This window comes from Vigna unguiculata, chromosome 10 (genome assembly GCF_004118075.2).
Source record: "Vigna unguiculata cultivar IT97K-499-35 chromosome 10, ASM411807v1, whole genome shotgun sequence".
In the NCBI taxonomy this organism is placed as follows: Eukaryota; Viridiplantae; Streptophyta; class Magnoliopsida; order Fabales; family Fabaceae; genus Vigna; species Vigna unguiculata.
Window position 1 is genome coordinate 28,904,927 of NC_040288.1, and position 72,089 is coordinate 28,977,015.

Sequence of the window (72,089 nt, forward strand, 5' to 3'; positions counted from 1 at the left end):
AAAGATTGTCCGAAAAGGAAATCTTGGTTTGAAAAGAAAGGTACATTTTATGTTTCTGTAAGTTTTGAAACAAATATTGTTGAAGTGCCTAATAATACTTGGTGGTTAGATTCTGGAGTTACCACTCATGTTTCTAATATTATGCAGGGATTTCTTTCAATCCAGCCTATAAAAGGAACTGAAAAGTATTTATACATGGGGAACAGAATGAAGGCACGAATAGAAGGAATAGGGACTTACAAATTGATTCTAGACACTGGTTATTGTCTAGATCTTGAAAAGTGTCTCTATGTTCCTGGTTGTGCTAGAAACTTGATTTCTGTTGCAAAGTTGGATTGTTTAGGTTTTAATTTTAAGATTGAAAATGTTGTTTTTCATTTGTATAGACATACGTACTATTATGGTTCTGGTACTTTATGTGATGGATTATATCGTTTGAATCTTAATTTTAATTTTACTAATTCCCTGTTTAATGTTGAACATGTTTCTAGTAGTAAGTGTAATGTACAAAATGAAAATTTTGTTTTCTTATGGCATCAAAGATTGGGTCATATATCCAAAGAAAGGATTATGAGGTTGGTGAAAAATGAAATCTTACCTCAATTGGATTTTGGTGACTGGGATGTATGTGTTGATTGTATTAAAGGTAAACAAACTAAACACATATCAAAGAATTCTGCCACAAGAAGTAATGAACTTCTTGAATTAATACACACAGATATTTGTGGTCCATTTGACATTCCATCTTGGAGTGGTGAAAAGTATTTTATCACCTTTATAGATGATTTTTCACGTTATTGTTATTTATATCTTTTACATGAAAAATCTCAATCAGTAGACATCCTAAAGGTGTTTATTGATGAGGTAGAAAGGCAATTAGATAAAAAAGTAAAGGTTGTGAGATCTGATAGAGGTGGTGAATTTTATGGAAAATCCACTGAAAGTGGACAAAGCCCAGGTCCATTTGCAAAGTTTCTCGAAAGTCAGGGTATTTGTGCACAATATACAATGCCCGGTACACCACAACAAAATGGTGTAGCAGAAAGGCAGAATCGTACTCTCATGGATATGGTTAGGAGTATGTTGAGTCATAACAATGTTCCTAAATCTTTGTGGATGTATTCATTAAAGATTGTTGTTTATCTTCTTAACAGGGTTCCTAGTAAAGCAGTTCCTAAGACTCCTTTTGAACTATGGACTGGAAGGAAACCTAGTTTAAGACATCTTCATGTTTGAGGATGTCCAGCAGAAGTAAGGATATATAATCCACATGAAAAGAAGCTTGATGCAAGAACCATTAGTGGTTACTTCATCGGCTATCTTGAAAAGTCAAAAGGATATAGGTTCTATTGTCCTAACCATAGTACAAGAATAGTTGAGTCTGGTAATGCTAGGTTCATTGAGAATGGCCAGTTCAGTGGGAGTGCGAAATCACGTATAGTGGACATTCAAGAGACTAACAGTAATGTTTTTACACATGTCTCTTCTCAAGTTGTTATCCCTCTTGTTGTATCACAGTCACACAACATGCAGAGACAACAAGTTGATGTTCCAATACCACAAAATGAACATATAGATAATGAACCAAGTGACAATGTGCAAGTCACTAATGAGGAAATGGTAGAGGAACCACAACAAGAAATATTAAGAAGGTTTGTAAGGCAAAAGAGACCAGCTATTTCAGATGACTATGTGGTTTACTCTATTGAACATGAATGTGACTTAAGCATTGATGAGGATCCAGTCTCAGTTAAACAAGCCATGGAAAGTGATAATTCTGAAAAATGGTCCAATGCAATGAAAGAAGAGTTAAAATCAATGGATGACAATCAAGTTTGGGATCTAGTAGAATTGCCTGAAAGTTCTAAACAAGTGGGTTGTAAATGGGTCTTTAAGACCAAACGTGACTCAAAAGGCAATATTGAAAGATATAAGGCCAGACTTGTTGCCAAAGGTTTTACTCAAAAGGATGGCATTGATTACAAAGAGACCTTCTCTCTTGTTTCTAAAAAGGACTCTTTGAGAATTATTTTGGCTTGCTACTAATAATGTTGCCATGTTACATGATGTAAAGAAGTTTCTCTCTAATAACTTTGAAATGAAAGATATGGGTGAGGCATCCTATGTGATAGGAATAGAAATATTCCGTGATAGATCACAAGGATTGTTGGGATTGTCTCAAAAATCATATATTAACAAGGTATTAGAGAGATTTAGAATGGATAAATGCTCTGCTAGAATAGTTCCAATTCAGAAAGGGGATAAATTTAGTCAAATGCAATGTCCTAAGAATGATTTGGAACGAAAGGCCATGGAGTCAATTCCTTATGCATCAGTGGTTGGGAGTTTGATGTATGCTCAAACTTGTACTCGGCCATATATCAGTTTTGTTGTTGGTATGTTAGGCCGATATCAAAGTAATCCCGGTATAGACCACTGGAAAGCTGCAAAGAAAGTTCTTAGGTACTTACAAGGCACCAAGAACTATATGCTCACCTACAGGAAGTCAGATCATCTTGAAGTGATTGGTTACTCGGATTCAGACTATGCAGGATGTGTGGATTCAAGAAAATCCACATTTGGATATGTTTATCTATTGGGTGGAGGAGCAATTTCTTGGAAAAGTGCAAAACAATCAGTTATTGCTACTTCCACCATGGAGGCTGAATTTGTAGCATGCTTTGAGGCTACTGTTCATGCTTTGTGGTTGCGGAATTTTGTCTCAAGGCTTGGCATTATTGACAGTATTGCTAAACCATTAAGGATTTATTGTGACAATTTTGCAGTTGTTTTCTTCTCTAAGAATGATAAGTACTCGAAAGGTGCAAAACATATGGATTTGAAGTACTTATCGGTCAAAGAAGAAGTGCAGAAACGTAGAGTGTTAATTGAGCATATTGGTACAGATTTAATGATAGCGGATCCATTAACTAAAGGCTTACCACCCAAAACATTTATTGGTCATGTTGAAAGGATGGGTGTTATGGACAAGTCCTTGTTATGAATGTAATCTGGTAGATATACATTATTGCATTAATGCTCTCTTTGTTTGACACTCGTGAATTCAATTATAGTTATGTTTCTGTTCATTTATTTGTCATTCACAATGAAAAGTATACATTATTGTTTAGTTTATGTGGAATGACAAGTTGTATCTTTGAAAAGAAAATAAAGATACATATTATAGTATAATTAAAGTGAAATTGAGTTAGATGATTTGTGATACATGGAAGGAACCATGTTGTTGAATAGCTTGCAACCGCCATGATCCATCATCGAATTCAATTATTAAAGAAAGTTGGCTTGATAATTCCAATAAATGGTGCGCACTTAAAGTTTAATATTGGATCTTCAAGTCATCACATGAACCAAGTAGGAGAATGTTAAATTATATATTAATTTAATATTTGGTTCATGTAATTTAAAGAATAACTTTAATGTAAAGGTTCTAATGTGATGATTATTAGAATATAAGTTATTAAAGTTATGGGGATTATTTTAGACTTATTAAATTAATTCCCTCACTTCTCACTTCATAGGGGTATTATAGTATTTTATTAAAGTTTTAAAATACTAGAATAAAAAGAATGACAGTTCCTCCTAAAAAAAAAGCGGTAGAGTTTTACGTTTCAAGAAAACGTAAAGAAAGGTGACTTTGACGGGAGAAGACTTTGTACTTGGTAATTCTATATCATCAAGAAGCCATTAAAGAGAAGTAAGAGAAGGGAAAACATTGATAAGAGAACTTTGCAATGGATCCAGGTAAGTTCTTAAACTCTTCTAATAATATAATTGTGAGAATCATAATTCTTAAATGTTCCTCTTCTATAATAGAGTAGTTTTCTTATATTGATTAGAGAATGGAAACTACATAAAAAAAATAAATAGGTAGATTCCTGAGGCATATAAAAACACTGTCCTTAAGGATTTATCCGCAATATATACGCAAACCCCCCAAGATACAACAGAAACATCTTGGATATATTCCGAGGATAACAAAAACTAGCAAGATAAAGAGTAAGTAACTAGGATATAAGAGAAGAGAGAAAAAGGAAGAAAATAAGAAAAGAAGAGATAAGAAGAAAAGAAGAGATAAGAAAGGTTGTGTGATGAATGGATTTAAAAATCAATGCTCTGTAACTGAAACCTAGTGTGAAAAATTAATATCCTGTGTGGAGGAGATCTCGCTCCAACAGTATGCACCATCATAAGAAGAAGAAAGACTTGCTCACGTTGCAACAACTGCAACAATATTATTTTTGCAATATTATTATAAATATATAACACAACGACTTCAATACCTAAGAAGTTTTTAAATTATCAAGAGTTAATTATTCAGGATGAAGTACAAAATGATAGACAAATTTTATTTTAAAGCACTAGATGAAACTTTGAAAATATAATATATCGGCAGAAAGTTAATAGTTTTTTACGGTAATTTTAGGTACCACTACTCGCAATTCCTAGAGGAAATAGATCAAACATTGTTCACTCAACAATTAATGTTTCCAATCTTTTGGTACCATCGTCAAATATGTGTTTCTTGCAAAAGGGATTAGCGACTAATGCAAGAGAAATTAAGAAATCCTCTTACTGGACATTAAAAAGATGGAAATTTGTGAACATAATGATGGATTGGTTGAAATAAATATTCTACAAGAATTCTTAATCTCCCTCTTCAATGACTCCGTTAAAGCTACAATCACAAACACTTATCCAAGATTAATTAAAAACTTTAAAAAAATATGAAACTTTTATCGGAATAATTGAGATCTATTAAAAAAATGAAACTTTTATTCGAATAATTGAGAACTACAAAAAAGAAAACTTCTAATACTAATAATATGTGTTTTTTTGGGTACTGTAAATTATTGGTAACTGATGCAATGTCTTAGGAGTGATGAATCTAAGTATCTAAATCAGTAGGGACAAATAGAAACTATTTGGGTCACAATCCAATGACCTTCTAAAGTAAAAATAAAGAAATAAAATTAAAAAAATATAAACAAAATAATTTTTTTTCAGACATTTAATGAGTAATAATTTTAACAAAAAATCAAGAGGAGTGTTTATCCACCGTCATGAAAGTCACTGGTCTTAGATGATAAATCTTGTTCATCTTTACATAATTGCATTGAATTTATCTTAATATGTTTAGTTTTACATCAAAACTATTGTGATTATTCTTATTAATTTTTCATAAATTAACTTAGCTAAATTTTACATTTTAGTACATAGGCAACCATCAAATTGAGTGAACAGTATAAGCTCAATTAAATAATACATTAATAAATATTAATAAAAATCCTTAAAAATGCCATAATAATAACTTAACATAAATTGAAGTAGGTGCATCAAACAATCAAGTCAACTCTGAAGGATAATATACTACCACAACCAAATATGCGGAGAAGGATATTTGTCTTAACTAAATATAACCAAAAGACAATGGTGGAATGCAACATGTCATAGAAAACTAAAACACTAAAATCAGCGATCTCAAATTGCTGCACCTTTCGCCTGCGGCAAAAACACATCAAGCACCTTCGAAACCTACATCAAACACAACACAGTGAAAGCACTATACATAAACATAGTTGGTAAAAGTGAAGGTGACAGAAATATAGTTAATGAAAAAAACTCGATTACAAATACATGTATACCTTTGAATTTGAGAATAATCAGTAGTAATAATATGAATGGAAAGAACAGCACACAGTACTTGATGAATCGATTAAGAACTATAAGAATCTTGAGCCTCTCCTTTTGATCTCTTGCGGTCTGAACTTTGAAGGTGGTGTCGAGAATCTTACGAAAGGATTCATCAAATGCGTGCAGTTCAGCAATGTAACTAGAGTCGGATTTCCAGCACTTCTTCAAAAGCTTGATTCCCTCTTCCATTTTGGTTATGAGTGGTTGAAGCTCATTCTTTGAGCGTCCCATCTCATGGTTCAGACGTTCCATGTCTCTGATCACAGGTTCTATGGACTTTAGGGTGGATTCCAGGGTGGCTAAATCAAAGGCTTTCTCGGGATTATTGTTCCTTGCTTCAGCTATGTCTGTAATCAACTTAGCACACACACTTACCGCACAATTCAATACAAAAGAAGCCACTACGCCCGCCATGATTCACACTTAGCATAACCAAACACAAACTTCACAAACTATATATACTAACAGACGAACCAACCCAAGGGTATGCAGTTTCTCTCTTCACTTCTCCAACACGCTATTCGGTCTATCCGTCTTCCAAGAGCGACCATTTTTTTTTTATAATATTCTCTGGGGTAATTATTCACTTAAGCAGAACAAGCATAAATATAAAAATATATAAAAATACTTTTTCTAATAATTAACTTTAATAGGGGAATGCAAAGGTCACGACTGATTTTTTTGTAATGATTATGGCATGCAATGCAATGGAGATTATTGATTTTGTCTTGGTAGTAGGAAATTATGTTTGAAACTTGAAGTTCAAAAGCCAAGAGGAAAGGTTTATAAATAGTTTATATGTTTTGTAACATCTTTTTTCTCAACACCTCTCGTGTTTTGATATATTTTTTATTAGGGTAAGTTGGATATGAATTAAAGAGTAATTGTTTAGGTTTTCATCATTGACATAAATATTGTTGAACATGTGCGTGATTTATTCTGGTAGATAAACTAAGAATTTATATCGTGATACAAGTGTCACAGCATGATAAGATATATTGATAAATAATCTGAAAACAAATATGCTCATCGATGAATATCTGTAATGATTTTTCCAGGGATTTTGCATGTATTAAAGCTTTATTGCCATTGACCATTTTTTGTTAGGTACAAATCTATGACTTAAAATTAATGATCCATTAATTCCATTTTGAATTTTTAAACCCATCAAAACCGTTGCATGTATATTCTGGGAATGATAACGGGTCAGTTTGGATATCCGCTTAAAAAATATCTGCGAATTTTTTTTAAATCTGTAGGTACTCTAGATACTCGCATATCCGTAAATATTTAAAAAATATATATATTTTATAAATTTTTTAATATAAAATTATAAAAATAAAATAAAGTGTAATTAAATTAAATTTAATTTTAATTAAATTTAACCTAATAAAATATAATTTTAATTTTAATTAAATTTAACTTAATAAAATATAAATTAAATTTTAATATTTGATGGGTAACGGGTACCCACGAGTACAGATAGTATGATACCCGTATCCGACCCGTTTATAAGCGAGTATTAAAATACACACTACCCGCTACCCGTTACCCGCTACTCGCGGGTAATAAATACTCACGGGTACTAACTACCCGTCACGAATTTTATCTGTAGATATCTACATACGCGAATACTTTTGCCATCCCTAATATATAGTCTTTCCTCTATAAAATTCTTCTTAACAATTAAATTGTTGTGGCTATTATATGCAACCAATATGACTATGCTTACATATGAAATAGGTTTAATTACTCGTAAGATATCCACTTTGGATCAATGGTGTCAAATTAGTACCCCGCGAAAAAAAGATGTCAATTTGGTCCTCAAATAAGTTTAAGTGCATCAATCAGGTCCATTTTCATTGATGTCGTTAAAGTCATTAACGTTGACTAATTAAAGTAATCTGTTGACACAATTATTTGACACGTGGTATACCAATTATTTGTGACGTGGGATTTGAAATAAAAAATAGAAATTTTGTAAATGAATTAAAAATTGTTTTAACTTTGAAAGGTGCCCTTACTCGAGCAAAGGAAAAAAGTGTAGTGAGAAGTGAGAAGTAAGAAGCTGGCAGAGGCGATTTGAGATTTTCTGCAATTTGAAGGTGAAATCGTTGAGAATGTGTGATTGAGATCGTAGAACAATGTATTTTACCAGTCCTCTTTGATTTATTAAAACTTTTCCATTGTCTATTTCCGTCTCTGTAATAGGGTTATTCATTATAAGAATCAATCAATTTATTTATCCTAACAATTAAGAAATAATTAACGTCTTTATCAGACGTGATGTCATATAAAACTTGCAGCAAATTTTTATTATTAGGTTTGGATGATAGAAAAAGAAAGATGAGTGCAGAAAGAAAATCGGGTTAACAAAAAAAACCTTGTGAAGATACACATTCTTTTACCATAGGAATTGCATCACAACGATCACCACAAAAAGAAAAAATTGTGGGATGATTAGCAAAAAAATGCTAGTGACTACCAAATGCTAAATCCTACAAGCTACATTTTACATGTAATTACCAAATACATAGTGACAAAAAATTTCAGTTCAAGTTAATTCTAGCTGGAAGGCATACTCCACGAGATTCATCTTCCAAAAAAATTCTTTCACAGTTAACAAGTTTCATCACATATTCTGCTGCAAACTAGTACTTTTTTTTTTAGCTTCACCAAAGCTTCTGCCAAGAACATGTTCAACCCAATCTTCCAATGCTTTTTCCTTCTCACATAACCATGCAGGTACAACAATCTGTGTCATCAACTTCATCACACAAGTCACTTAACCACCCTCCATAATCACTAGAATTGTTGTCCTCTTCAAACTCCTCCAGAGGCATGTTAAGATCCAGATAGGACCTTGATGATGATGACTCCATCACCTGCTTCAGTGTCTTGCATGATGCTTATTGCTTGGAACAAACTAATCTGCACAAGAAAATCTGCTTGATTTACATTATCAAGAAAAACAACTGAGTGTGGCTTTTTACTCAATTCCCAAGCAATATAGTCCACAACTGTTTTCCTCATAACCACATCATGACAATATGAATCTTGGAATTCAAAAACCGAGTTTGATGGATAAACGCAGTCAACTACAACAACCACCTACAGAGAAAAAATGTCATTCATGAGGGACCTAATATTGAATCCGTGATTGGCCAATATTATGTCATTTTGAACTTTATTTCCTCTTGTATTTTGGGTTATCTTGGAAGAACCTTTTGTTATTTGCTGCTGTATTTTGGTTAGCATTATGTATTTTGAACATCAATTTGGTACCCACTTCAATTAGCAACTTTTGTGTGTAGGAGAATAATATTGGGATGCATTTTGGATGAATATGATATTGCCTTATTATGCACAGATTGAGATTGTTCTCCGATGTAATTTCATTTTGTGTGCTTTCAGAAAATGACTTTAATGATCCAGGCAACCTTATTATTGCAACATGGTGTGTTGATTTAATCATCCAACCAGGTGAAGCTTCTTCACCAAATTGATTTACTTCCAATGTTCATTCATTACATAATTATAGTTGAAATAAAGTGACACGAGAATTTACTGAAACGCTCAATTCATTTTGCAATCAAAATCCATTACAATAACATAAACCAAATACAATCTTTCGAACCCACTGTACTGCATCCAGTTTACAACAAATCAAAAAAATTTGTACAACTTACAAACCAACATTACATTCACCAAACCTAGAAAACATATAACCCCTGTTAAAAAATTAACCCTTTTTTCAGACACCATAACTGATTTTTCAAGAGCATAGAATTTTTTCCTTTGTCTTCCTATGGTTACATCTCTTTCATCTCACACCCTTATACAAAACAATAGGGGATGAGACACTATTCTTTTGAGATGCCCACGAAGAACACGCACAATCCTCACTGCGAGACATTGAAAAATTGATTGGAAAACACCTCTTAAGCTACGAACCACACACCACGAAACCATATCTTCAGGTCTGAACCAACAAACAAATGGAAAGGAAGAAGAAGATGAGTTAGGGCAAATTAACACTTCACCATTCATTAAATAATTTGTACACGTAACACTGTACAATTATTTTTTGTACGCATCTTCTTCTTTCAATGACACGTATCCGTTATGCATTGCCACATTAACACAATCTTAACGTCGTTTTTGACAATCTAACGGGATGCACCTGATTGATGCACTTAAACTTATTCAAGTACCAAATTGACATCTTTTTTTCGCGGGGTACCAATTTGACACCCTTGACCTAAGGTGGGTACCTTACGAGTAATTAAACCTATAAAATATCATTTTCTTTTTGGGCTTGGGAGTGATTGTGATGTTGGCTTTAATGCTTATTTGAGTTACTATTAAATGCTCACATGCACTTGTCATAATCTTCGTACTCCAACCATGTATAAGATGACAACATTGTCAATTCATTATAAACTATGAAAAATGGAAAACTTCCAAACTATAATATTTAGATGTATATAAATACGAAGACTCACCAATCTTGTCAGAAAAACATGTACACAGTTGGGGACCTAAGATCCAAGATCAGTGGGGTAATTAGGAGTAATTAAAAGTAATAAATGATTCTTTTAATTGAATTTTATAATTAAGAATTAGGAGTTTCAATTTTAGATTTTAATTATAAATTACTTGGGTATCATTTTGATTATGTTGTAATAAGAAAATTTATTTCCGAAAATAAAATATTTTAAATACGGACAATTAATTTCTTTTAATATATAGGTAGAAGTCTCTTGTAACTATTGTTTAGTTTTTTTTTTCTCTTACAATATTATGATTTGTTTTTCAAAATAAATAATAATATAATTGTTTAAAAAAATATTTGTAATAAGCCTCCTAAATAAACTATAAATTAATCTTGTAATAATTTTATAAGTTCAACATAAAGCACTACGACTATACTTATAAGTTTTCATGTTTCATTGTTAAAAATTTCCAAAAGAGAAGTGGGTCAATAATAAATACACTTAAATACTAAGTTTTTTTTCTATAAGGATAACTTTTTCTAGATAAAATTTCACAATTCTATACCTTATTTCCCGCAAAAAAATGTGCAAGGCAATCCCAAAACATACTCAAAATTTTATTGTTAATAAAAATATTAGTATCATAAAGCTTGAGAGCTGACACTGCTGTTGGAAATTTCATCATAATTTCCCTCATGTAAACTCGAATTAGGAAGTAAGCAAAAATATAAAATAATAACACAAAATATTTAGCATGATAATATCTTCTTTATTTATGAAGAAAAATATCATATAAAGCCATAGAGTTCTTAAAACTTCCACCATTATAATAATAAGGAAAAATACGTTTTTTGTCTCTGAAGTTTCACAAAAAATTACAAATGGTCCCTCACCAAAACTTTGTTACCGTTTGGTCTTCATACTTTCAAAATCAGTGGTATTGGTCCTTCAGTTAGGACAGTGTTAAAAAAAATTGGTGAATGACAAACGGCGTTCCACCTCAGTATAAGAGATGTTGATACGTCTTGTAAGAGATCTTTGACAGATGTTATTATAATTTTTTTTTCACTTAAATGATATATCAAAATGTGCGTTTAACCTTGAGTGAGTGGAGCTGAGTGGCAAATTTTTTACCTGAGTAAATCGCGACCACCACCAGTGTTACCTACGTGAATCGCAACTACCACCATTAGGGAGAACAATCTTCATTGCGCGACAGAGAAATTGGTTCTAGGTTTCAGAGAAAGGTGGTTTCGTCTGGTTCTTTAATCGAAGTGGGAAATCTTGCAGACAAAGGGCATTTTGTTCGGTATCCCGTGGTGAAGATGAATATGAAGGTATGAATTTAGGGTTTTTGTTTCTTCCATTTTTCAGAGATGGATTTTTTGATTTGAAATAGGTGTTTTCTTTGATTCATCTAGGGTTGTTGTATTTGTTTTAGTTATGGTTTGTGTTGGCTCCCATTTTTGTTTTATTTCGTGCATTTAGGGTTTCTATTTCTTTCATTTTTCAGAGATGGGTTTTTCGATTGCGTTATACCACATAAGGAAATTTGAATCCTTTAAAGGAAGGTTTCTGAGATACCAGGGAGGGGAAGAACATGTGGTCCATGGAGTGGATGCTGATAGGTGGTCATATTTCGAGGCATTGTCCATCTTAAAGGATGAATTTAAATATGACGGAATGGTAAAATTGTGGTGGAAGCCTAAAAGAGGTAGGATGGACAGAGATTTGAGGCCTCTGGTAACAAATAAAGATGTACTTCAATTGTTTGACTATACTGAAAGTAGAAAAGAAGAGGTCCAAATTTATGTAGAACATGTGCTTAGGACTGTTGAACCAATTGAATTTATTGAATGGACACAGAGTGGTACTGAGGGTGGTGGTGGTCAGGAGGGAGTTGTTGGTCTTAATGAGAATGTTGGTCAGGAGGGAGCTGCTGGTCTTAGTGATAATGGTGGTTAGGAGGGAACTGCCACTAGTGCAGTTTCATGTTTAGACAGTGCCCTATATGCCTCGGTTCTCCCACAAACGAGGTAGATAGAGAAGCGATGACATTTTTGTGATTTAAAACAACTTTTATGCCTCGTTTACATAAAAACCGAGGCCTATGAGTGTTTATTCCTTGGTTATAATTCCAACCGAGGCAGTAATGCTATCAAAACAATCCAACCTTCTTGCTTTTTCAAAATTCAAAAATAATGACGCAGTTTTATGCCTCGGGTTCCACTCAACCGAGGCATATAAGTGTTACTACAGAGGGCTTCTTCACTCGAGGCTTATAATTGGCAGAATTTTTTCACGTGCTTTTTTATTTTATTTTGCGTGAGAATATGCCTCGGTTATTATTTGAACCGAGGCCTATTTAGGTTTATGCCTCAGTTTCGAATCAACCGAGGCAATAAAGCCATTTAGGTTTAAAAACCCCAAATCGCAACATTGTTCCTGCGTCTTCTTCATTCGAAAAAAGGACAGCCGCTGGTTTAGAGAATCCAAGTCGCGCCACCACTGATTTTGCTCCTCCACCGCACCAGTTGGCCATCAAATTGGCCGTTCTTGTTGCTCCTTCATTGCCAGCATGAGTCTCGCCCCTCTGTACGGTTCATTTTTATGCTTTTTTTTTCGTTTTTGATTGAGCTCAATCACTTTTTTTTGCGCTTTTTTTGTATGTTGTTGAGTTTTCAAATTTGAATTTGAGTTTGTGATGATTTATGATAGAAAGTGGGTTTGTATTTTGATAGAAATTAAGTTTGTCAATTTTTTGAAGCTTGTAAAGATGAGATTGTTGATGATGGAAAATACTTTGCTTTTAAAGATGGAATTGGTGATGATGAACTATGCAATATACTTTCTTTGCTTTTTGAAATTATGAAAAATTATGGTATATGAAAAATTATCAGTTTTTCTTGCTTTTCCAAATTTCATAAGTTAGTTTTGAGTATATTATTTATTTTTTGTATGTTACATAAATTGATTTAGTTACATGCTAAAATAAATGTATGTTGTTGTATGTTTACTTAATTATGTATTCTTTAATAAATTTATTTATTTTGTTTATTTGAGATTGTTGTTTATTATACCATATGCTTTAGTTTCTGTGCCAACATATGAGGTATATACTATGGCATAGTCATTTCAGTCTTTCCTCGCCTGACCTAAAGATTTGGTTGGTTCTATTTCTGACCCCTTGGTATGGATCCCCAAACTCACCTTATAGTACTCTGCATTTTAAGTTTACATGTTATTTATGTTCACAATCAAATTGTTTTTTTCATGTAATAATAGTCGCATGAAGTGGAAAGTCCTGAACCTAAAAAGATTCCAATAAGCATTACACCAACTTGCTGACATCATTAGTGATAAGCCAATGGTAGTTCCATGGGATTCTGATGTATTTGGGAGAGATAGTGACATCCCAATATACCTGCATAAGCAAGATGTCTTAGAGCTTGCGTCGGGTACATAAGAACTTAATATTATCCTTATTCAGTTATGGAGGATGTAAGCATCTAAACTATTCATTATGTTTAATTAATTTATCTATTAACTTATATTAAATAAATGTTTTTGTCCACGTATATGTTTGGTGTCAGTAACAATATGGGGTTGAGTGATGTATATGGGTTCATAGACCCCCAACTCACTCATGTAGGCAATAAATTTGATGACATTCAAGCATACGTCACCCAATGCTTTGGACGAGGGAAGGAAATATATTTTGTCCCTTATATTTTTGGGTAAGTGTAGTTTGTTGACTTCTAATTATAATCTATTATTTTAAGGTACAACAATAAATTTTGTTTTGATTGTAGGCATCATTGGCAACTAGTTGTGATTTCCATGAAGGACAACGTTGTTGTGTGGCTTTGTTCCTTGCAATGGTCTCCTCCTAACCATCTCAGACAAGTTATAGATTGGTAAGAACCTCAATTTTATGAACTTTCTTTCTTATATAATTGAATCTTAACACTTTACCTTTTTCATAGTTCAATCGCTGCACATAGCATGTTGTTAGGGAAATCAACTGCTATGACCAAAAGGCTAGCATGGTTGGGCCTTCAGGTTTGCTATTTTGGTCCACAGTATTATAATTATTCAATTTCTTTTCTTCATCAATTATTTATAAATGTGCATTCATTGTAGTGTAATTTACAAACCGACTCATATGAGTGCGATTACTATGTAATGCAATGGATATCAACCATTGTACGTGCTCATATCACAAGTGGTTGGGAAATGCTAATTCAAATACTTATCTGCAATTTTGCTTAGTTAATATACTAATTTAAATTATTCTCTTGTGTGTAGAGATTCAGTACCAGTACATCAATCCCCGTCAAGTCCATCAAATATTTAAGGATAGCTTTGGCAAAGTACATTATACAAATGTACAATAGTACTTAGTATATTTGTTTATGGAAGCATATGATATTGTAATGAGTACTACGTTAATATGAATAGTATTTAAGTATTGTAATGAGTCCATCAATTGTAATATGATATTGTTTCTGGCCGGTTCTGGTTTTTTGGTTTAAAATTTACAGGTTAAATGTGCTAGATTTGAATCAAATAAGACCAGAATTAATATATATATATATATATATATATATATATATATACCTTTATGCCTCGGTTGTAACCAAAATCGAGGCAGAAGATTATTTGAATTTTTTTTTTAAATGGTCATATGACTCGGTTGAACAAGACCCGAGGCAGTACAAGTAACTTTCTGCCGCGGTTAAAACAGACCCAAGGTAGAAAGTATATTCAATTTTCTCTTTTTTTTTTTGAATTTCTGATACCCAATAAACCTCAGTTAAGCGTAAATCGAGGCAGTAAATATTAAATATGCCTCGGGTTTGTAACCGAGGCATAAAGTACTACCTTTTTACCTCGGTAATATATGCCTCGGTTGCGCACACGAAGCCAAAAGCTGGAAATAACCGCTGTCATTTTCCTTTCCCGCACTAGTAAGCTGCTCTTAATGATAATGGTTGTTAGGGGGAGTTGTTGGTCTTAATGAGAAGGTTGGTCAGGAGGATCATGTTCGTGATGTTAATAATAACATGGTTAATGAACTTGAGGATGGGATTGATGTAGTAGGGGATGTTGATGTTCAAGCTCGGGATCATGATGAAGTTGTTAATGAGGATGCTCACGGACAGGCTGGGTTAAATGCTGCTACTATGGATGATGTAAATGTGGCTGCAAATGTGAATGTCCAAAATGGTGATGATAGTGCAGTTGAAAATGGATATGAAGTGTTGGATGAAAGTGAAGAAGAACTTCATAAAGACATTGATGATTATTTTGGATGCAATGATACACCACGTAGGAACATAAGAGATGTTCTTCAAAGGTGGTCTAATATGAGAAAAAATAGGAGAAAAAGGAAGCTTTCAGCTAGTGCAAGTGCCGGTGGTTTTGAAACACCCCAATTTGTTGGAAATCATGACATGGATGCAACATATAGCACAAATGAATTACAAAGTGATATGGAGTGTGAAGGGGAGGAAGTGCAAAAGAACCCAATGTTTAAAGCTAACGACATGGGAATAAACTTCAAATTCTGCTTGGGAATGGAGTTTTGTTCCCTTAAAAAGTTTAAACAAGCTCTCAAGGAGTACTCAGTACTGAATGGGAGAGAGGTCATTTTTCTTAAAAATGATGACATTAGAGTTAGGGCTATTTGTAAAAAGAAATCTGGTTTTCTGATTCTATGTAGTAAAGTTGGAGGCAGCCACACATTTCGGGTGAAAACATTGGTTGATTCATATAGTTGTGGAAGGGTATTTGCGAATAGGAATGCAAACAAGGATTGGGTTTCAAAAATTGTTGCTGACAAGTATAAAAATGTAGGCTAGATGATTATAAAGGAAATTATAGATGACATAAAGAAGACTTACAGTGTTGAGATTAGTAGGTGGAGGGCTGTGAAAGGAAAACAAATTGCCATGAACATTGTAAAAAGGGATGGGGAGAAGCAATATAGCTTGTTGTATGACTATGTTGCAGAGTTGGAAATAGTGTCTGTTGGGGACACTGTGCTTCGCGCAAAGAGAAAATGTGAAAAGCGTTGTCGCCGGTGAGGTTCCCAACGTCGTTGTCAACGAGGTTCCTGACGTCGTCGCCGGTAGTGTCATCGACAGTCCGTGGTGGCCAAAAAAGGATGAACACATGTCTCTTGCTGTTGGAGTCGTGGTGGTCTACGGTGATGAGGAAAAGAGGCTGCCATAATGAGCTTTAATCATGAGTAGGGTGAGAATAAAAATTGGATCTGTTTTCTTCGTGCACCCCTATTTTAATCTCTAAACCCCTGTTTTATGTTGTATCTGTTTACGTTTACTCATTGCACCCCTGCTATTTATGCTTTGCACTCCTTATGTCATTGGTCCCCATTTGTTGATTGCACCCCACTTTTCACAATTCACACCCCTCCTTCTAAGTTCACTCTACTTCTGGCTTTTACTCGCTGCATTCTCGCCTTTAATAACCATACCACATTTACTTCATGCACCTCACATATTACTCATGCACCCTCTTATTTTCGTTTTTTCACTTTTATCCTTTTTTATTAAATTCTACCTTTATAATTTTCTAAAAAAAGAAAAAAATATTTTAAATTATAAAAAATTACAAAAAAATAGAAAAATCTAAAAAATGAAAAATGTTCTCTTTTGCTTTATTGTGTTTGTCTGGTCGTCTGCACCGTGTTGCACTCATTTTCAAAAATACCAAAAATAGTTTTTTTTCTCCTTTAGTGTTTGCCTGATCGCCTGCACCGTGTGACACTCATTTTCAAAAATACAAAAAATAGTTTTCTTTCCACTTTAGCGTCTGTCCGACCGCCCGCACTGTCTGAGACTCACTTTCAAAAATACCAGAAATAATTTTCTTTCTCTTTTAGTGTTTTTCCGACCGCTCGCGTCGTGTGATACATAATTTCAAGTAATTCAAAAATACCAAAAAATATAAAATAAAAAAATATCAACATTTTCAAATAACAATCTTTATTAAGAACAACGTGATCCTTGATTCTCCATTGTGAGATACGTAGGAGCAAGGTCAGTCATTATCAGGTTCACCTCCAAAAAATTAAATCATTTTTCAAATAGTTTTCCAAATCTTCCAAATCGTTTCTCTTAAGAATTACGTGATCTTTAATTCTCCACTGTAAGATACATAGGAGCATGGCCAGTCCTTTTCAGGTTCACTTCCAAGAAATCAAATCATTTTCTCAATTGTTTTCCAAATATCTTTTAAAGAACAATGTAACCCTGATTTCTCATTTTGAATGGGAATACATAGGACCAAGGTCAATCCTTGTCGGACCCCAAAAATAAAAATAAAAATTTTGCTTCTTTTTAGCATTATTGTCTTATTATTTTGGGGAAAAATTAAAATTTTGAAAACCACATCAACTTTGCATTTTTAATTAAAGTTACCACCCTCGGGCAAGTGTTGTAGGGTGTTAACACCTTCCCTATGCGTAACCGACTTCCGGATCCAAAAATCTAGTTTTTTTGAAAACTTGTTTTATTCTCATGGTTTTCCATAGTTTTCTAGAATAACTATGGTGATGACTCCAAATCTCTTTTCAAACTCGTTTTCTTTTTTGGTTTTGACAATTATGTTATGTTATTATTATTAAAAAAATGACATTATGTTTGAACTCATTAAGGATTTCTCATCCTAAAGTGGGAGAATGTTAGAATTAATTGACAAATAATTAATTCTATTATGTGACTCATTTGAAATATTATGATGGGCCCAATTGCGATTTAATAAAATATAAAGACCTATTTGTTATTATGGAAAGTCGTAATAAAATAAAGGGTTAAATATGTTTTTGGTCCCTCAAGTTTCAGTGAATTTGGGAATTAGTCCCTTTTCAAAACTTTATACCAATTTAATCCTTCATCTTTAAAATTCCTGGATTTGGTCCTTTTTACCAAATTTTGTTAAGTTTATTTGACATGTTAAATGCATTTTATGATAATATTTGAGTTAACATTGAAGCGAAAATGTGTCAAACGGTATAAATAATTCAAATATTATCATGAAATGTGTTTGAAACATCAGATAAACTTAACAAATTTTGGTTAAAAGGACTAAATTCGCGCATTTTTAAAGATGAAAGAGTAAATTGGTCAAAATTTTTGAAGAGGGACTAATTTCAAATTTCACTGAAACTTGAGGGACCAAATGATGAAGGATTCACCCCAACCAAGGATGGAGGCACATGCTTAAGAAAACTAATCATGTTTATAAAGGAAGTTCACTAATCCTTCATCCCTTTCATTTGTGTTTGTTATTTTTGATTCCCTAAGTTGACTTAGTTGAATCAACTTTAGTTGACTTGTTGACCTTTGACTAGGTTTGACTTGTTGACTATAGTTGACTTGACTTAAGCCAACATGCTAATCTATGTTTATTTGCTTTGTAGGTTAATTAGGAGTAAGAAACCAATGCTAGGTGGCGCATGGTGATTGGGGAGCATAAATGATGTGGAGGAGAGAGTAAAGCAAAAACATAAAGTATAAAGTAAAAGGCATGAAACAAGTGTACCTATGTACCTTTGGTCTCCTTTGTTTTTAGCACACTTTGGCCACTTTTTGGAGACATATGAGCAGTGACGGAACTTTAACAAAAATTTTAGGGAGTGAATACTTTTAAGCCTTATCTTGCATAGCAAGTGGCAGCACCCATCCACTCATCTTCAAGGTTGCCATGGCTTCTAGCCTAGCCTTGTAGTGGCGTGCTTGTCACATTTTTACCATTTCTTTCCTTTCCATTTTATGTTTTCTTCTTCCTTTAATTGTTCTTGGTTTTCTCTGGTTTATGTGCTTTCCATTTCCTTTTTGTTTTGAATCAATCCATCATCTTCTTCTCTTGAGCTTTGTGAAAGGAACCTTCACATCTAGATAGCTTGCTATCTTAATGTCCAGTGGAAATTTCACTTAGCTTTCTTAATCAACTCACACCATATTCAATAATCTTAAAAAGGAAAAAGATAATCCTTCATCATTTGGTATCTAGAGCTTTGGTTGTCCTTGAATATGGTGTTTTCATGTTCTAACCTTGTCTTGTGTAGCTATGTTTGAATGGTCCACATAAAAATAATGCTGGCAGAAACTGTTCATGATTTTAAAAGATTAAACTGCACCTGCTCAATGGTCCACAAATTACGTTCTTGATGTCCAAAGAAAGCTCTGTTAGTCTAGTTTTTAACAAAAAAAGAACCAATGCATTTGGAGAGAGTTATGATTGAAATAGTGAGCAAAGGTCAGAGTTGCCGAGATCACCACGAATCAACGTTTTTCAGGTTATGTTGGGCAGTTTTGGCTACTGTTTTTGTTTCTCTTCTTACTCCTAAATGTTGTTGGATATCATGTCTTTGTGTGCTTAATCATTGACCTTCATTTCCAAAAGTTTAAATGCATGATAGCTACATGTTTGAGTCTTTAAATGTGCTAACTTTTGCTTGAGTCATATGTCATATGTTAGCTTGAAGTTTTCTTATTTTTGTTTTTCCATGTATTTGAATCTTGCTTTCACTTTATGTCCTGCTTGATGTATGCTCCATGAAATTGATTTTGGCCTAAAACTTGAGGAACTAAGTGTCCAAGCCACCTAAAACTCTTTCTCACCATTTTATGAAACTAGTTGTGAAAGAAGAAAAATTTGCACCAATTTTTGCCTAAAAACCGAGAGCAACCTTGCTCCTTGGTGAACTAAAAGTGTGTTTTTTACTAGGTGTTATGCTACTAGTTTTCATACTTGAGAATTGAATTATATTGGCTAATTAGTTCCATGCTTTAACTTGGTTATGATCTTTCTTGTTGTATGCATGATTTAAGACTTGAAGATGCTTGTCAAGTGTTTTCCATAGAGTCTTTAAAATGTGCTTTTCTTGTTTTAGTCTTGTTAAAAGTTTTGTCTCAAACTTTTCTTCTTTAGAGTTTAACTTTCTTTGTTTTTGTGCTTTTCTTGCTTGTCACTAGGTGTTCTTTGTTTTGTCTTGGTAGTTTTTTTTTTCTTGAAACTTTTGGGATGTTGTGGCCGAATCACTTGTCTTGCATTTGAAAGATTTTGAACAAGTTTTTAAAAGTGTTTGCTTCACTCCTTTGGTGGATTTTGAGTGCTAGCCTTGCCTTGTTACTTTGGGAGAGTGATCTAAACACTTGGGTTACATTTTGGGTTGGATTTGGTCTCAGTTTTCATGTTGTCTAACCTCTAATCCATTTATTTTGTCTCAGATTTGAGTGTTTTTGTTGTAGGAATCATGGCAAGTTCATCAAATGCACCTACACCAAACAAAAACAATACATTGATGAGATTATTTCGGGATTTGGAGTTGTCTAGTAAGGAGGCCTTTGAACAATTGAGAAAAGACAAGGAGCAAAGTGACCTAAGAATCCAAGAGCACATTCAAAGGCTTGAAGCTAGGGAGAAAGAAAGAAAACCTATGAAAAGAGGGCATTCTAGGCGCAACCCATCACAAGAGAAGCAAACTCCAAAGATTCCTAAGTTCTATGGTGGAAGTGATCCCAAAATCTTCCTTGATTGGGAAGCTAAAGTTGATCAAATTTTCATTGAAAATCATGTAAAGGATCAAGCACAAGTTGATGTAGTAGGTTTAGGATTTTTGGAGTATGCCAATACTTGGTGGCATAAATTTTGTAAGAATTATGACCAAGGGCCACCCGCGGCTTCTTGGATGGACATTAAAACTCTTATGCACGCTAGATTTGTTCCTCCCTCCTATAGGAAGGAACTTATTATGAAGCTCCAAAGGCTTCACCAAGGTCCTATGAGTGTGAGTGAATACTTTAAAGAATTAGAGTCTCAAATGCGTAATAAAAGAAACTAACAAAGAGAAAATAAAAAGATTTGTGAGTGGTCTTAGGAGAGACATAAAAGACCAAGTAGAGTTGTATGAGTACTCCACTCTTGAAAATGTTTTCACACTTGCCCTTAGGATTGAAATTCAATTGAAAAGAAAAAGAAGGGCAAAGAAGAGTTACTCACCCAACCACTACTTTAGTCACTAATGGAAGGGAAAGGATAAAAAGAAACATGATAAGTTCCCTTCTAACTCTCATCAAGAATCACCAAGTAAAAGTAAGTCTCCAATTGATCACATTCACCATTCCACTTCTTCAAGATCAAGTTCCATTAAATGTTTTAAATGTTTAGGTTATAATCACATTGCTTTAAATTGTCCAACCAAGAGGACCATGATCTTAAAGAAGAGTAATGATGTTGAAAGTGAACACTCATCTCCCCATTCTCTTTCAAAAGAATATTCTTCCTCTAGTAAAACTAAAATTTTTTAGAAAGACCCTATGTTATTAAGGCGCATGATAGGTCAAGATCAAAGTGAGCTTGAGCCAACTCAAAGAGAAAACATTTTTCAATCTAGATGCAAAATTAACAAATGGGTTTGCTCTCTAATTATTGATGGAGGAAGTAGTACCAATGTAGCTAGCACAAGGTTGGTGGAAAAGCTTAGCTTAGAGACCATTCCTCATGCTAAGCCCTACAAGCTTGCTTGGATAAGTAAAGAAGGAGAAATAGATGTCAATAAACAAGTCCTAATTAACTTCTCTAAAGGAAGCTACAAAGATGAGGTGTTATGTGATGTTGTTCCCATGAAAGTCACACATATCTTACTAGGTAGGCCATGGCAATTTGATAAACAAACTTTACATGATGGTCATACCAACCAATACATTTTCTTCATAAATGGAAAAAGACCACTTTACAACCTCTATCACCTCAAGAAGTTAATAAGGATAGAAATATAATAATAAAAGATAAAGAAGAAAAAGAAAAGGGGCAAGCTTTCACTAAGGTGTTACTTTCCTACAAAAAAATTCTCCCAAATCAAAATGTGCGTCACCCTTCCTTCTCTTCCCAAGCTAGAAAGGAAAGCCCAAAGCACAAGCAAGAGAGGAAGAGTACTCTAGAAAATAAAGATGGCCTAACCAAAGCTAGGGGTAATATCCTTAGAAAGGATGAAACAAGAGCTCATAAAAGGGAGGCGCAAATCCTCCCCCAAATCAAGTCAAGCTCCATCTACAAAGGCTTAAAGAATTTATGGTCAAATTCTCTCCAAGGAGGGGATGATGATGAAGGATTCACCCCAACCAAGGATGGAGGCACATGCTTAAGAAGACTAAGCATGTTTATAAAGGAAGTTCACTAATCCTTCATCCCTTTCATTTGTGTTTGTTATTTTTGATTCCCTAAGTTGACTTAGTTGAATCAACTTTAGTTGACTTGTTGACCTTTGACTAGGTTTGACTTGTTGACTATAGTTGACTTGACTTAAACCAACATGCTAATCTATGTTTATTTGCTTTGTAGGTTAATTAGGAGTAAGAAACCAATGCTAGGTGGCGCATGGTGATTGGGGAGCATAAATGATGTGGAGGAGAGAGTAAAGCAAAGACATAAAGCATAAAGTAAAAGGCATGAAGCAAGCGTACCTATGTACCTTTGGTATCCTTTGTTTTTAGCACACTTTGGCCACTTTTTGGAGACATATGAGCAGTGGCGGAACTTCAACAAAAATTTTAGGGGGGCCAAATTATATTTGTTATATATAAATTATTTTTTTTAGTTAAAAAAAGTTTTCATTTTCTCACATCATTTTCTCTATTCAAAACCAGCACTCATAACGATATAATCCAAAAAATATGACAATAATATATATATATATATATAAGTAGCATAAAGTTTATCATCAACAATAATATATTAAAAAAAGAGAGCAAAAAGTTACCTTTCCGGGATCACGTTCTAAAGCATTTCAAAATTCATTATATATAATTTTAGGAACCTTAGAGAGTTGTTTTTCATTTTCTTCAATTTTTTGATTCTCATAAAGTTTCTCAAGTTTATATGACATAGATGTACTTTTTTCATCTTCATTACAAGCCTTCCACTTGAAAAAAAAAAACAATTATTTTACTCTTTGCCATAATTTTTCTAATATAAATTTGTCACCTCTCACCTATTTAGAAAAATATTAAATTATGAATATTCTAAACTAAATCTTAAAACCAAGACTCAATATTCTAAGAAAAATAATAACTTCTAGATTATTACATTCCCTTCCCTTAAATATTCTTAATCTTGTTCTTCCCTTACACGACTTAAAAGTCTAAAATAGCTATATCTATACAAAGAAGAGTTTGATGAACAATTAAGACATGATTTTATGATCTCTAACCGATAGAGATATGCCTAGAGCGTAAAAAAGGCACATATTGCTTCGAAAAAAGAGAGTAAAAAATGAATTTACTCAAAAGAAGAAATTGTTCAATCCAAAATGTTCCTTAACTCCTCAATTTTACCCTGGTCCAATTTGATTTTGAAAATAATAAGAAATTGATGATAAAAATTGAAATGGAAATAAAATAAGAGAAAGAGATAGAGACACGAAAAAAAGAAAAACCAAATAAAGAAGTAAAAGAAATTATAATAAAGAAGAAAAACATAATTTTTAAATTCAAAAAAGGTTTTTTTAAACTAGATTAATATAAATAAAATAATAATATATAAAATATTTTTTAAAAGTATATAAAAAGTTTAAAAAAAAAAAAGTGTTTGGGGAGCCATGGCTCCCCTATGTCAACACTAAGTTCCGCCAATGCATATGAGACAGATTCTTTGTCTCCTTTTGTGCTAGAACGAAATTAGCCTTGCACACACCATAGTTAGCTCTTTTGCCTCTCATTTTTTGTAACCTTATTTTGACCTAGTTTCTAGAAGCTAGGGTTAGGTTTTTGTAGAGACATCCTTAGGTATATTTTATTTGCTTAGAGGCCCCTAAACTCTTCTATATAAGGGGTGCTCCTAGACATGTAAAAGGGTTGAACATTTTGAAGTAAAAACACTCTTGTGTCTCAACCATTTGTGAGAGTTTCCTCCCTTGGGAGTGAATACTTTTAAGCCTTATCTTGCATAGCAAGTGGCGGCACCCATCCACTCATCTTCAAGGTTGCCATGGCTTCTAGCCTAGCCTTGTAGTGGCGTACTTGTCACATTTTTACCATTTCTTTCCTTTCCATTTTATGTTTTCTTCTTCCTTTAATTGTTCTTGGTTTTCTATCGTTTATGTGCTTTCCGTTTCCTTTTTATTTTGAATCAATCCATCATCTTCTTCTCTTGAGCTTTGTGAAAGGAACCTTCACATCTAGATAGCTTGCTATCTTAATGTCCAGTGGGGATTTCACTTAGCTTTCTTAATCAACTCACACCATATTCAATAATCTTAAAAAGGAACAAGATAATCCTTCATCACCAAAAACATATTTAACCCTAAAATAAAACAAAGTTCAGCCCAACTTGATGGACGTTGGCTTATAAAAGGATATTAGGGTTCTGTCTCTGACCATAAGGTTCTTCCACAATAAACCATCAAGAAAGAGAGTGTGAGAGGAGTAACAAAGACAAAGAGATAGATTGGAAATAGATTGAGAAAAGGAGGTTGAAGAATAAAAATTGAATAACGCATTATTATTGGATCTTTCATAAATCAAAATTAGTATCCTATTATGATTTATCTGCATGTGTAATTATATGCGTGAACATACGAGAATAATGAATCTTAAAATCTTATAATAATTTTCTATTATATGTTTGAGAATAATTTACACGGTCTTCTCTCAACAATCAGGAAAAAACTTCACTACCTTTTAGACACACACTGGAATGAAGTTAATGCAGTACAACCTCTCTCTTATTGTTATAGTCAAGTCAACGGGGCAAGGAAAACGGTCTTGCTCAACCACAAGCACGACCAATATATGTGGACAAGGATATTTCTTTTATACAAATATCACAAAAATAAGAATACGTGAAACCAAGAATTTATGATCAACGCTACAATGCAACATATAGCAAAAAGAAAACATTAAAAATCAGATATCTCAAATCTTTAATTTTATATTTAATTTCTATTTTATCCTGAATTTAGAATTAAGAAGTTTTCAAATGTGTAAAACATGTCTTTCTTTCATCCATCCCCTCATTTGCTGCCAAAACACATGAACCACCTCATGAGCCACCTCCGGAAACCTAAATCAAACAACAACAAAGTGAAAGTCACATATAGTTTCCGATCTCTGGTATAGTTGCTATAAGTGAAGCTGATTCAAATATAGTTAATTAAAAAATTTGATTACAAATAGATGTATGTACCTTAGGATTTTAGAATAATCTAGAGAGTAGTAATGGAAACAACAAGAGACAGTAATTGATGTGTACCTTTTTGATGCTCCAAGTGGAGCATCTCCTTTTGATCTCTTGCAGTCTGAACTTTTAAGATGGTGTCGAGAAGCTTACGAAAGGATTCATCAAATTCGTGCAGTTGAGCCATGTAACGAGATTTGGAAGTCCAGCGGACATTGGAAGACTCCTTCAAAAGCTTGGTTCCCTCTTCCATCTTGGTTATCAGTGATTCCAGCTCCTCCTTTGAGCGTCGCATCTTCTGGTTGAGACGTTCCATCTCTCTGATCGCAGGTTCTATCGACTTTAGGGTGAATTCCAGGGTCACCAAGTCGAAGCTTTTCCTCTTCTTGAACATGGAGGGATTGTTCTTCATTGCTTCTTCTATGGCTTTTATAAACTCAGCCAACGCAATTCCCACACCTTTCGCTACTATCGAAACCAATTGGATGCCCTCCATGATTCGCACTTAGCACGAATCAACCACAACCAACACAAGCTACATGATTCATTGCTTCAGCTATGGCTGTTATATATGCAGTTTCATCTTAACTTCGCCTACACGTTGTTCTATTTCACTCAACAAAACGCGTTTTACAAGAGTGACTATTCTTTTATAATTTCTTTTATAATATTCTTGGGTAGATATACAATGAAGCAGCACAAGCATAAATGTATAAATATATATTATTTAAATTCTGTTAATGATTGAAATAAATAAGTCTATCTAATAGTTGTCGTATGTATGAGATTATTATTAAATTTAATTAACTTTAATTTATTATGTAATTAATCTTCAAAGGCAGCATTTAACTTGTAGTATTTATTTTGTAAAATTTAAAATTTCTAATGATTAAAATATTAATGTTAATATTTGTAGAGGTGAAAATTACTAAAAAAACTAAATACGTGATTAATTATTTTAATAATGGATTGATTTAAAACAAAATTAACAAAATTAGTTAAAAACTTTATAATCAAATTATTTTTTTCTTTTTATATTAAAACTAAATACTTTTATTATTTATTGTGCTAAACATCTTTTTTCCAACAATTTTATTGATAAACTGATGGAGTATTTTTAAATACTTTATTATACTTTGTAATAAAGACATAAATCTACTTGCTGTACTAAGTAGTGTTATAATTCTTTTATAAATAATATATAAATGTATCGTGATTTTTTTTATTTTATATAGTTTTATTCATAATATGAAGTAAGATAATTAAATATGTTATTTCTTGTAATTATATTGATTGTGTTGTAATAAAAAAATATTTCACAAAATAAAATATTTTAAGTACGAATATAGGTGGAAGTCTCTTGTAACTATTGTTTAGTATTTTTCTTCCTCTGTTATGATTTTGTTTTTCACTGCGTCTTTTATTCAAAATTTATTAGGCAGTGTTATAAAGCATATATATATATATATATATGTATAAAATTTAAAAATATATTTGTATTAGCCTCTTAAACAACTTATAAATTAATCTCTTAATAATTTTATAAGTTTAACATAAAACACTACGACTATTTATAAGTTGTGATGTTTCATTGTTAAGATTTTCAAAAGAAAAGTGTATCCATAATAAATACACGTAAATACTAAGTCTTTTCTTAAAGAATAACTTTTTTCCATCTTTTTCTCAAAATATAATACTTTTTTTAAAGTTTTTTTTTAAATAAGGGTATTATTTGAATATTATTCTCTTAATGAAAGGCAATCCAAACCATACTAGTTGACGCCGCTGTTGGAAATTTCATCATAATTTCCTCTGTGTAAACTTATATTAGGAAGTAAGCAAAAATATAAAATAATAGCACTAAAAGTTTTAGCATGATAATAATGAAAAACAAAATACATCAATGATGTTTCTTCGATATTGTGAAAACACCTTTCCCAATTTATTTACTTGCTAGTTCTTCTTTCTTTATAAATTCTTACTAATTTCTCTTTATTTTTAATATATTCCAATTACTACGTAGAAGACCTCTGTTTATAGCACTATACCTATAGTAAAATTCCCTAGAAAACTGTACCTAAAATATTAAACTTGCATTTAATACGTGTCTGTATACTAAATATTCTAACAGTCACGATGCATCTTGCAATTACTTATTCTTAATGCAACCACGTGGAAAAGAAGGGAAATATGAGAAAAGTGAGAGTAAATTTTTGGTAGATTTAATTGAAGTAGTTGAATGGATTTAGTTGTATATTAATATATTTAAAAAATAATTTACAAAACTATCTTTTAAAAATAATTTAAATTAAAAATAATTAAAAAAATACAATTGCAGTTAAAATCAAATTTAAATTAAAATGTAAAATTATTCCAAAATTCTGACGAGTAAAAAATTATATTTCACAATAAGAATATATTAAAAAAATTACTTGAACTTAAATTAATTAGTTTTACTTTGTCTATTCTTTTATTGTTTTTAATTTAATTTATTTCAATTAAGTTTTTGCAAAAATATTTTATAAACTATTAAAACCGAAAATATTTTATTTACTTCATAATGTTTATTTGAATTATTTATTATATTATAATTTTAAAGTCAATATTTTATTATGTTTATTTAAATATAATAAATTAAATTCAAAGATGTAATTGATTATATTTAGAGAAGTATAGTAAAATATTTATATATAATGATAATGTCTTAATTATATTGATTATTATTATTTTATTCGTCATCTACATGAAAATTTCGGCTTTTTTGTTTTATTACAGTTTTCTTTTCTTTTTTTCTAAATCCGCGTTTCTCATAGTCATTGAAAGAGACTAGGGCATAAGAAGTTATCATTTTAACCATTTTAAATTCGGTTATCTTAATTTCAATTCCGAAATCTATAACTTTAATTAACTATTTTCACTTTTTCAAAACTTCCCTACAATTTCACAAACTTCCTGCATAACAATGGTCTCCAAAAATTGAAAGTATGCACTTGACTTCTTCAATTTGGTGTGATAAATATATAAAAGAAGAAGCGAAGAGTATCGTTGAAAGAGTGTGAGTAAAATACTTTTATTTTGAATATAATTGAATATGTCATAGCACGACCGTTGGAGAAAGTCTCAACGCCACTACGAGAGCAACCTAGGTAGGACAAACAACGACTCTACATACTTTTTTCTCCCATTTCCCACCCAATTAGGATGAATATGACATGTGGAAAATAATTCAAAGTTGGGAAGGGTGCTAGGTTTTCACATATAAGAAGTCTTAATAAACCAGTATTCCATATGAAGAACGAAACTGATGCAGAGCGAAAGAACAATCAAACGGGTTTGCAACAATCATGGGAAAGAAAGCAGGAAACACGAGAAAGAGGGAAAGAGAGAGAAGCAAAACTGATTGTGTGAAAAGATACTAAATGAGTCTTTATTGATTCACTTTAGGAAAGGGAAATACACTTATATACAGAGACTAAGTGATGCACGTAATAACATAATATGTAAACACGGTTTTAACGGATTGATCATTGGTTGTGTGATCTTCAGGACGAGCAATGTGACCCTGATCATTATTCTGACAGCCCCCCTCAAGCTGGGCATAGATATCAAGCAGGCCCAGCTTGGATATAAGAGCCTTGGTTAGAATATCAGCTTGTTGGTGATGGGTGCTTATGTGAAGAAGCTTGATGAGACCTTGTTTGACCTTTTCTCTAATTAAATGGCAATCTATCTCTATATGCTTGGTTCTTTCGTGAAAGACCTGATTTGATGTGATCTGTATGGCTGAGAGACTATCACAGTACAGGAGGGAAGGTTGCTGGTGATTAATTTTAAGATCATACATAAGGTGGTGGAGCCTTTGGATTTCACGCGTTGTGGAGGCAATGGCACGGTATTCAGCCTCAAAGGAACTTCTTGAAACAGTTTGTTGCTTTTTAGATTTCCAACAAATGGGAGACTTACCAATATAAATGATATAACCAGTAACAGATCTTCTGGTGTTGGGGCATCTAGCCCAATCTGAATCACAAAAGGCCTTTAATTGTAGGTTGCTGGTGGAGTCAAAGAAAATCCCCTATCTATGTTGTTTTAGATAACAAAGAATCCACATGGAAGCTCGATGGTGTAGACTGGTAGGTGCAACAATGAATTGACTTAAATGATGCACAACAAAAGTGATATCTGGCCTTGTATGAGTGAGGTAGATGAGACGACCTATCAACCTTCAAAAGGGTGCTGGATCAGAGAGAATTCCCCTATTTCTTTGTTTTTGTGTCTAGAGAAATTCATGGGTGTTGATATAGGGGCAGAACCAAGCATCCCGGCTTCATTCAAAATATCAGTAATGTACTTTTGTTGACACAATTGTATTCCTTTGCTACTTCTTGCAACTTCAAAGCCAAGAAAATATGTCAAGTTTCCCATATTTTTAATCTTAAAAGCATGATCAAGAAGATTAGTAATTGAATTGATTTTAGCAATATCATCTTCAACCAATATTACATCATCAACATATATAAGAAGGGTAATGATGTGTGAATTAATAAATTTGAGATATAAGGAATGGTCATCAAAGGATTGATTATAACCATTGAACATAGAAATTCTGAAAGCTTGGAATACCATTGTCTACTAGGTTGTTTAAGGCCATACAAAGATTTATGTAGGTGGCAAACACGATTTTTATCATCACAAATAAAACCTGGTGGTAATTGCATGTAAACTTCTTCTTCTAAATTGCCATGTAAGAAAGCATTGTTTACATCCAACTATTTTAAATGCCAATTATGAATGAAAGCTAAGGATAGAAGCAACCTAATAGTTGTTATTTTGCCACAAGTGAAAAGGTGTACAGATAATCTAAACCTTCTTTTTGTGTGTAACCTTTTGCCACTAGACGCACCTTGTAGCATTCTATGGATCCATCAACCCTATACTTCATCTTGTATACCCATTTGCATCCAACAACACGCTTTCCCTTAGGTAAATGGCTCACTGTCCAAGTGCCATTCTATTCCAAGGCTAATAACTCTTCTTTCATGGCTTTCTGCCAATGTTCATAATAGGAGGTGTCTTTATAAGATTCTGGTTCAGCATGAGAATCAATGGAACAAATAACCTGTTTGAAAGAAGGAGATAACCTTGCAAGAGAAATGTGAGCTTCAATAGGATATCTAGATTTCATTCTAGTTCTAGTAGCAAAAGAAGTTTGGAAATCTTGCAAATAGGCAGGAGCAATTTTATGTCTAGTAGACCTTCTAGGATGATTTTGTTCTAATATGGAATCAAAAGTTTGTCCAAAATCAATATCAGGTCCATTATTTAATCTAGTAGAGTCACTTGTGTTCTCATCCTGCAATTCGTTATTTTCATAAATACTTTTATCACTCAAACAGTTAGGGATAGTAAGATCAAAATCATAATCAAGAACATGTGTAGTAATTTTGTCAATAGAATCTTCATGAGAAATGGTTTTAAAAGGAAATTTGTTTTCATAGAGTATAACATATCTAGAGACGTGAATGGAATGAGATTTTAAATCATACACAACATACCCCTTGACATTTGGTTTGAACACAAGAAATATACCTATCTGAGCCTTGGGATCCAATTTGGTTCGGTTGGGAGAGATGGAAGAAATATAGCACAAACATCCAAAAACATGTAGTTGTTCATATCAAAAGCATTGCCATACAGAATCTCAAAAGGAGTGGAATTTTTAAGATAGGGAGTAGGCAAATAATTTATCAAAGCAACAACATATAAAACAGCAAAATTCCAAAAGTTTTAAGAGAGGTTAGATTGAAACAGTAAAGCACGGGTAACATTCATAATGTGTTGATGTTTCCTGTCAACCAAACCATTTTGTTTAGGGGTTTCAATGCAGCTGGTCTGATGGACAATTCCTTCAGTTTTAAGAAATCTATCATATTAAAATCTAAACCATTATCTGTTCTAATTATCTTGATGGTTTTCTGAAACTGAATCATAGAGACAAAATTGATTAAATGGATGCAGGTTTTAGCTTTGCTTTTCATAAGATACAACTAGGTAAATCTAGAGTGATCATCCACAATAGTAAGGAAATATTTTTCACCATTCATGGAATTAACGGTGCAAGGACCCCAAATATCCATGTGTACTAAATCAAAAATAGAATCAGCATAAGATGTACTATTAGGAAAAGGCAATTTTCAATGTTTGGCTAAGTGACATACATTAGAATCAGAGTTTATAGGAAGAGAAATGAAGGGAAATTTTCTGTTAAGAATAACTATCCTTTTATGTGACGGGTGGCCAAGACGCATGTGCCAAATGTCATGGTTAATAGCACTGGTATAGACTTGAGCAAGAAGGCCCTTTCTGGCATGGATTTCACCCTTGATCACGTACAGACTGACTGAATGTTAGATGTACCAATCCTCTTGGTGGATTTCTTGTCCTAGATAGAACATTCACTAGTGATGAAAGTAACAATGCAGTTGGAATGGGAAACAAGTCTAGAAATAGACACCAAATTATATGAGAAACTGGGAACAAAGAGGACATTTCCAATACACAAATTTCCAAAAATTTTCACAGAACCCGAATGAGTTGCTTGGACTTTGGTTCCATCAGGCATATTAACATTTATAGGAGAAATACGATTAAAAAAACTAAGTTTGAGAAGGAACATCATATATGATCTGTGGCCCTCGAGTCAAGTGTAACATCTCTAAGGAATATTACTTTTAAAATAATTATAATAAAATAAATAAACAATTTATTTACTGTCAAAACTCATTTATAACAATACTTTCCCAAAAACGCGGGAAAATTAAATCGCGAAGTTGCATACATTATAAATGTTCGCAATCCAAATTTATTACAATCCATAAAATAACTAAAATAGCTAATGTTCAAAACATAAAAATAATCAAAAGATTAAGTCTTCAAATTCCCATTTCATCCCGCTCTCTGAACTCAAGCATCTCCTGGCTCACTTGTTAAATCATCTACTCCTGGATAATAAATTATCCGATCATCACCAAACACAAGCAGATAGGGTGAGCTATGCAATTATATATATAAAAATAAATATGATGATATCGCTGTCGTTAGGCGATCAAATTACCACTACTTTAGCAACTTCAGTATTGCCAGTTTGTAGTGAACAAAATAGTTAGGGTTAAGATAACCCTGAGTCGTCTCACAACGAATACGAAATTGATCTCTAATATTTGATTCTTAAAAATGCAATTAAAACTAGCAACTATAAAAATAGGGGGGTTTTGATATGCAAAGAAAAGGACACGGAAGATTGTAAACACAGTAATAGTAAATAGGTCAATTCCACTGCTTTTTCTAAATAAGATTCTTCATTGGTTATCTAGAGATTATTGTTAAATTAATTATTGTTGTTGATTTACAAATCAATCAATGTAAAGACTCAATTCATTTGTTGGCATCCTCACTTTTAATCAAAGTACAGTCTCAATTAAAAGTGAGAATTGTTAGATTATCCATAGTAAATTCAATCAAAGTACAGTCTCAATTAATTTTACTATGTCTAATCATGTCTATTCCTTTGTTTCTTCACCAAATAGAAAACTTAATTAATCAAAGTAAAGTCTTGACTAATTTTAGTTAAAGTAATTACCACTAATCAAAGTAAAGTCTCAATTATTGGCAAAAACTTATTCAATCAAATGAAAGTTTCTAAATAAAATCAAATTAAAGTCTCAATTTAATTTAAAAACCTTTTAGCTCATATGATTAGCATACATGTAGATTTAAAATCATTATTTTCTATTCGATTAAGAAGCAAAGGACATAGATAAACAAAAACCACAACAATAATCAAAATAACAAACACATAAATTCATCTAACCTCAGAATCCATTTAAGAAATTACAGTGGAATCAACCCTAAAAGCTTAGCCCTCCATGGCTTTGATGGAATACATGATGATATGAAGGAAAGAAAATAAAAGAAAGAATGAGAGATGTGGTGGAGACGGTATCTGCCAAAACCAGAGAGTTCTCAGTGTCTAAGTTGTAAGTTCTAAATTCTCTCGCTTCTGCTCCCTTAAGTCTCTTTATATAGGCTTTCACTGGACTTTGGACTTTATTTGTCAGTTGCTAAAATCCTTTATTTTTATTTAATTAATTAGCAACTTAATTCCTGTCCAATTTCCAATTCTGCCCCTCTCATTTAACCATATTTGCAGTTTTGACCAGAGTTGACTGCTGACTTTGACCAGTTGACCAGAGTTGACCAGTTTGACTGTCCTATCAGATGCTGACACGTGGCGCAGAGTACTCTCTCTCCAGAATTAGGGTTTGCTGCTCCTTCCTCTTTCCTCCCTTGGCTGCGCAGGTGCAATGACGGCGGCTGCTACCGTTTTCCAGCGAGGTGGTTGCTGTGCGCGTTTCACTGGTGCAGGTTGGATGTTGAAGTTGCTGCAGAGATGGTGAAGCTGTCTCGCGTCTGCAATGGTTGACGCAAACTGGTGCAGGTTCTGGTAGTGTTTGACACCGTCGTCAGTAGCTCTGACGGACTGGGAAGCTTACGATGTCGTCACCTTAGGGCTGGAGGGAGTGGCTCATGTTTGGAGGGCAAGATGCGATTGAAGAAGCGTGCACGTATGGAAGAAAGAATGAGAAACGACGATGGGTTTCTAGAATCATTTTGGGGTTTAAATCCGGTCCCATGAACTTCCTGCACCACCACTTTTAATATTCTCACCCTTCTATGTATTGGGTCTGTCTCCTTTGTGCACCCCCCATTTTCAATCTCTACACCTCCATTATTTATGTTGGTCTGCTGTGTATTTTTCTATGCACCCGTGATATTTGCTAGCACTACACCACATTTTTGTTTTGGACTTGTTTGTTGTTATTGTGTGCAACCCATGTTCCACTACACACACCTCTAGTAAATATTTCCTACACCACGAGGTTTACTGACCCCACCACTCATTTTTGCTTTACTCCTATCTTGGGCTTATTTTATACTTTATTGGCTGCACCCCCACTTTTACTGTAAACACCTCATTTACTTCATGCACCTCACACATTACTCATGCACCCTTATACTTTTGTTTTTTTTTTTTTTTTTACTTTTATTCTTAGTTAAATCCCCCTTTTTTAATTTTTCTAAAAAACAAAATATTTGACAATTATAAAAATTACAAAAATAGAAAAAATCTAAAAAAATGAAAGAAATGTTTTCTTTCACTTTATTGTGTCTCTTTCGAAAAAATATCGAAAATAGTTTTTTCTTTCGATATTTGGTGTCTGTGCGGCCGTTCGCATAGTGTGACACTTATATTCAAGTAATTCAAAAAATACAAAAAATATAAAACTTTCAAAATACAAAAATATCAACATTTTCAAGCAAAACATCTTTCTTAAGAACTACATGATCCTTAATTCTCCATTGTGAACTACGTAGGAGCAAGGACAACCCTTGTTAAGTTCACTCTCAAAAAATTAAATCATTTTTCAAAAAGCTTTCCAAATATCTTTTAAAGAATAACATAACCATGATTTCTCACTTTAAATGAGAATACGTAATACTAAGGTCAATCCTTGTCGGACCCAAAAAAAAGTGTTTCTTTTTATTATTATTTGTCTCATTATTTTTGGGGAGAATTAATGTTTTGAAAACTACATCAACTTTGCATATTTAAATAAGGGTACCACCTTTGGACGAGCGTTGTAGAGTGCTACACCTTCACTAAGCGTAATCGACTCCCGAATCTAAAAATCTAGTTTTCCACAAACTTGCTTTATTTTTATGATTTTTCATAGTTTTTCGAAATAACTATGATGACGACTTCAAATCTCTTTTTAAAATCATTTTTTTTCGTCGTCCCGTCGCGATTTTGATTGCGACAACCGTTAAAACAAGAGTTTAAAATATGATTACCAAATAGAAAAAGAAAGGGTTTAGAACAAACTAATCAATTAATCAAATACTTTATATATATATATATATATATATATATATATATATATATATATATATATATATATATATATATATATATATATATATATATATATATATATATATCCTTTCTGGAACAAAATCATTGGGTCACGACATTATAAGTTTTTTGGAGAAGAGGGTCACCTAATCTAACACCCAGTAGCCTTGAGGAAATTTTCAAAGGGACTAGCAGGAGGTAGCCTCATTTGCTAAACTTAATATAAATGAAGTAATAATTCTAGAGTTCATAATAGGTAAATAAAGCAAACTTATATAGATTAAGTATGTAATATGATTAGAACATTCCTATCTTTTTCTTCCAGGTTAATATCTCCAGTGATAGTACCCCAAAGTTGTATACATAACATTTAATGCGAATTGGTTATTTTAGCAAAAAATATTCGCCAATGCTAATCATCAAAACTACAAGTCTACTCTAATTTATCAAGCCTGCTCAGTTCTTGATTACAAGTGCTGAAATTTAATTTTATATTTCTATTCCAAATTAGTGAGTAATGGATTTTGGTATTGTAAAATCTCACTATTCCTTCATTGTAGTGTCAATATCTCACAAAGTGTTGACCATATATTGAACAAAACCATTTGATAATTGATTACATAGTTATTCTCCGACAGATTAAATCGGTTAAATTGAGCGTGCTAGCTATATACAGAAACAAAATTGAGATGAAACTACAAAAACAAGATTGAGATGAAACTATATACCAAAACTTTTCAAAGCTTCAAGAAATATACAAGGCGAGATTAACATAAGATACAAAGTTGGTGTTTGCATAAATACATACCTAATTTATGTTGGTTAAAAACATTATACATTATACATATTTCTTATTTCCCCTTTAATCCTAAAAAAAAAACATGTACGTACAATCAAACCAGATTAATCGTATTAACTAAAAGCAATAGATCAAGAAATTAGCACCACATACCTACTCTTGTGAGCCCAAGAGTATGAACATATGCACACCTCAGAAATTGTTGACTGCTTTCATAATTTGGTGGCAAAAATCCAGCTCTAACAGCTTCAGATACTTCTTAATTGGTGGTTTTTCTGAGTCTTGCTAATTTCTTTTTGAGTAAAAAAATTCTCTTGCTAAAAGAAAATGTGTAAGAAATAGATTGAGTATGAAGAAACTAGTCCCCCATAATTAAGAAAAGAGAAAGAAAAAAAAATTAAAAATACAACAATACTTATGCTACCGGAAACAGAGAACAAACACTCAAATCCCATAAATTGAAAATCACATTATCACAATCAAAAAAACATACAACAATCCAAAAACGAATGTCAAAAACCCTAAGATCAAAACACCACCAAAATACTAACACATGGTTCAATGAGACTCAACAATCACATGACACCATTGAAAACCATAAGCAAAGAATTTATTACCAACAAAGGAAGAACTTTGACTACTTCAACCTCGTGAGTGGTAATCCACAACAATAGAAGAAAAAGGAATCATTATTAAAAAAACTCATATTTTCTGTCAATTTTGTTTTGGAATTTTTTTTTTTGAAAATTTTTACAAATTTTGTTATGAAAAAATATTACAGTTGCTGTCAATTTTTTTGTAAAATATTTTGTATAAAACACTTTTCACAAATAATATTTTTAAAAATACTTACGAATTTTATAATTTTGTAAGAAATAATTATACACAAAAAAATTACTTACTAACTAAAAATTTTAGAAAAAATAACAAAAACAAATTCTTACAAATTCTTTTAATAAATTTGTAAAAAAATTCTCATATAATATAATATAAGAATATTTAGTAACGAATGCAAAACCTTTCGTTCATTTTTCAAACACGTCTCTTCAAAACCAAACCAAAATTTTAAATGCTTGGTGTGGGTGACCACCGAGAGAAAGGGAACGACGAAAAAAGGAATGCAAACGCGAGAACGGGTGGCGACAAATCTTCTTTGAAACGCTAATTGACGACGATAAGCGAACAACGCTCTCAGGCACCGACGAAATTTTTTCCATGCTTTACTAAGTGGTGGGCAACCACGAAGGAGGGAAAACCTATTTCTCCCCAAAGCTTTCCTTTCTTTGGAGCAAAACGCTTCCTTTCTTTCACACGCGCTCTGGACTCCACCACTATTCACAATTCCGCATCATAAGGGTTAAAAGAATTTAAAATAGAAAAAATTCTCTAATACCATTCGACCATCAATTAATATTGACCACCATTTAATAATTTATATAAAAAATAAAATAAATTTATCAAAAATTAATTTTTATATTTTTAAAAAAAAAGAAAAAATAAATAATTATGAGAGATAATATTAAATGATAACTAAGAAAAATGATGTCAAATACCATGGTCTTTCAAAAATTTTAAAAAACGTAATGTAAGATCACGTGACACATAAGTGGGTAAGAAAAAAAGTCATATTTTGCATAAGTCATTGTATTATTAACCTTTCGATATCTTTGATGTGATAGGTGCGTTGAAGGTATTGCATGTACTTACATAAAAATTTATTAATCTCAATTAAATTCTAAAATTTTGCAGTGCTATTATCTTTTCATTTTTTTTTTATCTTATGAAAAAGATATTTTATAAATATTAGTAAGATTAATAAATTTAAATAGAGTTAGCTAATACCTAATATGCGATGTCAAGTTAATTATTTTCTTATAAATTAAAACAGGTGAGAGTGTTTATTTAAAACACCATCGTCAAATAAAATATCAAAATATTATAGTTCACACAGTTAATAACTTATTCATCTAATAATCTAGTAGGACTGAATTACGTCATCACTCTAATTACATGGCAAAAACACACATTTTTTAACTTCAAAATAAAAAGGATATACATCATTCACACCTTAAAAAGAGTACGCAAAATCCTAGGTTGGATGTTTATTTGAATTTTTACATGTTTATATTAAAAGTAAACCATTGATTCATTTATCCTATAACAAATTATACAAAATAATCTCTAAAATATTGAATACCCTTTAACTTAATTCCCAGAAGGATGTTCCAATACTTAAAAGAGAGTATTCGATATAATTTTTAATAGTTTATGTAATTTATTTATTTTAGAAAGAGCGGAAGAGAAAGTAATAATCAATGGTTTGTTCCGTATAATAATTTGGATGTTTTCACTTGGGTCTTATTTCGATTCCTTGAACGATAATGCCACCTTTCCACCAAAGGTCTTTGATCTCATGCACACCCATCTGAACCTCCTTGTCCTCTCTACCACCGGTGAAGAACCCACCCAATTTCACCTCCAACAACCCATCTGGGCGACGTTTCACCTCAAACATAGGTTCAGGCTTAGAAATGAGAGGGCGAGTCAGTCCTGCATTATAAGTTCTGTTCGGTCGTGTTTCCAATTCCAAATACCCCGCTTGTTTCTGACCATCACCTTCTTCTCCGACAACCTTAAGGGACACCTCAACGGGCTGTTTGTGGAACCCAAAGGTACCTTTGCCTCCTTTGCTAAACACAAAGTATGCCTCGTACTGGTTTGAGGGCAACGAACTCGTTTTTATCCACCCCGTGATTTCCAGCCAACACACAGCACGTAGTTCTGCCACCTCTGGAAAACTACACCAAACAATAATAAACAAACAAACAAACAAACATAGATTATAGAACTAATAACAGCAATAACAATAACAAACATATATTATAATAATAGTAATTACCTGGGATGTGTACTAGGAGTCCAGGTCCAATACAAGGCAGTGTCTCCCCAAGCAATGTAAAGATCCCGCGCAGTGACAACGTATGCCCCGGGCTGAGGATGAAGCAAATTTGTACCTTGGTTCAATTTTTTAAGCCTGAGGATCTCCTTTTGATCTCTCACATAATGAGCCGTCATGATCGTGTTGAAATCCGTCCGAAACCAGTCATTAAGGATCTTCAGTTTAGCCTTGTAACGACACCTTGACACACAGTTGAACCATTGGACTTTGGAACAGTCGTACACAAGCTTCGTCCCGTCTTCAATTATCTTTTTCAGCGGTTCAAGCTCCTCCTTTGAACGCCCCAGATCGCCGTCGAGGCGTTCTATATCTCTGATCACTGGAGTTAATGACATGAGAGTGGATTGGAGGGTGTCCAAGGTGCGCTTCAACATGGCCGTTTCCTCTCTTATTTTCATCACTGCTGCCAGTAGTTCCCCCAACACAGTTCCAACAGTTTTCAATACAATTGGTGGAGGCACCATGATTCACAAGACAAGTGAGCACGAAGCCGAATGAAGAAGAAGGTCAACTCAACCAAAACGATGAATTGAATTAATGTTTTTGTTCGGTGACTTGTAAAGAGCTTATTAGATTCCTTATTTATAACCGCTAAGGGATATGGGTAGGTGGTTAAAAACAGAACAAATATTAAAATAGAGAAGTGATTGAAACATTTACCTCTATTATTTTTTTATTCATTATTTTAATTAAATAATTCAATTCAATATTTCATTATTATTTAGAGTTGTTAAATGAGTGTGATGAACGATGTATGTCTAAATATATTTGTAAGTGAAAAAGTCAACACGACAAGTGTACCGGTCACACATAGTAAGTAATAAGTATTTTATCGTTCTTTTTCAAGTGACTTGTGCAACACATGACAACTCTTACATTCAAGAACTCAATTAGACCACAAAGTTCACAAAAACACAATAGAAGCTCTTTTTGTATTTTTATCAAACAATTGGTGTGCAACAAGAATTTTAACATAGTATATTTACAATTTGGCAAGATTGGACTTCAATCACTTCATTCTCATTCATTCTAAATTATCTCAATTCCATATTCATGTTAAAATTCATTCATAACAATACTCAAACCCTATTCCTATAACCTTGGAGCCTATAATCACTCATCAAGTTTCAATCCCTTGAATCCCCAACAAGTGAAATCATGCATTAGTTTCAAGAGTCTAAGATTGCTAATGAACCAAGTTCTATTCCTAGATACAAGCATCCATTAAGTATTCAATTTCAAGTCCAGATTCTAAAGATATTTTCCAACACCTCAAGAATCATAAATCAAGAATGGGAACAATCCAAGTCAAGCATGAAACATGAAATCAAACACTAATTTGAATTGGAAAATCATATATGTATATTTTAACAACACAATTTTACACAAGAATTCAGTGTTTTATATTTAATCTAAACAAATAGAAATTGCTCTCCGTGGTGGAGAACCTAGGGTTTTACAAAATTAGACAATGTAGAAGAAATTGGAACCATAAAGTAGAAGCAATCCCTCTCCTAAGGTTCTTGATAACTGCTTCAAGCTCCAATTGCGTCTCTCATTCGCATCTTAGCCTCCAATTTTGTAGCCCATCATCCTCTCCAACCCAAAAGCGGTAAAAATTCCATGGGTAAAGAAGGAGACCCAAGAAGGAAAAGGGAGAGTTTCCTAACACCCCTAACAGCATCCAAGAGCCTCTCCCAAGCACCTAAGGTGTTTCTATTCGTGCAAAATGAGGTATGCCCCAAAACTCTCTTAGAAACATGATTAAATAAACATATTCTCGTATCAGGATCGACATTCTCGCCCAACAACTTCATTCTTGTGTAGCGAGGCCTAAAATCGACACTCTTAGTTTTGTGATTTCATTTTTCCCCAATGAGCCACAAGCTCTCCCAACGAGTCAGCCTGGCACCTAATGGTGGTTTTTCGGCCTTCTGGGGGTGGTTCAAAGTAGTATATACCTATAGGTGAGTCCTTTCTCTATGTTTGCACTGTTGGGCGGAGTTTGATGACCCTCGACATGGGTATTTGTATAAAAATCAACCTTTCTTGTCCAGTCATGCTTCCTTGAGTTACAACTTGTTTTTCGCCACCAGAATTGCTTCCTATTGACTTATTTCACACACTCATAATAGAGATTAGAAGTAAAAAAGCATAAAACAACTAAAATACAAAATAATGCAAAAACAATATAAACTTGATGATTAAACAAGATAAAAGCTATGGAAAAGTTGATTTTATTCACGAAACTTAACACCAATAAAAGGTAGAAAACAACGTTATAAATATCACTATTGTGCACGAAGGGACTAAACAACCAAAACTAGGTCGAATTCAGCAGTGTCCGTCTCACAAAGTCAACCTTGGTTGAATTTTAGTCGAGTCGGTTGCAATCGAAATTTTGCCAGATTTGATGGAGTTTGTCTCGACCAAAATTTGGCCGAGTTAGTTCTTGTCGAAATTCAACCGGATTTTGTCAATTTAGCCCTAGCCGAATTTTAGCTGAGCTAATCCTGACTGAATTTCAACTAAGCTGATCCCGACTAAATTTCAACCAAGCTTACTCGGGTCAAAATTATGCCTAGTCAACCCAAACCCAAATTCAATCCCACCATTGGTCAAAGGTCGAGACAAGTGAGCTCGGGTCGAAGGTTGAGATGGCCTAAATCAGATCAGTGGTCGAGACGGACCAACCCAAGTCAAAGGTTGACTCGGGTTGACCTGGGCTAAAATTTAAGGCAGGTCAGCCTGAGCCAAAAGTCGAGATGGGCTGAACTAGGTCGAAGGTTGACCTGGATTAGTTTGGCTGAAGGTCGAGAGGAACCTATTTAAACTAAAAGTCGAGACGAACTAACCTAAACCGAATAACAGTAATATATTTAACAAAAAGCTTAATTAGTGATTTAGCTCTCTAATTTGTTGGTTTGTTTCATTTTGATCCCCTTATTATTTTTTGGTTCAATTTAATTCTCCAAATTTTTAAAAATGTTCAATTTGTTCCTCCAATTGTTTTAAAATGTTTAATTTTTTAAAAAAATTAATTAAGTCTTGCTATTTAAAATTTTGATTCAATCTAGTACCCCTATTTTTTTAAAATGATCTAATTTTGTCCTCTCCAATTTGAGACGAAATTAATAATTAAGCTTAATTACAACACATATATACATGTTAAAAAATGATTATAATTTATACTTCAAATCATTTCACGTAAATGTAAAAAAATTTGAGGATTCAGGTGGAATGTAAAAAATGTAAAAAAAAATAGTAATTTGAGTATTTAGGTTGAGTAATTTGATGTATAAATTATAAAAAGTTAATTTAACATGTATATATAAGTTGTAATTAAGCTTAATTACTAATTTGGTCTCAAATTGGAAAAGACAAAAAATTGATCGTTAATCAAAATTTTAAATAGAGAGACTAAATTGAAATTTTTTTAAAAATTGAACCTTTGTAAATAATTGGAAGACCAAATTGAACATTTTTAAAAATTGTAAGACTAAATTGAATCCAAATATAATAAGGAGACCAAAAAATGAACCAAACCAACAAATTAGACGACTAAATCACTAATTAAGCCCTAAAAAGACTAATATATTTTTTTTAAAAAAAGATAGCTCATAGGCTGACCCTGGCTCATAATGCTTTTATGGACATTTTGGTTGTGTGAGTATTTTCAATGAAAAGCTTTTTTACTGTGTGGACTTTTTTGATCCCAACTCACATGGGTTAGGGTCAAGTCCGAGTGAGCGAAATTGACAACTCTATCTAAGATCAATCAGGAATCATTTACTAAAAGAAAATCATAACTTACTTGTAACATCCTCGTCGGATACTACTAATTTTAAATAAAATAAATAATATAGAAAATCAAATCTGCATTTATTATGATGTCTTTCCCAAAGCACGGGAAAATTAAAACGTTTAATTCAGTGTCATAATTCAAAATCCACAAGTTCTAAAATAACTATTACAAGTTTATGCTCACTAGCACCACCTACAATGTCATCTGCTTTCGTGTAACGAATTACACGATCATCGCCAAATACAAGCAGATAGGGTGAGCTAACAATATATATATATATATATATATATATATATATATATATATATATATATATATATATATATACACACACACACACATATAATTCAAATATATACACATATTAATCAGAGAAACTCTCTCCTTTAATTTCATTACACATGGCCACCACCATGTTCTTCACATTCTACATCTTTAGATGAGTACCCTAAGATATTTGGTGACTATCACCTAATAGTTAAGCCCTTACTGCCAAGCACTACACCAATAATGGAAATTTATTGGTTTTGTGCACAATTAAGCTGATTGTGCTCCCAATTTAGGAATCAAACCACACAATAACCTTCACCATGTTACTTACATCCTATTCAATAGTCTTGAACCCTTACTTCTCTTCCTATATATGATTAAAGTCAACCATGCTTCTCCACAAAATGCTAACTTAAAACCATCCTACCCATATTCCATCACTATCCTCAATTACTACCTTAATGTGCATCCAATTCCAAGTCACATAAGAATCACACTTTAGCCTATAAATACACCACATATCCAACTCAAGCAACTCCACTTAGAAACTCTGGCTCCTATTTATATTATGCAATTCAATCAAACAAGACTCTAGTTTAATGATACCCATGTTGCATTATGGCCACTACCATAATTCTTCCAACTTGCAATTAACCCCCAAATTAACTCATACTACTAATTCACATACATATATAAATCAACCTAGCCCTCTGTCCAAACAATTTCCCCAATTCCACATTCACCATTAATCTGGCTTGCAAGAATCTCAGACCCACCAATGCACCTTACAACCATATAGGTCTCTTTTTTTCTATTTTGGCGCTTGGCAGTCGGATTAGTACCGCTAGGCGATGTATACGATCCTAGGAAAATCATAGACTTTCCCAGCACCTACGAAGCCCCCAAAAAACCCCAAATGTATTCATATGATTATGTTCATAATTCCACAGTCAATCAAGATCCCAAATGTATCTAATATCAATTTAAGTGCTCATATACACTTTCCTTAAAATAATTCATGCATTAATTATTCCTATGCCCAAAATCCCAATTCTTATCAATCCATAATATGTGTTCATAGCATTTTCATACACTTATCTCAATTATAGGCGCATTTCAATAATTATTGACCTCTAATGTCCATACAATATATAATATTCCTTTTTTTTTTCTGATCAAGACAACCTAGAAATCCCAGAAATCCCCAAATCAAGCCTAAATCTGCTCGTGTCGCATGATGGGTGTTCATCATCGCCAGGTGGATCAAGCAAAAACCCTGAAACTAGGTGTCCCAAATTGTGTCGTCTGATGGGTAGTTCATGTAACTAGGTAGTTCATGGTAGAAATCTAGAAAATTTTCATCATGTCTTGCATATGCATAAATTGATCAAATTCAGAGGTATGCACAACAGTCCTTGAACCAGAAAAGCAATTCCCATGTTTAGTTAAATCAATAGAGGGATTTCTTCACCATGAAATGTCTAAATCCAGTAATTTGGCATGAATCCTTTTTTGTATAGGTCAACTTTGACAACCTCATCTTTCAAAATTCTAGTAGATTCACACTTGATGCACGGGCATCTAATCCGTCCATCAATATCATAATATTTATATTGTCGAGTCGTCTGGAAAAACTCTTCAATTCTTATGACAAAAGTTTCATTCAAACATCTCCTACCATTGTTACAATGGTCATACATCTAACTACGATGGATAGGAACTTTAGGTATGTTCTGTGACAAGCCAAAGGAGAAAAGTGTTACGCATATCTACATAAATCCATAGGACTTAAGTAATATACCTATTACTACTAATGTCCAACATGGAAGGCAAATTAAATAGCATTTCGAAAGGCATTTCTAGAGGGTGAGGTATAGACAGAGGGTGCACAAACAATTTATTCGTTCTAGCACACCCACAACTTACTTCATTTCAATTTGTTCACCTATTTTCTAGTTTTGTGCATTATTCAATTTCAATTTACACATACAAATCATTTTCAAGGTTTCAATTATATTTTGAGCACCTATAACTATTTTAAGTTTAAGACTTACAAAATCTTGAGGTTTTAAGTGTAGTGCAATATAATGTCCATGCTATATAGTGTTTTAAGTGTATCCTCGGGTTTAGAAAACTACTTGGTATTTCCTTCATTACGGCAACATAATTTACAAACAAAGACTAAATCATCATATTCTATAGATCTAGAGGATAAAAGACTCGATGCTTTTTATGGAAGTTCAGACAATACTTATTAGGGAACTCTTCCCAATAACAAACAAAACAAAACTAAATCTCTACAATCATATATATATATATATATATATATATATATATATATATATATATATATATATATATAGTATGTTAATTTTCAAGTGCTATGTACTCTTTCCCTAAAGTACACTTGCAACCTAGAGGTACAAAGGTTGGTAATCATGCTGGAAAGGTTACAATTATTTTATATTGCCTTCATCTTTTGGAAGCTATTGTCATATTCACAATTCCTAGTTCAAGATTTGGACAGAAAGAAGGGTAAATGCTTATCCCTCCACTTTGAAGTTGTATCCCTTTTTCTTTAGAATGATCATATGCTTGTCTCATGCTTGTCATGGAAAGAGAATGTGCTTTAACTAGTGTATGTGTATGTTTTTTTGTGGTTGTTGTAGAAATGTTAGTTTTTTAATGGGAGGGAAATAAAAAGAGATAGATAAATGGGGGACGGGTAATTTGAATATCAAGGGTGTCATGTCTTCATTTGTAGACTCTAGTTGTAATGTGAAATTTGGTGAAAATTTGAATCAATTAATAAAAGGGAACTATGGAGAAAATTTGATTTTACTTTATGTGTTGTAAGCTATTTATAATCGCCTCAAGCTTATACAAATAATGGTTTTCCCATCTAACCAAGAATCTTCCAAAGATATAACAAGATATTAAGTAGCTAGAGTGGACGTGATGTAATTTGAGTGGGGAAAAAAGGTTAAATCTAATCTAAATCTACTTAAAATGTGTAATCTAATCTATACTAAAAATAAATGCCTAAAACTAGAATGCCAATGTAATGAAAGATGAGTTCTATCTTCTTAATTCTATTCCTATATGACTTTACAGTGGATAAAATGATAAAATGAATAGATGAAATGCATGAACTACTATATATTGAATTATTCTAACCTCTAGCAATACCTAAAATGTTGTAGGACAAAATATACACAAACTATTTGATGAAATTCTAGATGAAATCTTAATTCAATGAAGTTGTTTGATGAAATGTTTATGTGAATGGAAGTGGAATTGTGCAATGTTGAGCTATAAAATTATTCACTACATTGAATGTAACAAAAATATTATTTTATCTATTGAAACATGCATATAACTAATAATTCAAACTAAAATGTGTAAAAGTGCAAAAAATGGGTGGAACGTCCTCATGAATGTAGATTTGAGTATGAACCTTATGTATGTGTGGCTGAATTTGTGGAAATGATAATGAGAACACTATAACACAGGTACAATAACAAAATGAAATTGGAAATTCAACAAAATATCATGTAACACGAAAATTACCAAAGCAAGAACCCTAGATAACAAAAATAACTACCATAATGAATTTCATATAATGCTAATCAAAACTTGTTCGAGATTGAGTTCTGAAGATTAATGGAAGCACATCAAGCATAAAGATAATACAATTATATAACATAAATGGATGGAAACATACAACCAGTGACTCACGAATTTAACATTACCTTGATAACGAGAAAAACGATCAATTCAAATTTTGTCTTAATTTGACATTGAACCAGATTAACCTTTTGATGTTCAAGAGCCACTTTTTGCTTCTTGGATGTAAGTAGGGCCACTATGTGCACACTAAATCCAAGCAATGTGTATGCCTTTGCTATAATTAAACATTTTACAAACGTGTAATCAATTCAATCTCAAATTAGAAACCCCTATATAAGCACACTAAAAATGTTCAAACAACAATTCAATGATGGTTAAACAATGGATTTGATAAAAAAAAAATAGAGAATACAATAGTACGAATCTTAAAAATTACATAACAACACTCAAATACACAACCTAATTACTCACAAGTGCTAAGGATGTTATGTACATAAAGCAACGACTAGAACCACGTGATCAGGCTTATGAAAATTTGAACCACTAGTTTCAAACCTTACTAAATCTGGTCATGGAATACTTGCCTTCGGATGCCCAAACTTGTCTCCAACAATAACAAGCCACCCAACCCCATTCCAACATTAACCCAACCCCAACCTAGCTCACCCTAGTCCAACCATAATCTTAGCAACAATAAGACATCAAGAAGACCCTCACAACAAGACAATAATTACATTAATAACATTGACCTCCTATTAAATTTGGTATTGTGTGATTATAGATAGTACTGTAATTGATGTTTGTCTTAGTTGGTATTGTGATATACTATTAGGAAATCTATCTGAGTGTTCTGCATATAAATTGCACTTTTATTGTCTATTGGGATATATAGTATTGTAATATTGATAGGTCTACTTGAGTGGAGAGAACATAGCTCATTGCACTATAAACATACATTACATTTAATGATGAAAAAAACCTTTGATAAATTCATCGGTAATATTATGCCATTTTACCGACGAAAAATTTGTAGGTTGTGTCCCATAAAGGATGTCTTTATTTTCGACGGATATATCTGTCTCATTTTTTGTCAATAAATTCTACTGACTAGATTTTTATCGACGAATTTTGATTCATCAAAGTTCTATTAAAACTACTATTTACCAACAATTTTTTTATATTTTTGACAGATTTTGACTATCAATAATACTTGTTTCTTTTGTAGTTATTGTCTCATGAGACATCCACGCATACTTCTTTATTGATAATGATTATGCAAATTGTCATTTGCCTTTCTACGTATGTCATGATTGAACGCATGGTAGGTTTGATGACACATTCAAATTATAAATTATTGTTTTGATTTAATTTTAATTTCTTATTAAATTAAGATTGAACAATTCTAATATTTCTTTTGATTGACTTTTGATTAAAAAAATTCAATCGAACACAACGTTTTACCTTAAATATGCATACAGCTTTATACCTTGAAAGCTGAGCTGCAAAGATGACGTTTATGTTAGTAATATATACATGAAAGCCAAATTTGGTGAGGCCTTCAAAATACACTAAAATACTTCTCTTCTTCGTACCAACCTAGAGGGGGCCAGGGAGTAGTATATACCCAACTTATCATCAAATTTGAGCTGGAACGGTGACACTTATTTCAAATTAATATTGATGAACTTTTTTTTAAATGTATAATGATTATTTGCTCAAGACTTAGTTTTAACTTTGCTGTATTTTGACGATGAAACACAAATGTATTGTTTGATCATATATTATGAGTGCAAATCATGCATATAGAAGTGATTAATCTTAGAATATGTATCACATTCATCGATACCATTAATTTAAACATGAGTGTTTTTTTTTAATATTTTAAAAAAGGTTCAGACATGTATATATTAACTATATATGATTGTTGTTAATTAACTAAATCATTATTTTTATTAACTAAACAATTATATCTTTAGAACATTTATACACAATTAATCCATCTTCTCTAATATAACAAATTAAATTATTCTTTTTTTTATTCAAACTACCACTACAAGAAAATATTTTATTAGTGACTAATTTTAATGACAAAAAATAATTAGTTATTATAATAAATAATTTAGATATTAATTTATAAATTAAAAATTAGTAATAACTAAAACAATTTATAAATTAGTCTTTAAGTTTGTCACTAAAATTATCTATAAATTGGTCTCTAACTTTATACTTAAATTGATTAATAATAAGACAAATTTAGAAACTAATATTTTTGAAAACTAATGTTAGTTACCAATTTAGAAACTATTTTAATTATTAATAATTTTTAGTTTATAAATTATTTCTAAATTTGTCGTTATAATAACTGATTAATTTTTATCTCTCGTATAATCATCAGTAAGATATTTTTTTATAGTGCACTTACGAACAAAATAATTAATAAAATGAAGATATATCAATTATTTAAAAAAAAAATTATACATTTAATCAATCATACGATTATATGATGTTTCAATTCGATTAAGTTGAGTTTCTAGATACAACACTATTAAAAAGTATTTCAACCGTAGATCACTCATTAAATTGGTAATTCTTTTCTTACACTGTATAAACTAAAATCACTCACCTGATAACTAAACTTTTATCTTAATAAATTTTTTGAAAGATGAACTTTTTTTTCAAACGAATTTAGTATCGTATTAATAAATAACTTTATATTTAATTGAACTTTATAATTTTCTAAAATGAAAAAAAAAAAAAAATATATATATATATATATATATATATATATTTTAATTGACGTGAAATTCCACTTAAAATATGAGGTTTGACTATGATGGTAGTGTGACAAGTAAATAAAATATTTGATTCAGCTTGCGAAAGTTATGCATGCAGCAGATTTCACATTTTAAGCATTTAATAAAATAAATTTGTATGTATGATACAGTTTTTAAAACATTAGTACTCACGAGTCTCTATAGTTGACTTCATTTCATTTGTTGAAGCTGAATGCTGATGCAATGCCTCTTGTCACCTCTCATTCATAAAAATATCCACACATTTATGAATATAACAAAGATAGAGTAATTTTTCCCTCCTTAATGAACAACTATCATTTTTCCCTTCAAAATATACTTGGATTAGATTAAACATACCATCCACTAGTATCATGAAAGTTAAGATGGAATGGGGACATTTCATTTAAATTTTTGTGTAGTTTGATGTTTTCTTACACAAATTAAACAAAACATTAATTTTTATAATTTGTATTAAATTTTTATTTTTTTAACAGCACCCTAATCATTTAATATTTTTTATTTTTTCTTTATAATAAAGGAGTATCAATTTGTTATCTCTCGACTTAGTAAAAATATTTGAATTTTCCACAATTAAGTATAGGACTTTAAATACTTTTTTCTCTAATCTCAATGAGAATAAACTTTTCTCTATATTTTTTTTTATCTTAAAACTTTTACAATCATAAATTCCATTTTAAAATATTATAACAATTTTTTTATTTCTTTTTTATATCAATCTTAGTTTCATATTATATATTTATATATATATATATATATATATATATATATATATATATATATATATATATATATATATAGATGTTCAAATAAAAAAATCTAGAAAATTAAAATGAAGCTGATCAAATATGAGTAGATATCCTTTTTCCTTTTATCTTAACATTACTCAATAAATTCTTCAAAATCATTTTAAAATCAGTTTTTGTAATGATGTATACAATAGTTAGACTTCGAGTGTTCCTTAAAAATGGAATTGATTGTTTTATTAATAAAATTTCAGATTTTTTATTTTATAAAGATCATTGTCTCTCTAAAAACTATTATTTTTTTCTCTAATTTCTTTCTCTAAAAACTATTATTTTTTTCTCTAATTTCTTTCTAAGATTCTGACGAATCTACGTGATTCATTGTCGGAGTATGCTGTAGGATTTTCGACATTAAGGACTACAATTCTATCCAATCAGTTTCTTAAATAGAGTGACTTCATCTTTTTATCTTCTTTTTTTATTTTTAAAAAATATGTTACATGTAGGGTATTTTGGGCTTGCATGTGCCTTTAAGGTCCCAAGATGAATATTTATTTGAATAGGATTGTTAGAGTGTGATCATATCATTGATCTGAGTTGTTTGTAAGTAGATATTTGTTCCTAGTGTGAATAGGTATTTTTAGAGGCAGTTGAGACTTGTTTTGGTGGCTCACAATCCAGGTAAGGGAAACTAATAATATTTTATGCAAATATTTCTTGGTTGAATTGATCTGTTATATGTAGTATGAGTGAGTTGGTGGATTTGAATTGTCTGTGATTGTGTCTGACTAGACCAAATCTATATATGAATCAAATTGATTAATTGGTTTAATTGATTGAAATTTATGTGGTACCCATATGGATTTAAACTTGTATTTATGCTTTAGACACGAAGGAGGAACGTGTAAAAGGAGTTAAATACACAACAAGAAATTCACTAATTTGCAAGGGAAATTAGCAAGGGAAAATTTTGCTCGCTAATTTGTTGCTAATTAGCGAATGATTAGCGACAAACTAAAATTGTAGCTAAGTTGTAGCTAATTAGGGAGGGACTAGACACAACATAATATGGTATCTAAGTTGTAGCTAATTAGTTAGGGATTAAACACAACACAAATATGGTAGCTAAGTTGTAGCTAATTAGTTAGGAATTAGACACAACATAATATAGTAGCTAAATTATAGCTAATTAGTTAGGGATTAAACACAACATAAATATTGTAGCTAAGTTATAGTTAATTAGTTAGGAATTATACACAACATAATATGGTAAAGTTGTAACTAATTAGTTAGGGATTAAACACAACATAATATGGTAACTAAGTTGTAGCTAATTAATTAGGGATTAGATACAACATAATATGGTAGCTAAGTTGTAGCTAATTAGTTATGATCAATGATTTTGTTGCTAATCCAGAGCTAATAAATAGAATTTCTAATTAAAAATAATAATATACAAACTATTCTATAAAATATGAATTTATTAAATAAATTTTTAAAAATTATCAATATATTAACAAATTATCAAAATATATTTTATTATTATATAAATTAATCTTTTATTTGCTAATTATATTTATTATATATATATATATATATATATATATTAAAATAATAACTAAAATTTAACTAATACAATATATTTCTTTCCGTTTAAATATTATTATAAAAGGTATTAAAACAATTCTTATTAATTATATTTAAAATCAAATGATTAATTATTATTTTGATAATTATTTATTATCTTTCACGCTGCTTTTTTATATTTTATATGTTAATTTATTCAAATAAAAGGATTATTAATTAATTTATATTGTTACATATTGTTATATATATTATTATATTTATGGTATAATTTGTTTTATATTTTTTAATTTTTTAAACATTTTAAATATGAAATAAATTATTTATGATACATTATAAATAAAAGCAAATTGTATGTATGTATTTTATTTATAAAATATGAATATTTAACTTAATTTAGTTATACACATAAAATTCATTTAAAATTTAAATATTTATATTAGAAGAATTAATTTTTTTTAAAATAATTATTAATATTAGTATATAATCGTTGGGCAAGTTAGAGCTCGCTAAGCGAGTGAAAGAGTCATCAGGTGAGCATTATTTTCGAAAATGGCATAGAGGCAACAGAGGTTTGGTCACTAAGCAAGCCTAGCCTCGCTAGGTGAATTTTCATGTTATTATTTCCAAGGTTTGAGTCACTACACAAGCCATCTATTCGCTGAGCAAATAAATGACTTTGTTAAGCAAATCTGTGAAGGATTGGATGAATGATATGTTTGAAATCTGAAATTTTAAAGGCGGCCATGATTGGTTTTAAATAGATATGATTTTAAAGAAAAGTTTACATGCTTTGGGACAAGGAAATGAGTGATATGTGATGATGTAACGTGTGAGGTTTTAGTGGTGAATGATGATTTTGTGATAATGGTGAATGTTAGATTTGCATAAAGATTTAGTTTTGCATTATAAAATTATTGAGTTATTATTTTATTTTATATATGGATTTTTTTATATGAATGAGAAAGGAAATAATGCGGTACCAATGGTAATGGTGGTGATTTCCTAAGTTTGTTTAAGGTTGTGTTTTCCTAAGGAGGAGCACCATGTCATTAGTGTTGTGCATGCATTGAGTAAGAGTACCAAGGGTGAAATCATCCTAACTCTACTAAACTCACAAAGTCATATAAAGAATGTAGTTTAGGAGTAAGATTTGAAGGAGGTCTTATGGTGGTATTTGGTTCAGGGAGCCCCTTTGTGGTGATGCCATAGGAAACTAACCTTGTCTTGGGAGATTGTTAGATTGTTAAGTCCTGGTGAATTTAGGTTGATCTTTATTTTTGTCACATTGTTACATGACAAATGTAAGACTATACGTCTTCTGGAAATGAGTCTAAAGTAGTATGTTTGGAGTCTATAACAATGTGTTTGATTGGCATTAAGGATGCATGAATAATTTGAGTGTTATTAAATTTTATGGTCTATCAATTTAAAGATTTTGGTTTATTGAAATTATCACTAGCTTACCCTTCTTAGGTTGTTGTATGCGTGAAAAAGTGAGAGTGCATGTGAAAGTAGGGCTTGATCTTAGTAGAGTGTTTTGGAGTTGATGCTAAGAATAATAGACATAAGTATATATAATGTATATTTTTGTGCAACAATAATCTATTCTTTTGAAGTAAATTTAGTTACCTTTTACTTCGAAAAGATTTAAACCTCATAGGACTCAAATTACACTATGTGCACGATGTATGTAGCCTATGTTTTTCAGTGACATGGATTTTTAATACTAGTAATATATTGACTCTAATGATAGTTCTATACTATTTTTGAATTGTTACATTTATGGTATCAGAGGAAGTCAAACCTTAGGTGATTTGCATAAACTAGGGTGTTGTATTTTTGTTGTGTGTTCGTTTTAAAGATAATTGTTTAAGAGTTCATAGTAGTTCATTTTATTATGACCTAAGGGTTGTTAGTTAGTTATGCTATATTAATGACATTATAAGTGTCTCTGTTTAGATTGTAGATTTGGTCTATGAAACTAAAGTTATTGAGAAAGAAAGAATCTTGATGGAGTTATAAGATTGTACACTCATGACTAGATCAAAGATGATTTTCCTTCGTAATTCTAAAAGTTTTGGGGAAAAAGGATGGTAGACAAAGGGTAGTAGGTAAAGAATATGTTGTATATCCAATAGGAGTTTGAAAGTGTATGGGTAGGTTAGTTGGGTTTACTATATAAAGAGTTGTAGTTTGAGTTTTGATGTCAACATCGTTTTTAGTTGTGCGGAGTGTTCAATGGTAGTAGAGAAACGTAGATTCAAGGTCAACTTGATCTGCTTACCTTTGTTCGCATTAGACGCTGCAAAACCCCATTAGATGACTTTGACAATAAGTAGGTTTTGATGATAACAAAACCTATAATGAGAAAAGGAAGATAGGCCAACATAACAATATTCCATAACTAGGTCAAAGAGCTTATTAGACGCTCATAACTAGGTTTGTGTTCTTTACTGTGAATATATATATATATAACAAATTTTATATCAAAACAAAATTATCTAATGTTTTATTTCCATAAATTAAAATAGACAAATATTTGTTCAAATTAGTGAAAGCAAAACCATAGCAAAAGCACAAGTAGTACAGAGAAATATGAAGCTTGAAGTCTGAAGCAAACATAAAGAAGGTGAAGTTTAGACAAGCCCAAGTAGGAAGTTCCAAGTTAGAAAAGTCACAAGTATTAGACGATAAAGGTCATCAAACGCATTCAAAACTACAAACTTAGTTAGACCTAGTTGACAAGATTATTGACCAGATGAGTCAATATGATAAAATAAGGCATTAGACTCCTAGGAGCAGTAGATGAATCAAAACAAAGTGTTAGACAAGTCAACGCAAGCACACAAAGTCATTAGATGAGTATCAATATTAGATGATTCAAAGTCAAATCTTGAAGCTAAATTTGAATACACCTATTAAACGAGTACTTCCATTATAAGACTTCAATGAAAGAATTAAATGATAAAAAGAATTATACGAATCAAGTTTATATGGCGCAAAAGAGAAATATCAAATTACAAGGTGATTTGAAGATCAAGTCTGAATTGATCAAAGAAATTAGAACATTGAAATTGATGATCAATTTGAGAAAGAGAATTTCCTAGCAAGTCCTAACATTATTAGAACATATTATGATTGAAGGTTTTATTGAAGACATAATCTGAAGAATATCAAAGGTGACTGAATAACTGAGAAACGAGAAAATATTGTCATATCAATTCAAAGAGAAAAAGAAGGAGGAAATACTCTATGGGATTATACTGTCATATGAAATTGTTAGAATGATATTGGGTTGTGTGTAAACCATTGCAAATCCACATTTTTAGTTTTGATGCACCAATATTTCATAACCAGGAGGGAGTGAATTGGTTTTGATAATCTTTACCCAATTTTGGCAATTTCAAAACTGTTTTGAAAAACCTTGGCTTGTTAAAGGAATTGAAACAATGTGATTGGATGCTTAAAGTTTGGATTACTTATACCATGTAAAAAATAAAGAGGAGAAGAGATAAAACACACACAAGAGATTTATACTGGTTCGATTTCTTAGAATCTACATCCAGCTACCCTTAGCAAACCACAACTAGAGAGTCTCTTTCACTACATCCCAAAGATTTAAAAGGTTTACAAAGACACTTAGCAAATCTTAACTCTATGACAAGAAAACCATACAAGCAAGGCTATACCACACACTTGCTTCAAACAAAATCAACAATATAGTGAATTTCAAACTATAACAAAATACAAAAATACAACTTAGAAATCAGATTGAATACACCTTTGCCCAATTCTAAGTTTCCTTCAACATGCCAAGCTAAGATCCATGTAGTAGAGACCAATCTTGATGTATCTTGATGAACTTCAAATAGATCTTCAAAGACTGCTCCAAGAAAATATTCAACCCACTTTCTTTTATCTTTTTGTTGAAAAAAAGTTAATGCAGCAGGTGCAATGATTTGTTTTTATATGAATCAGCTGCTGTTTAGAAGTACCTAGTTGACTAGATTATTTGGCTAGTTAACTAGATTATGAAAGAAGTTCATGTTCCAGAACTAATCTAGTTGACTAGATTAGTATCTTAGTCGACTATCGAGACAACATAACAATTTTAATCATCACACACATACCAGACATGGCCTAATAATCTAATCAACTAAGTGTAAGGCATTTACCACATACAACATGGAACACATCATGTTCACACACACACACATATATGTCGTGTTTGAATTCCTTTTATGCTATCATTTTTCCTATGGACATCATAAAAAATAGCATAGATTCACTTTGAAAAATAGAAACAACAATCTCCCCCTTTTTTTATGATGGTCAAACCTACATACAACAACAAAACATTTCTCCCCCTTTGGACATGATCAAAATAGGGATAAAAATAACGAGAAAAAAAATGTAGAAAATAGCCATAAACATTAGAAAAACATTCAAAACACTGGGCTACCTTTGCTCCCCCTAACTTGAAACTCATAATAGGCCATTGAAATCATAAAATGTCATAACTATGGAATGCATGTCATTATATAATATGGTGTCAAAGTAAAATGCAGTAGATGCAGATAGGAGAAATTGGAAAATCAAAGTACAAGCAACATTGTCAAATCAAGTACCAAGAAAAGAGCAACATGGACTTAATGGGCAAACCAAATACAATTTTTTTTATCATATTAGCTCAAAGTACAATCAATCACAAAAGAACAATCTTGATCCTAAAATCTAGATGCATGGTTACTCCCCCAAGGAACAAACACCCAACACCTATAGGTACTTTCTCATCATATATTTTCAAAGATATAAATGTAAAAAGTGTTGGTGAGAGATAAATTATCAAAGCCTCATGTAATCAATTTTGCAAAAAATTAATTGATTTGGATCTTGGCATAAACGAACATCATAGAGAAAAAATATAAGCACAACAATGTAGAGAAAATAATCTTTTAATCGATTATCTAGTTTATTATTTTATGCAGAAAAATATGAAAAATGCACATTTTACTTCAAACAAGTTATGTTTAGTATGTCAAAGTCATGGTTCTTCCTTTTTAGTCAACAAGCATGCAATAAATCCAAAAGATGAGTTGTCCAAATCACTATGAATGATACTAAGCAAGTTATGTTCACCATTAGTCTTTAGCAAATATTTAACAAAGTGATGTGAAACTCCCCCTTTTTGGGCATTAGCAAAATAAGGGTATGAAAGAAGCAATATTCAGTACCAATTTCACAAATGTGGATCAGACAAAGAAGTGACAAACAAAACATACAATAAAGAAGCAAAATATATGCCCTATATCAGCTGTCAAATTAGATTGGGCATTGTACAAATTAAAACCAAATTAAGCAAAAAATGAAAGCAAAAGAAGAAAGACGACAAGATTGCAACCCCATTTATGGGACATTTCAGCTTGTGGAGATCCTTCCTCATCATCAGTAGTGGCAACGGCAAATTTCTCTTCTTCTTCCTCAAAAGCATATGAAGGTTGAGGGAAGGATGAATAACAACAACACAATTCAAATGGCACAATGAAAAGGGATGTAGGTAACTTACTACAACTTCTCAAGATTAGGGTTTTAAAGAGATTGGGAATTTTGAAAACAATTAGGGAATGGGGGTTCTAGTCTTATTTACGGATTTGGTAGTGTTGTTTATAGCTTTTGAAATTAATTTGAAAGTTATCTCAAAAACTTTACCAAACCAAGTTTGTTGCAACCATAGTTAACTAGGTTCTTAATCTTGTCGAATAGGTTCGAAATTTGACACAGAAGCACAAAAAAATGTGTGGCTATTTAATTAAAAATTCAATTATTTTATGCAGAATGGGAAAATCTTATGCATCTAATGCAGGATAGTTGATTAGAAATTTGACTATTTAATGCAGAATGGCAAAGTCTGATGTAGTGGTGACAAAATCTGATGTAGTATTTAGGTGCTAGTTGATTAGTAAGTCGACTATTTTATGCAGAATTGTAAAATCTGATATAGATTTTTATGCTATAAATTTGAAATCAAGTATGCCTAATACATTAAAATGTTGAAGAATAGCAGCATAGATGCAACAACACAATTTGTATTTGTAGAAACACTTTTGGTAGTATAAGATTAATTGTTGTGTCCTAAGAAACATCAACAAAAAGTGTCAAAAGTTGTTTTACTCACATCATTATTGAAGCAAAGAATGATTCAAACTTATCTTTACTTGTGCAGCCCAAAAATAATATCGCATTGATCATTAGGCTTTTCACAAACCCTGCAAAACAAGTAAAATACATTTAGGTACCCACTTTGTAGTTGGGTCCTTTCATGTTAGCAACATAGATGGTGTTTTTAGGAAACCAACAATATTTTCCACTTGGAACACCAACAATTTTTGAAATAACAAGAATTTGATGTATGACCATTCTTTAAACAATAGAAGCAAGATACAAAAGTTGTATTGAATACCTTTTTAGGATGAAAGAAAAGATTTTTGAAAGACTTTTGTTTCTTTTAAAAGGAATATCCATATTCATCCATTACACACTTTTGAGAATTAAGAAGAGTATCCAAGTTGGATTTTTCCACTGTAAACTTTGCAAGAGTTTCCTCAAGAAATTCAACTCTGTTTTTAAGGCTCTTGCAATCTTTACAATCAAAATTTTCAACTTGCAAGGTTGAATTACAATTACAAGAGGAGGTTTTATGAATGATGTCCAAATTTTTCAAATAAATTCTTATTTTCCTCTTCTAATTAATTCAATCTATTTTCCAACTCTTGATAGTCCATCTTACGCTTTTTGTTTAAACAATTAGGTTCATTTGCTTCTTTATGTAATTCTTCAAATGTATCAAGAAGTTCATCATACTTTGCTTGAATATTATAATTAGAAGTACTTATCTTGCTTTCTTGGGACTCAACATCAATCATGAAGCATGTGTTGATATCTTTATCGTTGTTGCTTTATGAATTGTTATGGTCAAGTTCTTCAATTCTCTCTTGAGCTTTCTCCAAGGTTTCTCACATTTATTTTGCATTCTTACATGTAGAAACTTTGTAGACTTCCTCCATAGTGAGTGTTGAGGAGATGATGTATCTAGCTCTAGCATCATACTGCACTTTCTTGTTCTCATCCTTAGTCCACAAATTGAAGTCTTTCTCAACTTGCACATTGTTAATGGTATGCATAGGAATATATGGTCCATTTACAATTAGGGCTAGGCAAAAATAACTGTACTGTACTGAACTACGAAAAACTACACTGAACTAAAAAATAGTTCGTATGAACTGCACTAAACTGAAAAATAGTTCAGACGAACTGAACTATTTTTTTGAAAAATAAACTAGACTGAACTGCACTATACTGAACTGCACTGCACTATAATATGAATTGTACTGAACTGTTATAAATTGAATTGTTTTATGAACTGCACTATATCAAAACTGAACTGCACTATTTTTTAACTGAACTGCACTATTTTTTACTAAACTGCACTATTCTTGAATTGAACTACACTATTTTTGAACCGTTTTTGAATCGAATTGCACTGATTTTGAATAAAATTCACTATTTTTGAATCGAATTGTACTATTTTTGAACCGAATTGCATTGATTTTGAACTGAATTGCACTGTTTTTGAACTGAATTACATTATTTTGAACCGAATTGCACTAATTACATATGATTGTAATACGCAATAATAATATAAAGTTTATAATTTGAAAGTGCTTAGGAAATAATACTTGAAATAAGCCTCATACTTCAATACACCAAAATCAAAATATTTATACATCTTAATACATAGGTTCTCCAGTAGGTTCTCCCATAAACAACATCAAAATGTTAATACATCTTAATACATCTTTAATCATCTAAATTAATTGCACTTGAAGGTCTCACTTCGTCTTGAGAAGTTATATCTACAAAAAAAAAATATATATTTTAGGCTTTCATATAAAGTATTAACTAAAAAGTATATAAAGTTTTCATATAAACTCACCTTGCTCAAATTCATCAAGCTCTTTAGGATCCTAATTAAAAAGTATAGAGAAAGGTGTTCCTCTTAATCAATCTTGTGTGCAAACAAGTACTTCCACTATTTTAGGCGTTAGGCAACTACGATAAGGATTAACCACCCTTCCTCCTATACTGAATGCACACTCCAATGCTACGGTAGAGATGGGAATGGCTAACACCTCTCGAGCCATGTTTGCAAGGATAGGAAATCTAGTTGAGTTGACCTTCCACCAATGTAAAACATCAAGCTCAACTGACTTTGTATAAGGTTCAGGATCCTCTCTCAAATATTTATCAAGCTCTGATATATAATCAAATCTATGTCCTGTAGCTTTTAGGTAGAAGCTTATGCCATGAGGATTATCATCTAGTTGGGATTCTTGTTGGCTACTTTGAGAACCCTCATCAACCCCTTGATATTGATCATAAAGTGCTTTTAAAGATGACAATAATTTTGATTTCAATCCACTGGCCATGCTAGGTTCAAATATATAGTCAATGAAGTAATTAACAAAATCCAACTTACTCCTTGGGTCAAGCACAACAGCAATCAATAATAAGATATTAATTCCATTGGGATTTCCCCAATATTTTTCATACTTACCCTTCATCCTCATTGCCATCAATCTTATGCTCACATCACTACTCTCATAATATTGTCGAATCTTTTTACCAATTCCAAACACTTCCTTCATATACATATGACTAGTGACGTAAGAAGAACCAGAAATCCGCATGGTAGAGTCATAAAACATCTTTAAGAATCGTAGAACAGACCTCGGATATTCCCAATCCTCTTCTAGTGGCACACCACTACTTTTGGCCATTTCAACACCAAATTTCTTATCTTGCATATCTAGCAAGACAAAGGCATCTTTGTACTTCAAGCTTGCCTCTAACATTAGATAAGTTGAATTCCATCTGGTTTCAACATCAAGGCAAACAAGACCTCTATAAGAAATTCCCTCTTGTTCAACACAGGCCTTGAATCTAGCAAATCGAGCTGGAGAAGATTTGACATATTTAACTGCACTCCGAATTTTTGAAATTGAATCTTTTATCTCTTTTAACCCATCCTTCACAATCAAACTTAATATATGTGCGCAACAACGCATATGAACATATTCTCCCTTTAAGACAAGACAATTCCATGATAACATCCTTCTTTTGAGGTATTGGACCCCAACATCATTTGCTGTAGCATTATCCACAGTGACACTAAGGACTCGCTTCAACTCCCAGTTATTCAAACAAGCCTCAACATGTTTAGCAATGAGCTCCCCTGAATGACCTGTTGTTTGAGAAAAAATCAAAATTTTCTTATGAAGCTTCCAATCTTCATCAATAAAGTGAGCTGTTAAACTCATGTAGTTTAGGTTTTGGGTTTAGGGTTAGGGTTTAGGGTTTAGGATTTAGGGTTTAGGGTTTACCAACTTCACCAACTTCATTCGAGATGCATTTTGGTCAAACTTAGAAATTGTTGGTGAAGGGCCAACACTAACCCCTTCTGTAGTTGATGATGACAATTTTTTCCTTTTGAATGCTTCTCTATTAGGATTTTCCTTGCATCTTATCAAATGATTCCTCATCCCACTTGTTCCAGCCAAATATTTAATCAAATCACCACAGTAATTGCACTTAGCCTTCTTCTCAGAATAAGGATCTTGTTTGGTAAAATGCCCCCACACATCTGACCGACCTTTACTGTGCTCAGTTGATGATGTAGCCATACAAGGAGGTAAAGGATCAATCCCAGAAGTAGCTGGTGTGAGAGTTTCGATAGTTTCTGGCAATGTAAAATCCATCTGATCCAAGATTGCAGCTTATAAACTTGTCTGTTTTGTTCTCCAACCCGAATTCATCTTCTCCAACCTGATTACATATTTATATCAGTAAAAAAAAGAAATGTTCAAAGAGACCATTGGCTACTTTTCATGTTAAATTATAAATATGTACAACTAAGTGTGCTATGCTTTTTCTTTTTAAATTTAATCATTTTAGTGTTGCACACAGCAGTTGTTAATTGTGAATCAATCATAATCTTAAGTACTAAACTGTATCCATCACTCATTTTCTTCTACCATGGGAACACAATAGTGTCCCTCAAAACAAAGAAAATAAGAAAAAGCAAACGAAAATAGGCTTACAGCTGAAGTTCTGAGGCAGATGTTCTAATGCAAGAGACAGAGTTTGACATCTGTAGTGATAATAGAAAACTCTTTTCTTAAAGAAAAATTTTCTGATTCGCCTTTTATTTAAAAAATATGACCAATAAATGTGAATCTTGATGACAGAAACACATTACTGGTATGGCTGATTTTCAAAGAGTTTCAAGGCACATATTTGTGATTAGGTTTACATGGATTTCAACCATTTGTATCTTACATGCATTTGTAATTAAAAATATCATCAGATAGCACAAATCCTCATCTTCAAAAATCAGATGCCAACAAAAGCCTAGGTAGAACTCAGAATGAACAAAAGAAAACGCTGAAGAAAACACTTTAACATGTAAGTTTCAAAAGAAAGGTGTATCATGCTATACGAGATACCCATTATGAGAATCATTAATCAAATTATTCAGAGCCAATATCTGGCTTTAAAACAACAACGCCACGAAAATATTGTTACCCATAACTAAAAAGATTAATTATAATCAATCAAAATAGCACATAAATAACAACAGCACAATAACTAAAAATGCATAATCACATTAAATAAAGTTATAGTATTCATAAAAGAAGAAACTAAGAAGGTAACCAATCAAACAGTGGTTGATGATAATTTGTTTTTATTATTTGTGAAATTTGTCTTTTATGCAGTGATTACATATTTATATCAGTGAAGAGTGGGAGAGAGTTCCATTTGAAAGAAGTAACAAAGATTGTGAACACATTGTTTTGATGATCGGAATCCAAGTGCGTGCTTCTTTGGATTCTCTTGAACTCACACAACACAACAATATAAGAACCCCTCCAATTCTTATCCTAACCATTCACAAGAAAACAAGTGCAGAAAATGTAAATATGACATATTCCAACTTCATCATAGCCAACGCTTTATCTAACTTAGTATATGGTTTTTATATTTCAATTGCTTCCAACATATTATTATACCCCTTCATTATTTCTTTTATCTTGATACTTTCATTATTTACATTATAAGTATTCTCTTTTCAATTCATAAATGTTAAAATATTTAATTAAGGACTTTACGCATTATCTTTTCAATGGTGCATATCAAACTGTTTTATTGATATGTACTACAATGGAAGAGACAGAGGTAAGTAATATGACACATGTCTTGATTATATAATTGAATAAATTATCATTTGAAAACTAAAATACATATAGTCTTAAAGTGATAATTAAGTAATTAAAATTATACATCGACAATAATCAATGTAAATTATTGCTCACCAATGTAAGATGAAGAAATCCATTGCATATGACAGATGCTCCTTTGAATTGGCTATGGCAAGCTGATTTAGTAATGAACCCTGCACATCCAATCACATTATTTGAGGTCAAGACACGTGAGGATTTGAAAACAAGTCAATCAAACTGGCAAATCACTTGGCCAAACAACAATAAATTGATATATGTTTGAATGGTTTATAATGAATTATTCATTAATTCGTTGAGAATTTTATAAGTATGTTTAGAAGACAAGACAAACCAATAACAGATGGTAACACCATAATCTTACCAATTTATCATTCCAACCAAGAATTAAAGTATGATTTTGCTCAAAAAGGGCCAACCCTCCAAGTAAAATTAGCAACATCGTTGCCACCAACCTAATTATAATATGTATATGCATGGAAAGAATACGAGATCCTCAAATTCTTGTCCAAAAAGTTCTCTAGTGTACAACAAAAATAGACACCACCAAAGGATACAATTAATCAACCACCCAACCTATAAACACAATGTGTAAAGAAACCAAAACTTACCCTTTCGAAGTGACTTCATTTTTTAACAACCAAAAAGTGTCAGACCTGAGAAACCTGTTTCAAAATAGTGGGTTCAATTTACACAACGAGAAACTTTACCTTGAGTGTGTGTTCACTACATCAAAATCCTTCTTTCTAAGTTGTCAATCATGGCCAAAAGTGAAAATGTTGAGCCAAGAAAAAGGGACTCTTCATCTACTCTAAAAGTATGCAGCAGGAATAATTAATTAAACAAGGCACTGTTAACAAGAGATGTGATTGGTGCCATAACTGATAGATTGAAGATTTGATTCTATCCTCATGTGGACAACAACATATGGAAGGGGCTCAAAATAAGGTCCAATATTGGTGATATTGTTATGCATTTCCACTGCTTTAGTGTTGCCAATTATCTTTCTTCCAACAGCTCTAATCCTAAACACAACCCTGTCTACTTCCTTAGCAATCTCTTCTGTCAAATACAAACACTAAAAAATCCTTGCATAGTCCTTCACAGGCCAATGATCATGACACAAGAAAGGGTTCTTCCCTACAATCCTAATTAATTACCTCGTGGTCATCAAAAGAGCCCTTGCCATGCTCCTTCAATTGTGACCAATCTTTCTCCAGTGTCCACCTCCTGCCACTTCCCTGACCTGAAACTGGAAGCCAAAAATCGAATTTGTTCACTGATGGGTCAAATAAATTAATTATACAGAATGATTGAAGGGAAAAATCGAATTGGAGAAAAAAGAGAAGTGAAATGAAAACCTAAAGCTATAAAGAGATGAAGAGCAACAAGTGATACCTCAGGAAAGACGACGCAACCTTCGATGGTGGCACAACCTTCGACGGCGACCTTCGACAGCGGCGAGGCAACGGAGACAGGAAACTTCGGTGGTGGTTGAATCTCGGTGGTGATTGAATATCGATGGTGCTTGCGGAGCGAATATGATTCAAGAGACTGAATGGGATTCAAAAGAAATGAAAACAGTTCAGTGTACTGCTCTAAACAGTTAACTATTTGCAGTACAAATTTTTAAACTTTAACTTAAACAATAGTACAGTTTAATTTTACTATTAATAATTAAGTTTTTTTTAGTTTAAAACAGTATAGTTAACTTAAGTTCAGTACAGTACAGTTATTTTTTCCCAGCCCTATTTACAATAGCATCCTAAACACACATGTCAATGGATTCTAAAAAGATTTTCATTCTTATTTTCCAGAAAGGCTTAAATACACATTTAGTCCCTATTTTTGTCAAAATTATTCAATTTGGTCCCTATTTTCGTTGTTTGTTCAATTTGGTCCTCATTTTGGTAAAATCGCATTCAATCGAGTCCTTTTGGCAAACAGAGTTAAAATTTTTAACGACACAGTGGCACGGTGTAACTGTTTAGGTTACGTGTCAATTTTTTGGCAGTAACGTTGGCACAGTGAAATTTTATGGACGTTATGGGTTTAAAAGTTAGTGAACTTGATTTGGGGAAAAAATTAGGGTTTGAGAGGTTTGAAGCAAAACTGTGGCCAGCAATAATCTTGTGCACAATCTAGTTGGTGATTCAAAATTCGCGTTTGAGAGGTATGTCTCGTCACCATTCATTTCCTCCTCTTGCTATAATAGTTGGGGGCAACCAATCTCGAATGACAACCTTCAAGCGCAATGTCGAAGCTTCAATCGCGAACCCTAATTGATGTTATCTTCAACCACGTTATCTTCAATGATGCACCCAAAATCCCTAATTTTACCCTTTTTCACCAACCCTAAATTTTCCCTGTCTCTCAACCTCTCGAATGCTCTCGACCTCTCCAATGCACAATTTCAGTTCTTCACTCAACGACACTTCTCGCTTCTCGCTGCAGTAAACCCTCAATTGAAATGTTTTAATTTTTTTCACTTTACCATGTTTTACCTTTTTACGTTATTCAACCTTTTTTTCTCCAAGTTTTTTTAACGAGACACTGTGCCAACGTGTGTCATCATGTATTCAAAAATTTGACACGTAACCTAAACAGTTACACTGTGTCACTATGCCATTAAAAATTTTAACTCCGTTTTCCAAAAGGACTCAATTGAATGCGATTTAACCAAAATGAGGACCAAATTGAACAAACAACGAAAATAGGGACCAAATTGAATAATTTTGACAAAAATAGGGACCAGATGTGTATTTAAGCCTTCCAGAAAAGATAGTTTTCTCCAACAAACAATGGCGGTCTATTGATTAAAGGCCCCTCAGAAAACATTTGTGAAATATTGGCCATCTATTAGGATCTAGTCAATTATGTTTTCGACTAACCAAATCTGGTGGCAATTGTTAGTTTTAATGCACCAATATTTCTCAACCAAGAGGGGGTGAATTGGCTTTGACAATCTTTACCCAATTTTGGCAATTTTGAAACTATTTTGAAAAACCTTGGCTTGTTAAAGCAATTGAAACAATGGGATAAGATGCTTAAAGTTTGGATTATTTATACCATGTCAAAAATAAAAAGGAGAAGAGACAAAACACACACAAAAGATTTATACTGGTTTAATTCCTTAGAATCTACATCTAGTTTCCCCTAGCAAACCATAGCTAGAGAGTCTCTTTCACTATATCTCAAAAATTTACAAGATTTACAAAAACACTTAGCAAATCTTAACTCTATGACAAGAAAACCATACAAGCAAGGTTATATCACACACTTGCTTCAAACAAAATCAGCATTATAGTGAATTTCAAACTATAACAGAATACAAAAATAATACTTAGAAATCAGATTTAATACACCTTTGTCCAATTCTGAGTTTCCTTCAACTTGCCAAGCCAAGATCCATGTAGTAGAGAACAATCTTGATGTATCTTGATTAACTTCAAATAGATCTTCAAAGACTACTCCAAGAAAATATTTAGCTCACTTTCTTCTCTCTTTTTGTTGAAAAAAATGTTAATGCAGCAAGTGTAGTGATATGTTTTTATATGAATCAGATGTTGTCTGGAAGTACCTAGTTGACTATATTATTTGGCTAGTTAACTAGATTATGAAAAAATTTAAGTTCATGTTCCAAAACTAATCTAGTTGACTAGATTAGTATCTTAGTCGACTATCGAGACAACAAAACAACAATTTTAACCATCACACACATACTAGACATGGCCTAATAATCTAATCACTAAGTGTGAGTTATTTACCACATACAACATGGCACACATCATGTTCACACACACACACACACACACATATGTCTTGTTTGAATTCTAGGAGTTTTATGCTATCATTTTTCATATGGACATCATAAAAAACAACATAGATTCACTTTAAAAAATAGGAACAACACCCGACCACAACACCAAAAACTTGTTGAGGTCTAGTTGAGGACCTAACTTATCCAGCAAGTGCATTAGGTCAATTGTAGAAAAAGAAGGTCATATCCACATGGATTTGGTTTGATAAAATAATAATGTATAATTTATTCAAGTTTGTAATAAATCAGTGATAAATGTTTGACAATTTTAAAAGTTTTAATAATAATAAAGAAAAGTTATGTTGATTAAGGTTTTAGGATTTAACTGGACTTCTTTAACTCAATTGAATTTTCCTTGATTATCAATAAGTTATGTTCTTTATCTTAATGTTATTGGAAGTACTTTTAAATGTAATTCTAACCTCATTTCTGTAGCATTAGAACCTGTGGGTGTCAAACGCAGGATGATTATCATCTAGGTGGAGGAACCCTTGCATTAAGAACATGACTCTTTAAACCAGTTAAAGTCACATATCCATCTCTCGTATATGCCAAGCCTTAGGAGATTTGATTGGATCTAAACACTAAACCAGTTCTCATTATTATCTAGTGCTAATGAAGTATTATGATTGGACAAGTCATCAAAGCAATAAAAGCAAATGAAATAACCAACACATAAAACAAGAACATAATATATTGAACCAAGTGCAGTAAAAAGAGTTTAGAGAAGTTACATCCAATACCAACTACAAAGAAGTCAGCTGCTCATAATGATGTTTAAAATAAGCACAAGGAGTCATTTCCTTCCTCCCACAACTCTCTTCTAAGGATATTACAATAAGTGTCTAAGAACCTATAACTGAACTATTATATCAATTCTCAAAACCAGCATATAAACAACAAATGCATGCTCTATTTTATAGAAAATAGTGTGCTTCTTCAGCTCCAACTTTGGCGCTTGAGTCGTAAAAGTGTTATTCTTGATCTTTCCAAACCGCCTTTCTTAGGGCTTAAACTGCACATTTTTGGGCTTACTCTAAAAGCTTGAGGTTTCCTTCTCATAAGAGTTTCCTTAGCCTCCTTTATGGTGCTCAACGCCATTTTTGCCACTCAGCCACTTTAGTCATATATTTGAATCTTTAGCAAATCGCCTTACAATGCCCAACTTCAACTTTGGGGCTCAATGTCATCTTCTTAATTTCCTTCATTTTACATGCAAAAACAACACAAACATATAAATTTCTTCTTTTTATAAATTTTCTACTCTTATTCTGTAATTAAAGATAAAAGGGGTTGTTTTATTAAGATTTATGTTAAAGTCATGCAAGATAAGAGTCTAAATGATATGCAATTTAACTAAAACTAGACATTTTTACCAGGTTACACGAGTTTCAACCTCTCTAGGTACATGAGTACAAACCTCTGTAGGTACACTAAGTATCAACCTCTCCAAGTATCTTTCTCCATCTTCCTCTAAGACCAAGAACTCTCAATTACAATAAATTATCAGGAAAAACTTTCATAGTAAGAGTGTACAATACAACTCATTGGTTACAACTTCACTCAATGAGGGATATACAATATGCAAGCTCTCAACCCTAATCACTAATGATATGACAATTTTGTAGCACTTTGTTCTTCCTCAATTCTTTCATTTGTTCTTTCTCAACATTACCTATAGTTAAACTATAAACAAAGTTATCTTACATACATCTATATGTATATTAAAATTTTAACCGCATAAATATCATGTATGTTTAACAAACAATACATTTAAGTGATGTATTTCCATTTAGTCTAGTATTTCTTAAATGAATACAAATTAATTTTCTTTACACAAATAAACAAAATATTAGACAAGTAAAGTACATCTGGCACACTACAAGAATGTTGGCTTTTAGCTTTCATAAAATGGCATCAGATGGTGGTAGGAAGCAAAGGGTGTCGGCTACACCCACAAAAAGTCGACTCTAATAATAAAAATTATTTAAAAACAAAAATATTAATTCTCGCCAACTTTAATAAAACTGGAATAATTATTAATTTATGCATAACGTCGGTTTAGCCGACCCAATGTAATCAAATCAATGACGTCGAACGACTGCGAATATTAAGTGAAATTGTTTGTGTCGGATGGTCCACACATATGCTTTAGAAGTTAAAAAACATATTTTTATTAGGGTAACTTGGATAGGAAAAGTTTCAGATTTCACTTTCCAACCTCATTGCAATTTCCATAACCATTTCCCCCTTCTCCTTACCTCATTTTCCCCATTATCGTTTTCAACTTTTTGCCTTTGATTGCAAGCGCAAGGTTCCTATTCTTTGCTCTAGAAGGCAAGCGCAAAGAGTGGAGTGAGACTGCGACGAGCCCAGCTTCTGCATCGAACAACAAAAGCTTCAACTTTCTTTGTGAATACGTGCAACAAGCGTCAACCATCTTCGATCAACAACGAGCCCAACTCTACAAACCCCTTTTTGTGCAAAAGTGAAACAGGGAAACTATGAACAAAGTTCGAACAGAGTGCATTACAAGTTTTCCCTTTCTTTACAAATAGTGAAACCTAGACATGACGAGGGTTTGGGTCACACCAGGTGGATTTCTAAAGCATCCAGGTTAGTGATTGAAGCCCATTTACTTCATTATTGATTGAAGCCCATTGACTAAGTAATTTTTTGGTTCAAGAGTTTTAGGGATAGGGAGAGGATTTTGTGCAAGCTATAACCGTGAACCTAAGTGCGTCAAGTGAAGGTTAGTTGCGTTTTGATTTGATAGTGATGGATCTTCTCCTTTAGTTTTAGGTTGATTTTCTGCTTTCAAGTGTGCATATGATTCAATTGTCCTTTGCAAACCCTCCTACAAGAAAAAATATGTTATCATTAGTATGGGAGAAACACCCAGACAAGTATGATTATGCATATATTCACAACAATAGATGTAAAAACCTTAGTACACCACTGAAATATCATTCATTTAAGAAGAGCATCTCATTTCATAATATATTATATAATCCTAACTTGGCGTTGTCATTGATTTTGGGGCATGAAGTTAGCCAACTTGTCATCATGTTTTTATATTTAAAAGCATGAACAAGATTAATGTCAAGTCAATATTAGATGCTATAATATATTATTACTTTTCATAAATATTAGAGACATGCATTGTTGCTATGGGATTGATGACACAATTCACATTGTGATTGTGATTGCATTCACATTAACAATTATGAGCTCTTATATTTTTGCCTACATCAATGGTTCAACAACTTGTTGCTTATAGTTTTTATGTTGAAGCCTGCTTATGTCAAGTACTCAGTCAATGTTGCCTCTCGAGCTATGTCATAAGTTTATGAATGTCAATGCTTTTGTGGCTAACTTTGATATATTTTTCAAATCTGGCATGTGTTTCTAATTATGTTAGTTTTCACCATGATCTTTATTGAATTAGCAAAATAATGATATAATGAACTCTGAAAACTTGGTTTACGTGTTGTATTGTCTCTATGTAGTAAAGTTTGTTGTATGCTAATTTAATTTTGGGTAAACTTGCTGCTAGATATAATTTTTCAAATCTTTTACAGTACAAAGTCATTTTGGAAGGATCTTGATTATGCTAATAATTGATGGAAGAATGGAAAAGACCTAAAGGTAGAAGATCCAAGTATTGCTGCTTTGTTTGGCCTAGACTAGTTATAAACATCTTGTATTTGTATTATGTTTATTTTGGACTTTGATGTATTATGTGTGACTTGGATGACATGAATGTTTATCTTTAGACTTGTATTATGTTTAATTAGCTATAAGTAACAAGTTCTATGATGAATTAAATGATATGATAAAAGAATTCAAATTCTTAATGAATTAAATGATATGATGAATTAATGATTTGGATTGAATTGGATTGAATTGGACTGAAGCAGGTTATGGGATATGTTGGTCTGAAGCAAGTTTTGTTTTTTCAAAATCACTAACATTTGCATGGACTAGGCCGACGCAAAACCCATGCGTTATGCGTGAGCTTAGCCGACGCAAACCATTTCAAACATGGTATTATATTTATTTATATATATTTCGGCTTGGTCAACGCATAGGAAATTGATTATTATATTATTATGCCTTTCATCAATCAAGCCGACGATAATCAAAAAGCTATTTGTCGTCTCCATTTGGCCGATGAAAAATGGCTTTGCATTAGAGGTATTGGCGTTGTTCACGTCTTTGACTCGGGATCGACGCCATCTTGCTGTTAGAGTAGGCTTGGGCCTTTTTGCATCCTAGTTTCACCAACGCCAAATGGCAACATTTTTGTAGTGGTGGCACCAATTTTTGGGGTGTTACATTCCCTAATTCCAATAATATGCAATTTTCTCTCATTCAAATAATTCGCATATCTAATCCTTACTTAACCGTCAAACTGGTGACATTGCATTACACAAATTTTATAAATTATTTCATTGTTCTATCGTAATCATGACTTATGTGTGCTCAGTTAATCTAACTTTGATCCATATCAATGTCGAGTGTGCAACATCAAAATTAAATGTTATCATGATTCATATAAATCTCTTTTTTTTTTTTAAATTACAAGTGTGATCTTATATCTGTCAAGAATATTCAATTTTTATAGTTGATTAGTATGTAAATTTCAATCAACTAATCATATATTTTACAAAAATATTAACAATATGTTGCATTGCTCTTTATATGACAAAAAACAATTATATAAGATTAAAGACACTCAGATACGAACCCGAAAATTAACAAAAGCAAAATTAGCCAAAATTTGATTAAACATGTGAAATGTAGATTAAAACTACATAGATTAATTCATTTTTTACTTTTTTTTCTTTTGGTTTAGAAACTCATTTAAACATACCCTATATAATATATAACTTTCATGTATATGCTAAAGTAAATTTTT

General features: G+C 32.1%; 3 protein-coding genes across 3 annotated transcripts; all 3 read right to left on the minus strand.

The window, feature by feature from the left end:
• Positions 1-24,809: 24,809 nt before the first annotated feature.
• Positions 24,810-26,019, minus strand: LOC114167462. The gene is made up of 2 exons (XM_028052554.1): positions 25,488-26,019; positions 24,810-25,298 (listed from the first exon to the last, which is right to left on the minus strand). Exons 1-2 carry the CDS (start codon positions 25,906-25,908, stop codon positions 25,249-25,251), a joined length of 471 nt encoding a protein of 156 aa, XP_027908355.1. The 5' UTR covers positions 25,909-26,019; the 3' UTR covers positions 24,810-25,248.
• Positions 26,020-28,884: 2,865 nt separating this feature from the next.
• LOC114165496 lies at positions 28,885-32,034 on the minus strand. Its single transcript, XM_028050105.1, has 4 exons — positions 31,888-32,034; positions 31,631-31,792; positions 30,532-30,765; positions 28,885-29,487 (listed from the first exon to the last, which is right to left on the minus strand). Exons 1-4 carry the CDS (start codon positions 32,032-32,034, stop codon positions 28,885-28,887), a joined length of 1,146 nt encoding a protein of 381 aa, XP_027905906.1.
• Positions 32,035-38,513: 6,479 nt separating this feature from the next.
• LOC114166632 (F-box protein PP2-B15-like) lies at positions 38,514-39,687 on the minus strand. The gene is made up of 2 exons (XM_028051385.1): positions 39,084-39,687; positions 38,514-38,982 (listed from the first exon to the last, which is right to left on the minus strand). The coding sequence occupies exons 1-2, from the start codon at positions 39,605-39,607 to the stop codon at positions 38,532-38,534; spliced, it is 975 nt and encodes a 324-aa protein (XP_027907186.1). The 5' UTR covers positions 39,608-39,687; the 3' UTR covers positions 38,514-38,531.
• Positions 39,688-72,089: the final 32,402 nt, after the last annotated feature.

Excerpts from the sequence above, each read along its gene's own strand:
- LOC114165496 (XM_028050105.1), bottom strand. The coding sequence starts at position 32,034 with ATGCCTGATGGAACCAAAGTCCAAGCAACTCATTCGGGTTCTGTGAAA. Across the intron at positions 31,793-31,887 it reads TTTCCCATTCCAACTGCATT|GGTGAAATCCATGCCAGAAA; the intron begins GTTACTTTCATC and ends TACGTGATCAAG. Across the intron at positions 29,488-30,531 it reads TATCTCCTTCTTTCAAACAG|GGGATTTTCTTTGACTCCAC; the intron begins GTTATTTGTTCC and ends CAACATAGATAG.
- LOC114166632 (XM_028051385.1), bottom strand. The coding sequence starts at position 39,607 with ATGGTGCCTCCACCAATTGTATTGAAAACTGTTGGAACTGTGTTGGGG. Across the intron at positions 38,983-39,083 it reads ACTCCTAGTACACATCCCAG|TTTTCCAGAGGTGGCAGAAC; the intron begins GTAATTACTATT and ends TGTTTGGTGTAG.
- LOC114167462 (XM_028052554.1), bottom strand. The coding sequence starts at position 25,908 with ATGGAGGGCATCCAATTGGTTTCGATAGTAGCGAAAGGTGTGGGAATT. Across the intron at positions 25,299-25,487 it reads CCACTTGGAGCATCAAAAAG|GTTTCCGGAGGTGGCTCATG; the intron begins GTACACATCAAT and ends TGTTTGATTTAG.